At 31.9% G+C, this 63,643-nt stretch overlaps 4 protein-coding genes across 4 annotated transcripts; 2 read left to right on the forward strand and 2 right to left on the reverse strand.

The window, feature by feature from the left end:
• Window positions 1–25,142: 25,142 nt before the first annotated feature.
• Window positions 25,143–28,275, reverse strand: LOC132757927 (uncharacterized). Its single transcript, XM_060749431.1, has 4 exons — window positions 28,032–28,275; window positions 27,309–27,378; window positions 26,356–26,706; window positions 25,143–25,963 (listed from the first exon to the last, which is right to left on the reverse strand). The coding sequence occupies exons 1-4, from the start codon at window positions 28,239–28,241 to the stop codon at window positions 25,701–25,703; spliced, it is 894 nt and encodes a 297-aa protein (XP_060605414.1). The 5' UTR covers window positions 28,242–28,275; the 3' UTR covers window positions 25,143–25,700.
• An 8,749-nt stretch (window positions 28,276–37,024) lies between these two features.
• Window positions 37,025–45,890, forward strand: LOC132757957 (AP-5 complex subunit mu-1-like). Its single transcript, XM_060749458.1, has 6 exons — window positions 37,025–37,173; window positions 37,853–37,982; window positions 40,882–40,983; window positions 41,404–41,474; window positions 41,795–41,867; window positions 45,735–45,890. Exons 1-6 carry the CDS (start codon window positions 37,094–37,096, stop codon window positions 45,888–45,890), a joined length of 612 nt encoding a protein of 203 aa, XP_060605441.1. The 5' UTR covers window positions 37,025–37,093.
• LOC132757935 (uncharacterized) lies at window positions 42,019–44,647 on the reverse strand. The gene is made up of 3 exons (XM_060749440.1): window positions 44,134–44,647; window positions 43,655–43,973; window positions 42,019–43,516 (listed from the first exon to the last, which is right to left on the reverse strand). Exons 1-3 carry the CDS (start codon window positions 44,470–44,472, stop codon window positions 42,480–42,482), a joined length of 1,695 nt encoding a protein of 564 aa, XP_060605423.1. The 5' UTR covers window positions 44,473–44,647; the 3' UTR covers window positions 42,019–42,479.
• An 8,343-nt stretch (window positions 45,891–54,233) lies between the features above and the next one.
• On the forward strand, window positions 54,234–59,737 carry LOC132757968 (AP-5 complex subunit mu-1-like). The gene is made up of 6 exons (XM_060749470.1): window positions 54,234–54,427; window positions 55,361–55,482; window positions 55,964–56,064; window positions 56,747–56,960; window positions 57,960–58,056; window positions 59,365–59,737. Exons 1-6 carry the CDS (start codon window positions 54,313–54,315, stop codon window positions 59,469–59,471), a joined length of 756 nt encoding a protein of 251 aa, XP_060605453.1. The 5' UTR covers window positions 54,234–54,312; the 3' UTR covers window positions 59,472–59,737.
• The last annotated feature ends 3,906 nt before the right edge of the window (window positions 59,738–63,643 follow it).

Here is a 63,643-nt window from a genome sequence, read left to right on the forward strand (position 1 = left end):
ATTTTATTGAGATATATACTCCAGGTGAACGAAACATTCTAAGATTTAAGCATGGTTTATGAGAGTTATACTTTTTATATCATTTTTTTAATGAGAAAAGAAATGTTAGTTTGAACGACTTTCTAAAATGTTTACCAGTCACAAAATGTAATGAAATTAAATGACAATATATAAGATTTCATATTAAAAAACATAAACCATATTTCCCCTTAATAAATCGCTATATCGCGTCCAATTGTGTGTAATCTTTACGCGGGGAAATCATATCATAGTCCGAGATGTACACGGAGATTTAACTATTATTTCAATCGTGGTCAATAGTAAATGTTCGACATGGACAATGAATTGTATGTAAGTTTTCGATATCTTTGTCACGATGAAGCACACAAGTTAAGAAGCATCAGAACAACGCTGCATCCATTAAAATTGAATCAATTAAATTTTTTACTATCCACTTCATTTTATTTCACAAGCATTTCATTATATTGTAATTTTTTTTGCTTTACAAAATATTTCAGGCCGTTTGCACGCAATGTAAATAGATGATCGTAGCGTTGTGGAGTTAGGAATTGATAAAGAAAATATAATTGATATTCGATGGTTCATGTCTTTCTCAAATAAAATATTAAATTATTAAATATCATTAATAAATAGTCCTTATCAACTTTATTTGTATGTCTCAGAAATTGTTTGTGCACTTACGCATGTGTTTTCAAAAATGTAAAAAATCGTTAAAGTATTGTCAAATATCTACAATGCATGTAAATAAAAAGGTTGTAGTTTTGCTTTAAATCAATATCTTTGAATCAATACTTATAAATATTTAATTTAAAGAATGAAATATTTGTCAGTCTTTGAACATAAAACTTGCATAATTATCTTAACAATATTCTTTCATACACGAGGAAAAAAACACCATAACATCCCTTCTAAACAGTTATAACAGTAAAAATATACGTCCATTCATAATTGTAAATCATTTTTGCTGACAAGATATAGTCTCTCTAAAATCGTAATCAAAATCAAAATGCATAATTAAGTATTGTAACAGGTGGTCCTTTGAAAAAAAATTCTACAATGTTGCTTTGGTTGTTTTTAATGATCATCATAAACAATTTATTCACCATCAGCCTTTTTAAAAAATAATAAACATTATGTTCAATGATACACGAAACTTATAAAGATTTTGGACTCGAAATAAATCTTTACGTTTAGTATGGTGGATGAGTTGTTATACTTTTGCGGGTTGCGTTGTCACTAGCGACATCACAACAAATATCGTTATCGCATTTTCGTCTTATCGCTGCGAAACGCGCCAAACTGCGACATGTCGCCCTGTCGCTTGGCTTTTATCGAAGGGTTGGCTTCTTATCGTGCTGTTTGCATGGCTCGTTGTCGCAAGAATCTACGCGCTAACAAGCCAATCACGAGACAATGCGCCGTTTAACGTGTTTTGCTGGCAAAAGGACGACAGGATGACAAAGCGTTAACGCACCGTTTAGTGCTTTGTCGTGTTGTCGCCAGCGATTATGCGTCGCACAAACGTGTAACAAATCAGCGACCATACTAATTACTATTAACATAATTATCAATAGTACACGTATTTTAAATCTTTCAATATGCACAAATTCGCTTTATATTATTACGACTTTCTGTTGAGTAGGATACAATACAAAAGATCCTCTATTTTATATTGGAAAATATTTTGATGCATTTTTTATCATGCTACATTTTCATGCTAGTTTCCATTATAACGATTACAGACTAGCATTAACTACACAGATCTACTCCTAATTCTATGTAACTTGTTTGTGAACTTGCATATTGTTTATAGACAAAAATTATTCCACCCTTTTATTTATCTATTCTTATTTTCATTACATTTGTGTTTAAACATTATTTGTAATTAAGAAATATACCAGCAGTTTGATGTTTTCCGGAATGTCCCCTGTTCTTAATAAAATGCCAATATGTCAGCCTCACAATTTTGAGTTAGTGATGAAATATGATAAACGTAAGATATCTTATCACAGCCAGGTCAGGAGTAGGTACATAGTTAGTTTAATTATATTTTATTCAATATAATTATACAAAAGGGTTGCGCCAAACGTTTTTGCAACATTATCGTGGGTCATTCCCAGAGTAGGTATATATCGCATTTATATCAATATGCAATCATATATAGGTATATAATTGTATAGCGAATATGGTTACTTTGCTTTGTCCTAAACTTGCTGCCTTTGTATTATTCAATTTGCTAAGCTTCAAATTTGAAACAGTCCGTCTAAAGTTTAAGGGATACAAAAATAGGGCTGCCAACAGTAAAGAGCCTGGTCAGACTTTATGCATATATTGACTGACCTAGTTCTAAACTGGTGGCTAATGCTAATTACATTCGCATTCGCAGCTAAGATTTAAGTAACGAAAACATAGTATTTCATTGCGTCGCCAAATACCATAAATGATCACTAAATTATAAATGATGGAATCACATTTAATCATCTTCGCAATAGAGAGCTAACGTAATTTATGTGTTTATAATGCATTTCATATTTTATTTAGTTGCAAATAAAATGAATCTGTTTTAAACATAAATTTACATATTTATGAATTAACCCATTGAAAAAACTAACTTGGGAACGATTTTGAACAAATGATTGATAATTCCGGATGATTAAGGTCTTTAAAGTGAAATAACAACTTATGTCATGCCATGTTTTGCCATTTAAAGCTTATTATTGAATTAATATCATATTGTAGCAATAAATGTAACATTGAGGGATGCATAGTATAAGACATAAATAGATATATATGTAACATGAAAACGTTCACAGTTGTTATTCGGTTTGTTTGTTTATTAAGTACGCAGGCGTTTTATCCACAATGATAACGCAAAAATTAAGTTAAAACGTGAGAATGATTTCATGCCTAAATGATTATATTTCATAACATATCATATTATTACACAAACTAACATTGAAAAAGAATCAATTTAGTTTATTAAATATTACTTTTTATTATACAGAAATATGAGTATAGAACCAGGACTGCCCAGACAGTCTATGTTTTATATTGATGGTAGCTCAATTTTTGTATTTTGATATAGATATATCTTTGAAAGTCAAAACGGGCCATATCTACTAAACAAATTATAAATTATAAGTTTCAAAAATAAGCTTAATGTCTGATATCAGTCAAACGTATTTATCATGGAAAAAAAGAGTGTATCATATGCCATTCTTTAAATATTGTAGGAAAACAGATAACTTTATAATAAACGTATTCAAATTACATTCTATCTGTTCAACCCTCCTGTAAAAGTTTTGTATTCCAAAACCATTATAAATTATATTATAGCATATATATAATCTACATTATAATTCCTCTCAACAAAAATCAATCTACACGTTGATATATATAAAATATTTTAAGTCAGTGAATTTGAAAAATTCTGTGATAAATATATACATACGATTCTACTATCAAAACTTTGCCCCTCACCGCTGTGGGTTCGAATCCCGACTGGGACTTTGGATCCTTTCATGTGAGGAAGCTATCCAGCTAGGTTATGGAACATCGGTGGTTCTACTCAGGTGCCCGTTCGTGCCTGAAATAATGCACGGAAGTGCCCCTGAAGTCTTCCTCCACCAGTAAAGCTGGAAAGTCGCCATAAGACCTATACTGTGTCGGTGTGACATAAAATCAATTCAAACAAACAAACAAACAATCAAAAATTAATGTGTTTATAAGTTTAACTTAGATATTAACATGAACATTTCATTTCAACAATTTTTCAATTGAAATACTTAAAGTTCACTTGGTTATTTAAATCTTAATTTCCATATTGTTTATACAAGTTCAGGTAATTCTAATTGTTATTTAACATATGTTGTATATCATACAATGTGCGGTTTGGTTAACAAACTTTATTAGATAAAGTATCACTGTCAGGCTTTAATGTATCTCAAAGTTGATTATTTACATGACATTTATTAGTTTATCATTTATTCCTAATTGATTTCAAACATCATAATAAAAATCTTTTATAAGGCTTGAATGAAATAAATGTCTATTTTTTGTCATTACGATGTCGATATTGCTTGCATGTTTTCTATGTAATTTTGCAAAATGTAAACTTACCACATTTAAAAAAATAACAATTCGAAATGTCGTATCATATATTGTCTACTTTTGATGACATAGACATAAGCCAACTTGAATATTATTCGAACAATACGTAAATCATTAAAATAGTGATAACAGACAACGAAAAGTAGCATAATGCATGCACAACTGTAGAAGTAAGTTATATATATGTAAGCTATACTCCTTTGATATTAGTTGTCGTTCGTAACCTCAAGTCATATGGCCGCATTTAAGTCTATACATGCGGTCACGGCTTACCAAGTAAAGCGGGCACATCCGTGCCATGAACTCATTGTCTGCGCTGTGTGCGTTTCAGTCTGAACATATTTTGAAATTGTCCATAAAATGTTAAACGGTTTTGTCCAGATTGAAATATAGACTAGTCCATTTAAGATATTTAGTTGGGTAAGGGTAACGCATATATTTATTGATGTTAAACAAACTATACGGTGTCAGAAAATCACACACTTTTAGAATTAATTTGACCTATTTGTTTGTTTGTTTTTACGGCGACCTAATACAGTTTATGTCATGTGGAGCCGAAACTGGAAAAATGATTTTGGCTAACCTCGGGTGTTAAAAAACTTAAAGTAATTTAAGTTAAGTTCAAATAAAAGTTAATTTTGAAACATGGGTATATGTAATGTTATCATAGCATAACGAAGGTCATGTACTATTTCAATATTTGAAATCAAAGGTAATCAGATTTACAAATCTGCAAGACTAATTAATTTCTTGTTGTATATGAGAATGGAGAATGTCAATTTGATCTTCCATTGATAACATAATTTACAGATTTTTCAGTTTCAATATGTATAAAAAATATTGCAAGGTTAACAAAAAATGATATTAACGTTATTAAAGATTTCAGATTAATTTGATCTTATTTAGAGAGAGGGTAGAATTAATTTATTCACCTTTATCTATTATCGGAGTTCAAATTTCTTTTATTATTTCTTAAAAAGTCTATTGATTTCTAAAAATGTATATTCAAGATACAAAGAAGGATTTTAGTATGTGTCGCTGTACTTAAAAAATACATTCAAATATCACAAATGTGTTGTTAAACATTATCAATTAATACAATTACTCGGCATGATATCTGATGTGCAAACTACAAATCTTATTGCACCCGTTTGACCTTAAAATGACTGGTATTTGCCACCAGTATAATGCCAGTCTGCACCTCCCTGCAGTGATACCATGCTCTATGCTGTTGAAAGCATTTTACTCGTTGTATTGTGTTATAATTGTAATCCTTTTAAAATTTAAATGAATTTTTCTTTCCAAATTTCAAGCAGGACAAATCCATAACAAAAAATCAGAATTCTTAGGGTTAATTTATTGATGATATAATTTGATGCAAAGGCTTTCATAATAGGCAGACAACATTTAATATATATGTTTATAATGTCTTTACTTGATATAGATATAGAAATAAATTTTATGTAGTTGCATCGAAAGAAGATGTAATTTATTTTGAACATAAATTTGCATTTATATGAATTAAATCATTTGGAAAAAAAGCTACTTTAAAAAAAAATGAATTGATGATATATGTTTCTTATGATCAATTTTTTACTTAAAAAAAACTAAAATCACAACTTATGTCATGCCATTTTTTGTCATTTAAACCTAACTTTTTGCCATTAGTTATCTTGATAGAGCGGCAGATTGAATCTTTAGGGTTAAAATGCTGAGCTGCTTAACACGTTAACATAAGCTGTCCAGGGCATTACACAAACTGATGGCAAAAATATTTCAACATCTTAATAACATTATAACTCCCAATACCTAAACAATTTAGCACACGTGTATATCCATTTGATTCAGAACATTATTTTGTCTTTGTTATCAAAACTTTTTAAAAACTCTATTTTATATGACAAATAACGTTAATGCACAGACTTGTATTTTTATTTATAATTATTATATATCTTGCAATTTATGGCTTTACATGCTTTAAAGCAAATAAATAAAAGAACTGCTGAGCACCGCGAGAAGATACAAGAAAAAGTGATTTGCGTGAGTGTCTTAAGTTTTAAACAACATATATCAATGCCAAACTACAATGTATTAACATGAAAATTTTATATCAACATAAAGATAAGAAATTAAACAAGTTTGTATCGTAACTTTATTTAGATCTTAGACATATATCCTAAAAACTGTACAAGTCTTTATCACATTGTGCGCTTATACATTCGTATGGATCATTAATCCAAATAATCTATTGCGCTGAGTAATGAATCCTTCTGAAACCTGTACTAGGGGCCAGCGTTAGAGAACTTGATTGACACGAAGACGAATTCTACGCAATATCATTAAAATATTATCAAACAATGACCATGGGATGATACTATGGAGTAACAAATCTCTTTTTCTGGCAAGAGTGGCAAACATAAATATCATTGTTCAGATTAATTTCTTTTAAAATTGAAGAAAAAAATAAAACATGACTTGAATTAGAAAATTGTAAAATGATGTTTACAAATTAAAGTAATTAAAGATACTAATGTAGAGATATCATTGAGATCATATCAGATGAACGTAGACATTACTGCGGGCGCTTGTTGCTTCAGCCTCGGTTTCAATTCTACAAATTCTATTTTTGTGTGAAATGAAATGATTAGTTGAGATATCCTGAAATATGTATTTAAATGTAATTCAATCTTTTTAGAGATCCTGATATTATATTTATCTGATTTTGAAAGTCACCAGTTTCCAAAATATCACTTAAATAGATAGAATTTCTTTACGTTTACAAGTGTTTAGGTATGTTTTGCTTATTACATAGCTGTCACTTCAAAGGTATACAATTTCTAAAGCAATTTTGAACCTATCAACATTTCGGTTAATCTGACATAAATGATATCTATCTTCTCTCCTATACTTTAAAACGGTAAAATTCAAAATAATTTAAATATAACATTTTCACATTTCGAGCAGGTACCTCAAAAATGATATATTTTATGCATTAGAATAAGTCGCCACACAGGTGCTGAAGTAAAGGGTACATCATCACAGAGCGACAAAGACTCTTATTGTTTATGAATTGTGTTGTCAAACAAGAGGTTAAATTTAAAATGTAGCATTGCTTACTGTTCCTGTAAAGAGAGTATATAGTTCTACAGAAGTGTAAGAAAATGTATCTGTTCGTCAAAAGAGTAGTGTCGACAATAGTAAGACAGTATTTGTATATAAAACAATAGTAAGAATTTTGTTTTTGTTTTTTTTCCTTTTTGAAAATTTGTACTGTCGTACAATAGTCTTTTTCTCGAACAAAAATACAAAAATAGAATAATACCTTTGTCATGGAAAGACAGGCAGTGTTTATATGTTCTATTACAACCTCCAATTAATGGACGATAGCTGCACTTTAATGTTTTTAATGAAAATTCTATACATAAATTTGCAATTTTAGGCAATCGTAAATTTTTTCTTAAAAAAAAAAAACGACGAATAAAAAACCCCCCATAATAAACCCCTAAATGATAAATTAAAGGGCATTTTGATTACAACCCTTTTAAAAAGGTTAACTTTTTTGTCAAGAATGAAATATATAAATTTATAAATTTTTTTGGCCATCAACAGGTCCGTTACGTGTATTTATGTTTAACTGATTTTAAACATCAGAGTTGTTTTGCCTTGACCTCGAAATTTGACATTTGTATTAAAAAGAACGACATTGAAAGACCTTATCCAAGGGAAAGCAAAATTTTATTGAAAGACGTGGAGTTATTTACTCATACTTAAATTTCTAAATATTATGTAAGTTATTTTTTTCATTTGATTCTGCAAAGTGAGATATTATTTATAACATTTATCAAATTGATATTTTAACCATTCGTAAATAAATATTCGCTGTATGAAAAAAAGAAAATAAAAATGCATTTTCATGGATAATAACAAAAGGGTAATTGTCTTTTCACATACAATAATATTAGTTATGATATAAGCAATAAGTGTCGATATGATAACCATTACATACTGTCGGCATTTGCATATTATATTGCTTTAACAAGATGATTATGTATTAACATTTTTCATGTATGAAATGTATCATGGTCCATGACTGAACTGATATTTTATTAAAATTGAACTCATAAACAAGAAGTTCAACATAATTACAGGAACAAATTGTCCTTGCATGTAATTGGAATATAAAATTGACGTAAATCAAATTTAGGCCAATAGATGGTGTTTATGTCATATCATAGTGGTATTATCAAAGTTTTGTAATCAGATGTCCTGGACTTCAAGGTAGAGTTATCTAAAATCTTCAATGGTTATAAACTTTGTAGTATCAATTAACCATCAATTACACAAAATTAATAAGATCTTGTTGAAATTATCTTAAGTTTGCATTTTTTTATCAGTTCAAAAGAAATGCTCTCAAGTTGACACAAAAGTTTCAAGTATGCTATCAAAGTATGGTTTAAAAAGAAAAGAAGGGAGTTCAATGCAATAGTCTTTATCAGGGCTTTATGACATTGAGATTTTAATCTATAGATCATATATATTTTAAAGAAAAAATGAATTGATTTCATTTGATATTTCAATGATATAAGACATTGTGAATAGCGCTATCAGAGTTTTAAAAAGTTGTGTAAAATGTATGACATTATAAGACAGATAAATTATTAAAGGTAACTGCTATAAATGAATTAAAAGATATTATTACCCCTCACTTTTTTCGTAATGCTAATTTCCCATACCCTAGGCCTCTGGGAGTTATTCTTACTGTTAATGCAGGTGTACCACGTGACTACGAATTTTGTACTGTTACATAGGTAACAGTATTTTTAACAGTATAAAATCTGGTCACGTGGTCTATTTTCTAAATAAAATGAAATAAAATGGCCGCCATTTTTTTCTCGATTCATTCTTATTTTCGACGATAGGGCATCGCCGAAGTTACTATTACTCTGATAAAATTTAGTTCTTTGCACCCTAGAGTCCCTTTCGCGTATTAAATATCTTTTTGTTGAATAGTCAACAGGAAACATCCGTTTTAAACGGAAGTAATTGCAATGTAAATAATTTTGTGTCAAACTGGAACATGTAGACAATTACAGCATGCAACAAAGGATAATTTAACAATTTTATTTTTAACCAGTGAAACGTTACAGAAACAGAAAGAGTTGGTGGACAATAATCTATAGGATATCATCGTTATTTTCTAAATGCACTTTGTCAAAAACCATGCGAAGAATATTCTGGATGCAGAAGGATCAGATTTCACAGATCATAACCTTGTAAATGGGTTAGTGTTTTGTTTTCTGAGTAAAACACAGCTTATTTTATGTTTATGACTGGTAGATATCATCACTTGCCTAAAGAATAAAAGAAAAACAGATTCTCAAGTAGGCCTACAGTGCACTTAAAACTCGCAAGGTAAGGACAGTTTAGTTATTGCTTCTCTTTGCTTATTTTTGTTACAGTTAGATTTAGTTGCCGAATTCAGATCATCACAGCATTTGTTCGGGGTAATAAAATAAATAACACATGGGTTTGTGGGTAACAGGAAAAATATCATCCCTCGTATAAATACTGTTACCCTCGGCTACGCCTCGGGTAACAGTATTTTCCTCGGGATGATATTTTTACTGTTACCCACAAACCCATGTGTTATTTATATAATGTTATATATGAAATATTAAGAATATTCGCTACAGATTCTAGCTGCTTCATGGGGGGTTTTCATAATGAATTATGCAATGATGATTAATCTAACACAGATTAACCGTATATCAATTATTGTCATGCCTTATCACATACATCCTTAATTAGATATTTTTTCTTATAAACACATATGGTACATTCGCACACAATCATAATATATCAGCTTTCCGGGTCATAGACAGTATAACCGGATATTTAATAATTTAATCGGGCTAAGAATAACACAAAAAGAAGAAAAAAAGATTTTTCAATTGGTTCCTGAATATATTTCTTAATTATCTTTTGAACATCTTTCTGCTTTAAGTGCTCAAGCTGATCCATGTAAGAAATTCAAATTTTATCTATTCGTGTACCTCAGTGGTCTTTCTTTAGATATATCATTTAGAATCAGCGTAAATTCATATTAAGAAAATTTATAAATTAATATGTGAAATAATTTATGGACAAAATTCACAAAATAAACATAGCGTGAACAATGATATATGTTCATGCTCGTGCATAGTTCTGTGATTAATTTCGTCACGTTTGCAGTATGTAAATGCTGCGCAAAAATTATGTATTTTTAGTGATTCACGGGTTTAATTAAAATATTTATTTTTTCAGCATTTCTATGCACTTATGCACAAGTTTTTATTTCTAATTTAAGAGTCACCTTCACCTGACAACAAAATATCTTAGTCAGTATTATCTTATAAAAGAAAATATAATCACATTTAATACGATTGGCGTGCACAGAACCCATAATTAAAGACACAATACTAGTGCGAGTGTTGTCCGGAAAGTTCATAAACTTCTTCATTTTTTACATTAGAGCAATACATATGTTTTACAACTTTTGTTAACAAATATATACATATCTAAAAAACACATTTACAAAAAGAATTACTGTGCTGTAATCAACGTTTGTATTATACAACATATATACATCGTCACGGAGCACTTTGACAACGTCAATGACGTCAAATTTAAGAATGACTATTGTTAAAAACCACTCTAACTTATCTTTTTGAAAAATATAGTTTAAAGGAAAGCTATATTCATTTTATGCAAACTTTTTCATGCAAATTATTTTCAGTGACACGCTCTGCTCTTACGTTAGATAAAATTGAATACAATACTCATATTTTAAAATTTTAATAGGTGGTCCTCTGAATTAATGACTTAATCATTTGTCATAAGAATGTTGCTTTGGGTTTTTACGAATAAATTATATGTTTTTATACATAATGAGCCATTTTAAGAAGTTTTAAGAATTCACATTCGTACTTGATAATACAGCTGTTAGATACTACACTGTTCTCATTTTAACTTAATTTTGTAAAACTCGTTCTTGGTTAAAGTGTTGGTTTTGGTTCGTTGTTGTTTTGTTTTTGTTGTTTTGATTTTTTCAGTTTTCTGTTTTGATAACAATTAATATCATTCTGTAATGGAATGAGATCATTGCAAACTAAGCTTATATTCTTCCATGTTTGAACGATATATGTATATTTCAATAATACACTTTTTTTGGAATTATGAAGTGCCTATCGACGATAGTAGACACTGGTGTTTTTAGTTTACAATTTTTTCTATACATGTCATTCCTCAATTAATCATTTGTGCTTTATATAAAAAATCCCCTTTTTAATTTATTTATTTATTGGAAAGATCGATTAAAGTTATATGATTTCAACCATCTTGCAACATGATGTGTAAAGCTAAGGTTATTGTGTTATGCTAAACACCATCTGACAAAGGTTTCACATGGTTTAACTAATTTTGTCGTTATACTAACTATCAAATTTGAAATATTTATAGAAAATGTGCCCATTGTAGACCAATCCACTTAAAAGTTAATTTTGTGGTTCTGTGCAGCGACCATCTGAAAATATCTAGCTGGTAAAAATCATCATATGGTAAAACATTAAGTTAAATTTGTCGTTCAGTACTAATATAATCAGTTTTATTAATTCATTGATGATATCACATTCCATCATTTACGTAATATATGTATTTGGAACCGTGATGTATTTGTTTATGATGTCTTTTTATAATTTACCCCGATTTATGAGTATGTAGTTATAATGATAAACTACATTATGAGCATATATTTGCATATATATGAGTGAAACAACTTAATATATATTATTTTTGAAAGAGCTTGAATAGAAATAAGCTACATCTCAATGATTTGACTTTTTTAAAACTTATGTCATGCCATGTTTTACCATTTAAACCTAATTTTTCATTTGCTATTTTTGACAGACTTTATCGCTACGAACGAAGTGACAGATGCTTAACGCATTTAGAATGGTTATCAAAGGTATTGCAGAAATTGCTGTCCATAAATCATTCAACATGCTTATTAAATCTGGCTGTGTTTTTTATTTAAATTTTCATGCATTACTGGTTTGTATCAAATTGTATCAATCAAATATATATGGTTGCATATTCAGTTTTGAAATATATTTTGTAAATGTTCTTCTTTTTATTTGATATGATAGGTCGGTTAACGCTAAAAAATGCTAATGTTTGTTGAGTTTTGAAATATTTAATCATTTGAAATAGAAATTCCAAAATAAAATCAATAAACTTTGAATGCATTATTCTTTTGCAAATCTTATCTCATCAATTAATGTCTTTCGATGTAATAAGTGTTTTTTTTCTAATTTGGATTTTGTATTTTACTTCAATAAAAACTATCGTGTTTACGGAAAACATCATGTGCAGAACAAATACATTGTATATTTTAATATAAGAAATTGCACACATTGCTTCGAACGGTTCTTTAGTCTGTACAGAATTTATTTTAGTACAACTGTGTATCTGTGTATAAAGCTTTAAGCTTATAGGCGCACTCTCGAACTGCTCAAGAAAACAACGGCGGCTTGTCCTTGATGGGGTTTTAACCCACGCGGCCAGAACTCCTTAGATTACTAGTCGGACGCGTTCATTAGCCAGCCAGGCCGTCATTCTATAAAACAAGACTTTAGCATTCGAAGACTTACTTTTACCTCTTGCACCAATCATTGAAATGGAGTTTAAATTCTAAAATGTTTGACTTGACTTAATAAAAAACAAAATATCTTTTTTAAAAGTACACGTTGTTATATTTCTAGAACAATTAAACCGAAGTACATGTCATAAATAAAATAAAACTACATAAATATGTTACTAAGTAATGGAAATTTGCATAATGTTTTCTGTTAAGGACACAACTTGTCAGTCATTTGTTTATTTAGATATTTCTTCAAAATAAGAAAATGTGTGTTTTTTGTGAAAACATAAAGTATCTCTTGTTTAAAATTTCACGCATAGAACAGGACAATTTGTCGTGAACAATAACCAATGTCAAATGTGAGGACATTTGTTGTATTTGACATAACATAAATGTTGTGGCTTGTAAACATATATACCTATAATAAGGACTTTACTCATAATAATTAAGTTTAATTCAAATTTATGTAAATATTTTAGACACTTGTAAAAATATGTAATTTTGCGTTAAGTTTCATAAATCACCTTAACATCCGTCAAATAAAATGTTCATCTTTTAACCAGCGTTTTTTTTTTATTAAGAAAACATAACAACGTTTCTTTTTTAAAATTGTTTAATCATTTTTGAGTGTATGAAAATAAAAACAAATTTAATCCATGTTTTAACAAAATTTTGAAACAAATATTTTCTCTGTTCCGTTAGGGCCATTGCATTGAATTTCTATTTATTGATATCTAGTAAAAAATGAACAATGAAATATGTTCAAAATGGGAAACATCATGGTCGTCCACCTCGACTGTATAGAAAATGCTGCTGAATCGGTATATAGAATTTGTTTGAACGTAAGCTTTTTGTAGCATGCTAATGTGTGGGCTCCCGAGCACCGGTTTAACCGGAAATTAACATTTAAATATGAAAATGGTGACATTTGAAATTTAGCAACATCCGCAGACGTATTCGTTATTTGAAAAATACAGAACTAACTATTTGCAACCTATTCGTTGGTACTTCTTTGATGATATGGGTTAGCATATTTTTTTAAACAAATTGTCATTTTTATTTACATTTACTTCTACCATTGAAAGTATCAAAATGATAAGTAGTCTCTGCAGATTTTATGTATTTAATAAATATCTTGATCAAGCTAAATATCTACTTGGTAAAGTAATTTAAAAAATAAATGTGCGTTACACTAAGTGAGTTTAATTGATATAAACTATATATTTAGGCTAAATTTGTTCATGAATAAATAGAATATTTTCATCCTTAAATTGGTACCAAATTTTGTTATTATTCCTTCCTTCAAATAAAGTTAGTGAAACCTTTCTGCTGTCTTCTTGAAGCTGTAGCATTAATCTATTTTTTTTCTAAATTTAATGATAATTGTAAATTTGTCAAAATAAATAAGTTACAGCTAACGGAACTGACATTGATATATTGTAACATTAAAGCAACACTTAAACTCATTATTTTTTCTAGTAAGTTCGGTCGGTGCTTTGTTCTACTTTCAGTGACTTTCTTCTGACATGATAATAAGACTACATATGACATTTAATCACCTCTCCATATGCCGGAATAAAATGCTACATATTCCATTGAAACCTTTTGTGATATAAGGTTGAAGTAAAACAATTGTAAACTTTCTGTGTTGTTACAAGAAATTTATTTTCATACTCGAAGCGTGTTACACTGCTTTACGTTTCATGTTAATTTGTCCATTTTATTTGCGTACTTTGCTATAATATAAAAAGCATATTTTTGACTAATTTTATTTAAGAAAATGTGCATTTTATCAGCTTTCAAAACAAAATCAAATCATGAAACTTCCAACTGATAAAAAAGTATTAAATCGTCTCATGAAAAAAGGCCAAATGGTCGAAGATTAGGTAGCTATGCTTACTTTAAATAACATATAAACGGCATATTTTTGTGTAACTTTATTTAAGAACATGTGCATTTCATTTACTTTTGAAAAAAAAATCAAATCATTAAACCTCCAACAATTGTAAATGCTATACAATTCCAATATAAAAAGCCAAATGATTGTAGGCTAGTTTGCTTGTCTGAATACTTATATGAACAAGTTATAAACAGAAGACCAGTTGATGTATCAATGACAATACGTAACTGATGCTATAGTATATCCAGAATACATAAATATTAACTTCATTTGAATTCATTCAATTACAGATGAAGAAAAAAAACGTTGTACTAGTTCATGTACACTCAACATGTGTGTTCTCCGTAATGTATAACACTCTTTATTAATGTCTATCTCTATTCATTTGATATCAATAAATCAAATCTATAACAAGATGTCACATCAAAGGTATTTTATTTCAGAATTAGAGGTTGACGAGATATCTGTTTAAATTTATAAAATTTATCTTCCAAATAAGTATTTGCAAAAAAATCTACCTAAAAACTTGGAGACGAACTTTAATCGAAAGGGCAAAAAAATGTATATGTGTACCATCAAAACTTAGAAAAATGGCGCTATTATTCATCTCGATTTTCGTATATGTGTCAAGATGCAAATTTTTATTCTTACTGTACGAAATAAAATGAGTTAAAGTCAAAATGCCTTTACAAAAAAAACAAAACATTCTTTATATTTTGAATAGTGCCAGAAATACTAATTGAATGTGCAAAGAAACTTCTTTAGCAAGACAATTGCTAGACAGATATCAATATCTAAATAGTTTCTTCATGTTCATGATTTTTACTAAAACTGAATTACTCCCCAAAGAATAAAAAAAATGTCAATGCTTGTGTTCAGTTCAGTTCACATTTGTTATCTGCTACTTTTTAAAATTACTTTTTACAGTAATTTCCTAAATATAACGCACGACATTTTGGTGTAAATATTCAAAAGCGTTGCTGACAACACAGGAACGCGATATCCGTTTGTGCCGAAGGACATCTGGGGTCTTCCTCCACCAGTAAAGCTGAAAAGTCGCTATATGACATGTACGATACTGCGATGTAAAAGCAAACCCCCAACCCCCAAAAAAGAATGACACCGTGACTGATAAACAATATTCATGTGTAAATATTACTTTTTACATTACTTCAGCAATTCTATCCACTAAAGTTTTTACATTTCATATTTAACATGTATATGCAATTATTTGCTAAATGATGGGTAACATAGTGCACCTTTGTCCTGAGGACACAATTCGTAAGTAAGTCAAAAAATTAATTTTTGACAAAAGTCTTGATGGTATCGACGTGGGAATTTGAGATTGAATGTATAATGTGACAAGGTTGAAATAATATTGTACCCTCAATTGTAATACATCCAGTGTGCATAACAAGGTTGGAGTACAAGTACTTTGTTGCAAGTGTTTTTACAAAGTGCGTTAAATAAAACATGTGCTTATCATACCCGTATATAAATGGTTAGAATATGGCATCGTATAAACCTTTGACTACAAACATTTAAGCATGAAAGAGACACTCACGGTTCTGCAAATTAATGAACTTTATAAAATATTAAACTTAAGGGAGTTGTACTTTGAAGGATATAAATAAACTTGCTAAACATATCATGCAATACAATAGAAGATAGAAGTCGAATTTAGAAAAAACAAATAGCAATTTTAAATCAAAAAGGTTTACAAAATAAAAAGCTATGATAATTTGTAATAGTTACTTTTTAACAGAATGACTTAATGACATCATAAATATTCACTTCCTTTAGTACAAACGATTATTTTCTTACGACAACAAATTGTATAACAGATACATGTATTAATTTTTTAAGGATATGAAGGTTATAGCAATGCCATAGTATAAAGAAATCCACGAAAAACGAGCCAAATTCAAAGCAAAATTAAAATATAATTAATTGAGTTACTTGAAATTTACATAATGTTAATATTAGTAAGAGCACGAGCTGTCATTTATTTGTTTGTCCAAATATATATTTGCATGAAATAATCGTTAGTTTTATGAGAACAGATAAACAAGCTCTTGTTTGAGGAAAGACGAGCTGAACTAAACAATTTTTCATTATTTAGAACCAATGTCAAATTTCAAGACATTTGTTGGACTCTTTACCACAAGAATGCGATGGTTTTTAAGGAAATAAACAAAACACAAACGATATTATATTCTATAAATTCAAAATATAATAGCAAACAAATAACAAAAGTAATGTTTAGCTTGGTTTTACGCCTAACTAACACTGTAGCGGTCATATGGTGCTTTCCAGCTTTACTGGTGAAGGAAGACCTCTGGTGCCTCTCTGTGCATTATTTCAGACCAAAAGAAGATTATTCAATTGAGAAAAATATTTTTTTGTAGAAAAGTTAATTTGTAACTTGAATTTGTAACAAAATATCCACTTTTTAAAATGAAATTTAACCCTGTATCTTAATAAACTATTTTTAAATATTTTACACATGCACTTAAATTGTCTTTGTCTCATTTTGTTTTAAAAAAAATGTAAAAGCAAATGACATAAAATTAAAATACACATATTACTTTTTTTGTTTAAAAAAAAGAAAGCCAAATCTTTCGTTTTAACCCTTTCCCCCATGAGCATATTGTGAAAAATGGCCATTTTCACTGAAAAGCCTCCTGTTACAAGTTCAAACTGCTATGAAATTATGAAATATGCTTCAATACTAATCAAACTTGGCACAAATGTTGACTGGACCATTGCCTTTGTAACAACGACATGCTCAGTCTTAAATTTCCTGTTACCATGGCAACGAAGGGGCATCTCAAAATTGCCAAAAATCACTATTTTGCCTCAATTTTTCCATCAAAATTTAATTCAAAGTGCTGCAACTTCTCAAGGGATTAAGATAGAGTCAAAGGCTTTTCAGCGTTGGTAACACGCTACCTTATGATCGACCTGGGGTCATTTTAAGCGACTCACAAGTCCAAAATTTTCTTGGCCATGAGAGGGACTCTGACCCCCCCCCCCCCCCTTCAAACCCCCTAAATAGTAGGGGGCACATCCCCCTTTTTGCAACACCCTGATGCATCGTTTGGGTGGGGGACGGCGCCGAAAAAGTGCTTACTTATTTTAGCAACATTTCTGAAACGAAAATATGTGTTTGGGACCCAAATAGGACATTTTTCCACTATTTCAGGCCAAAAAAGGGGGCTCGAAAGTGCGTTGTTTCGCGTAAAAATGAGGTAAAGGGTTAAGTTGATTTTATTTACCAACATACTCGGTACGAGGCAAAATCAACAAAACCTGTGCATCATTTAGATAATTACCTAGGTATTCATGGCAAAATTTAAACCAAATCTCGGAATTTTGATATCAAATATTGAAATACTATGTATATGCATTGCATTTTATATAAATCTTTCTATTTGTGATGATTTCAATATAACCGATGAGTATTACCAATACGAGCAAAGCCAATAACTGTGTAATATTGAAATAATGCATTTAAATGACAAAAATTACACAAAATATCTATGTATTTATGCCAAAAATTATACAAATTCTAGGATATTTTATGTTTATTGCTAACATTATCTACCGTTTATCTCTGAAACGACACCGCAAAACATAAATGCGTTACTATATGTGTGTGATGAATAAAATATTCATTTGTATATTTATGTATCTGATACTTAAATCATATATTCATTCGCGATTAGCGTTTGAGGGTTTTATGTATTCGTAAAATACATGTGTAAGTTATAAAGACTATAAAGAAACGTATTTATATATAATGTAGCAAATAATTTATATATCATGTAGCAATTAATTTATATATACTGTAGCAATTAATTTATACATAATTTAGTAATTATGATATGGCGTATATTTGTAATACTTAAAGAATGGTAGAGAATAAACGTTCATGAATACATTTCTACTATATAAATTATCTAAATACTTTCTGCCTAGTATGGCTTTGCCAGGGGTGAATTCCATAATTATAATGAATACACCGTTTAAAGCATAATTCAGAGTGTAATGTTTAGTATTAAAAAATTAAACAGATGCTTTTTTATGATATATGTACGTACGAAAGAAGTATGCATTACTGATATAAAGCTACTTAGTAAACTATAATTGATTGTGACTATCAGACAACATACTATTAATAATCTCAATAGAAATTCTGAAAAAGTGAGGTTGCCCGAGTGCTATGACACTATCCGAAATTTGATGCTGCGGGCTCAAAAAAACTGCATGCTCATGATTTGTACTTGTCTTAACAAGATAAAGAAGAGATGAGTTCAAAGACCATTAGCCACCTCAGCATGATTAGCACAATTCCTCACAATTCATCACTGACACTTAAACAGGAAAGAGAGTCCCAATTGAAAAAAATACATTGTTTAGGGGTAAAACTTTAAATGGTAAAGCCTTAAAGACTTATTCGTATAGATAGTTCAGAACACATGCAGGACATTTTGTAAAACAAACAAGAAGTGTCTTGAGCAAAAACTGCTCCAAAATCATGCCTCCGAGACTTCAGGAGCAATTACTGATGACGGTAACACTGTCTTTGCAGTAGCAAGATATACATGTATATATATTTATAAAATCTTAAATCAATAAGCCGTTTAAGGTTATAATAAGTCAAATTGTCCGTTCAAGATTATTTAAACACGATGTTTTTCATCGTTTGTTCGCTTTGTTTTTATGCGCTCAAACACATTACAGGGCATATGGCGCCAGTCCTGTAGCATTTAAAAGAAAATCTAACGTTGACCTTATATTTCAAACTCTCTCTTTAAATACATGAAATTGATGAGAGAACTCAACATATCGACTAAAAACGTGCATATTTTAACATTTTGCTTCGAAACAAGACAGTCGCGATATACCTTCGTTATTCCACTGAATTCTTCATTTCGATAATTTCTGGTATCACGTGAAAGTGGTGATCAAGAATTTCGGGATCCGCAAAGTAAGTTTTTGCTACCAAATGTAAAGTGCAGAATTTTCAAATAAGTATTCAATGTATCTTTTAAAGAAAACTTTTGAAAACTATATATGTATTTAATTAAACTGTCACTTAGAGTAACGAAATTTTGTTCAACAATTGACCTTTGAATCGTGTCATCTTAATTTAATTGATTAAAGTAACTTTTTACTTCACACTGTAACTCTTACATGGTTATAAATCAAATTTAGAGATTCAATGTTGATTAACATTTGCGTAAAAAAGATAAAAGTCCACCGTCCCACTAACAAAACCGTGCGGTGTTCTATGGACACTTTCTAGATATAATTGCTTAGTTAGCAGCTAAACGGTTTGCTGTTTGTCTAAATTAAAACTTTTTATTGTATTATGGTATCATTCAACGCGTTCCGTTAATTTCAATTATATACTCTCTTAATTTATAGTAAAATCCCCGCACGCTCCCTGCACGCCCCAGTTGTGTGTTATTCATTCTTTAAATTGTTTCACATCCACGCACGCCCTACGTCATCAAATATCAAAACCACAATTTTACTTTCACACATTTTTATCAATGTGTGGTTTGTATGATAATATATCATATATTTCAATCATTTCTATCTGTCTTCATTCATTTATTATCTATAAATCATGTCTATAACTAGATGTCACATGAAAGATATTATATGTCATGTCTTTTGATGAAAGTGACTTGAAATCTATAGATAAATCTACTTTTAATAATCAGAATACAGAGTATAGTAATGCAGTACATTTAATAATAATTAAATATAATATAATAATAATTTAAACATAATAGCTACATTTCATCAGTTTTTCGAACTACTTTGTGTTACAAAGTCCGTCACGAAGCGTTGAGACGGATTTGAGATGCCAGAATTGTATAACCAGATTAAGGAATGCAAAAGCAAAAATACAAAACGATATGAGTCAATACTGAATAATATCACTTTAATTTATATAATACAAGAGAAAGAAAACTGACCATTCAGACATACGTTTATGTTCTTCTAAATCTGACAAGGGAACTATGTATGATTTTTCCCCGACAACATATCTTCGTCATCATCACGTCCCGGGTCAACTTTCTTTTGATTTCATGCCTTCATGATTTATCAGCCATTCACTTATATCAACGTATGATGAAGCCTTATTGCAGAACCCTTGAGGTATTCTGAAAAATTATTTTTATATACTCAACTTTATTAACTTTAATGCATTACTTTTTTCGCAATAGTAATATATTACGTGCATTAAAAATGTAATAACATACGTATCATTTTGAACATGTATCACTTTAATGTTCTGTAAAAGTACATAAAACAGGTTGTAAATACACCGCATATATTGTTGATAATAGAGCATCGCATAATTTACAATCTTCTTATTTTTATGGACAACAACTATTTGATATATGAAAAAGGGTTCACACAAGGCAGCAAACTTATTGCGTGCTGTGAATAATTTAACAAATAATTAAATATTTTAGCACCATAAACGGAATAGTTGTTTAATATTGCAATAAGAATGATAAAAGTTTAAACTATATAGGAAACACAATAGAAGAGTGTCTCTATATGTATAATTTTATAAAAGGCTTGAAACTTTTATATCAATCAGTATATAAATGTAGTATCAATATGAGTTCGTTTATTGGATATTACAACTTTTTGTAGTAGGAATCTTTAATTACTGCGCTATAGTTTCCGATATTACTCGACGTTAAAAAATATAGTTAAATGCATTATGATTACAATAATGTAAAAAATGTATGTTATTTCAATATGTCTGTGAAATACGTTTAAGTCTTACTATTTAATAGTTTTTTGTGTTTAAAATTATTTTTTGTCCAATCGGATTGCAGTATTTCAAATGAATCGTAACACATTTATTTTGGTGAATTGTTAATCAGTATAGTAAATCGACTGTTTTTATAAAAAATAATTTAAAATACTAAGCTGGTTAAAAAATTTTTAAAGTACGTTATTTATAAAATTAAATTGGTCAACTGACCAATTTAATTTCGTAAATAGTACTAATAAACTTTCACCTATATGTATTGCAAAGCGTCAATTAAAGACTCCTTATCATCATATGTCGCAGCTAAGATGACGAAATGTCAAATGTACGGAATACCGTTAGGGCCATCGTGGTTATACTTTATGATCAAGAGGGCAACAATGTTATAGCTTATGAAAGCTTTTGTAGGTAAAGTTTCATTTGTTGTTATATTTCTTGTTTCAAAGCGTTAAGTACCGTGAACTAAGAAGTGTTTTTTTTTTACAGTTTAAGACCTAATACCGTATGTGTGACACGTGACTATCAATGACAACTTGGCAGCGCCTTCTCATGCTCCCTATTGGTTTCTGTTCGTTCTAAGGGGTATGGCCGCCCATTCTTGTACCATCATGGCTCCAAGCTCCTGGATGGTTCTGGGTTGCAGCTGACGAGCTGAAATTCTAACCGGCAGCTCATGTGTTCTATTGTATATATAAGTCAAGTGAACGAGCTGGCGAGTCCATGGGCTCAATAGATTCCCTTTCTAGGTAGTCCTGGACCACCCTGGCCATATGGGACGAGAATTATCGTTCATTAGAATGAACTGATCGTCGACTGTTCCAGCATGCAACCTAACCTTGTTGTCTAAGATGTCGTCAATGTCTCTGACCTGTCAAGGTACCTCTATTTAGCACAACTAGGTCGGTTCGTCCATCCCAGCTGATGCATCCCCACATCATAACTGACCCACCCCGTAGCGGTCATGCTCACTAATATTTGCAGTCTGAAACGGTTCACTTCGTCTTCTCCAGACTCTACAGACTCTATTACGCCTACCTGTGGAGTCATAGCAGAACCTGAACTCATCAGTGAACAGAACGTGTCTCCAGTGTTGCACGGTCCACCGTGTATGCGGGCCTGGCGATGTCGACGCGTCAATGGGATACGTATGCAAGGTCTTCTCGACCGCAAATTTCCTTCATGAAGCCTTCTACGTACCGACTACGTGGAAACACGGACCCCCGCATCATTAGCATGGTCATTTCGAAGAGAATTTGCTTTCAAAAATCTTGCACAACGTGCCAGAACGACCAAAAACCGATCCTAAGCTGGTGCTGTGACCCTCTGCCGACCTACAGCATGCCTCCTGGCGGGTGTACCATGTAGCCGGTATCGATCCCAGGCTCTGGTGATGACGGTATGGTGTACATGTCTCCAGATTCCTGCTAATTCTAATAAAAATTAAAGGTAAACTATTTTGAAGTGAACAAAGAAAATAATTTGCTCGTTGCAAGCTTTGGCAATCCATGTTATTACAAAAAAAAGGCCAAAATAAGCACAAATAGCCATTACTGCGTTAGTAACGCAGTATAGACATATGGTGATAAATACTGCAAAATCAGTCCTTAGTCGCACATTTTAACATATAAAATTATTACTTTTCTTAAAATCTCAGTTTTCTCAAGGTTAATTTTCTGAGAATATTTTGGCTCATCTGGAGGCATGCAGCTTTAAAGGTTCTAGTAGCAACATGCGGTTACTGTATTATTGTATAGAAGTATTTGGCGAATTTATGGGTTTGGGTAGTAATTGGGTAATTTGAGTGTATTTGGGTAAAAAAGTTTGACTTATATAATGCCAAGCACTTACTTTTAAATAACTAATACGTATAATTCAAATATCATTTTTGTTCGGCTATAATTCATCCAAAAAACTCCCTTTGCTAACATGCAAAAATATGTAAAATGTAAAATAAGATCTAAATTTGATTTATTACCATGTCAAATGTACAGCGTGAAGCAAAACATTAACATAATCAATTGCCAAAAAAATATATGTGTAAGACTAAAGATCAAAGACATGTGCAATTTTATAGATGTACTTTACATAATTTTATTACTTTTAAATGGTAGTAAAATTAAACGAAAAAAGAGAGTAGTGAACATTGAAATACCCAACATCAAAAATTTGATTTGGTGTGCGTTAGGTAAGGAGGCTAACAAATATGTCAAAACTGGTAGAACGTCTGGTCCAAGGGAAATCACTTTGGTTCACAAGTTAAATAGAGGCGTTGAAAGTTATCGAAGGTTCTATCGTACTTATTTGAAATAAATATGGCCGCGTGCATTGCATTATTAAATTATACTCACCACTACAGATTTCACCATTTTAGGTAGTAGGTGTATATGTATTAGTTATGTCAGTTCAGTAGTGGTAGTAAGTAGTAGCAGCAACAATCAGTAGTGGCAGATGCAAAGAGAGATGCAAATTTTTTTTGTTGATTTGTACTTCAATAATGTACAGCTAGAATTGAAGATTTCGGTTGTTGTATTTTTTTTAAATAAATTTACATGTAATGGTTTATTTTATATGACTTCAGTACTGAATTAAATGTGACCAAGCAAGAACAGGCGTTTCGGTATGGCATAATTTCTCGAAATTTGATTTGATATATTAGCTTTTTGTCTGTTGATACATTCGTGTTGGACTAAGTTGATATATAGTACTATTGCACATGCTATAATTGAATATAATGTAATAACAAGCAAGGTATTTTACGCACGCAAGAAATGGCTTGGTCAGCTGTGCACTGCATACCTTTAGAAGAGCAGAATAATATGCTAAATAAGAGGAAGCGTTACACCACAATAAAGCATAAGTCTATTTCAAAATCATATAAATATGTTGAATACATGATCAAATAAGACCTTCATCCCTAAAGTGATCCAGTTGATATCATATACGTTGTATTGTTAGTTTAAACCTATAGTTGCATTCAAGATTTTGTACATGTGCCATACTTATGTATGTTCCATAGCAATGAAAATCACGGGTTTTTTTTATAGTCCTGGAACTTACGGGTAACATGTAAAATATGGCCTTGATCCCTGGGTAAATGGCACTAGACAGCCTCTATCCGCAATAGAGCTTGTAATTTTCTTTAGTATGTATTACTAACATTTATTTTTGTAAGACAGAAGTAATAATAGATTAAACTAAAACGTTTTTAATATATCTTTATTGAATAAAACTTGTAAAATAGCACATTACATATAACAGATATGCAATAACATATTTACAACAGACAAGACATATGACACGGATTACATATATTGTCGGACAGTCCATTACAGATATATGATATGCTATAACATAATTACAAGAGACATGACGGATTACACATATAAGATGGCAATAGTGAAAGCACTAGCAAAATAGATTTACAATAACATACATTGTATATACAAGAGACATGACAATTTACATATAACATAGCGCATAACAAAACAGAGACAATTACAAAAGACATGACAAAAAACATACAATAACATTTATAATGCATAATATACATGTACATAAATGGCATAAACATATAGCACATCCATTATTATTTATATATTACATCAATTACAGAACATTACGCACACAGAACATATTCAACACCATATTTACAACAAATCATACATGTAGAACTGGCAATAGTGAAAGCACTAGCAATATCCAGAAAATTACAGAATATTCTCAAATATTTCTAAAGCACATATGAAATGAAGGACTTATCTTAACATTCGTAGTACAAATAACTCCGAAGAAAAAAATAGTCCTTACAGCACGAGCAGTCATGTAAGTAACACGCTACTGAAAACATACTTTTTTAAAAACATTTTTCTTCGGGGTGTACAAAAGAAAAGTTTTGTATGCAAAGGAAGCTGATATAAATCATATCATAGACATGTCGCTTGAGGCTATTACGGAAAATTACACATATTCAGTTAGAAATCGTTTTAGCTATTACCAAAATGCATTGTCGGGCTTTACATAAACATATGCATGAACATTATATCTTATTTTGCACTAAAAACTTGTTAGAGCATGATCGTAAGGTCCGAGGACTAAAATTAGTGTAACACCCAACAATAAAAATGCTCAAAGTCTCTGCACTGTCTATTCCACTACTTCACTCAGTGTAGATATTTCCGGTTTTGTTACCGTCCAGTTCCGGTGATGTCATTGACTTCCCTCAGTAGCCCGGATGTCGTTATATTATGTTTCGCATAATCATTCCATACACGGCTCAGTTCTTTGTTTATCTGCACATATTTCTTTCTTTGGTATCTTGAAGTCATGTGCTCGCTCACACAACGTATCTCGTAATCCACCCATCTGGCTTCTTTAAACAGTAGTTCAGTAAGGTCATACACTGGGAGTTTGAACCATCCAGCCCTACCAGTGATTCTGCTATGCCACCCTGAAAAATGAAAAATGTGGAATAAGATATGTTAAACATAAAAAATATGCATTTGGCGGGAACTGAAGGTATCTGGATCAACATGATCGAACAATAGCGAATTCAGAAATTAACCCCAGTTGTAAAAATACTTGTAAAATAGTCTACCCAGTCATGCCTCAAGTGGTAAAATTTTGTGTAGCGTTTTATGGAAGTCAAACTGTCAGTAATTATTTCACATTATTTCACATAAAATATAAGGTCATAAGCATATACACTGATTACAGCATTAAAGAATTTAAACACATTATTTAAAAACGAAAGAAAATACTCCTTTCTCATTGAGTTAATCAGCCAATAACAAATTTCAAATTTTGAAATCACAATGTAAACTAACATTAAAGGTTACCTACCCTTCACATCATTGTTAGTACGAACTTGTTGACCATAGACCGACCAGTTCTCGGGACCCCATTGCGCACTAGAAATCCAGGCGGTGTCAATGTAAGAAATAACACGTTTCACGGGTTCTGTGGCACCGGCTGCAAACTCTCGCAGTTTCTCGAAGGATGGCTTGATATGCCCCGTCGGTAAGTATGGAAGACACATGAAATTGCGTAGACAACGGTAGATACCCTCCTTCTTCTTGTACTCTGCTGATAACCCTGCTTTCTGGATCTGTCTGTAAACTTGTGTTGACCATTGGAAGTTACAGCCCTTCATAATTTTACCCGGAAATATCTGTCGTACAGCTTCCCATATATCTGAAATACAGAAAATGAAATTGCCTATTGTTTATTGTTGTTGGGTGAACAGCTATGAGAGGTGACGTCATCAAGACAGGACGTATACGTATATGAATATTCGACGGTTCGACCATGTACGGAGGGCCATGGAAGCTTCGTCATATTGCAAATTTCATGAATAGTTTTTGCATAACTTTACCTCTTTCAAAGAAAATATGTCAGTTATGTTTAGTCCAAGTATTACACCACTAATTGAATAAATTTATGTTACTTTACACTACATAGAAATTGAAAAGAAAATTCAAATCAGTGACGGCCTCTAATTAAATTGAGGTGCAGATGTATAATACATGTATGCTCGATGAAGCGTATTGCACATCCTCCTTTATGTTAAAAGTTAAAAATAAAATAAAATTGTTTTTACTTGTATTACTGGACTATTTTTCGCTTGATTATCTATCCAATACTTAAGCGTAAAACATGTAACTGTTTTCCATTTGATCCCCACATATCTATTTATTAACATAATTATTGGAATGTCTGTTGTAACAAATGTAACCTTGATGAAATAAGAGAATATTGTATTATTATTATTATTATAGGTATGTAACGAAACCTACCGGCATCAAAATCGAGCATAAAAGCTTCCACCTGTGGTTGACCCAAATGTTCTTTCAAACAAGTTAGTACCTGGAAAAAAATGATAATTGTTTTCTACAAAAGTACAAATGAAATATCCATTTAGTCAACAAGTAAAGTCAAAGACAATTTTTTTTAACTATTATGATATTTTGACTGGACTTGGTCATTTCCATAAAAATCTGTAAAAAAAAATGAAAACGTGACTAGATGTGGTGATTTTATATGGAAATGAATGGGGTTAAATTGGTCAGTTGGATACGGTTTAAATTGAGATCAAAATTGATCAGCTACTTATAAAAATAAAAAAGATGTATCTAGACAATACAATATCAATTTAGTTCATGAATTGTGGAAAGTACGTTAGACGTACAACGTCACTCCAATATTAATACAAATGCAATACTCAAAATATGCATTGTATATATCGGCCTACAAAATAGAGTATAAAGAATCCCTAAAGAGAGCCAAACACGCCGAAATTGAAAATGTTGCAGGCTCGGTTTTAGCCTGTTCATGAACACTTACTCTCAAATATTATGTCGAAACTGCTATAGAAATGCCGATGCTAAGTCATGTCAGGCTTTGTTAGAATTGGCTCGAATGGAATGTTTTGAAACGCACTCGATGTTATTACGAAAACTCCCTTTCTGATAATAATCTAAGGATCCTGTATGGTTTATTGTGATAATGGTGTTACATACCTTGATATAATCACTCCTGCGTCTCCTTGACAACAACATATACACAATCGGCACCTGTTTAGAATTGTCACCCGACCTCACAAAACGATGTATGGTGATCAACTGAACAAACGGGTGTGAAACCATCTTATATGTTCCCCCAATGAACCAATTACGGGACTCACGGATGAGTTTCAATTGGTCTTTCTTCACGAAGATTAAATGGCGCATACCTTCGAACTTGATGTCATCTAAAATAAACTGTTCACCAAAGTCCTTCTCTATCTGAAATGTAACAAAAATATGATCATGTTAAAATATACGATTTCACTTTAGTTTGCAGATTATACAGAATTGTCTATGAACATTACTCGCTTTAAAGCCTTTCGTACTGCCCAAAACAATCCGTCTGTTATAAACAGGTGTCTAACATATGTGATACTTCTATAAAAAAAATTCTCGGCAATTTTTGCATAACCCAGTGTTCTGGTTATATTCACAATAAATTCGTAATGACATGAGGCACTAATCCTATTTTACATACAAAATGATGGTAATTAAACATAAAAAGCAATGAAATTTAAATCGTAAGAAAAACAAGCAATTATCGTAGTATTGCAAACAATCCATAAGTCCCCTACCGGTTAGAACACCAGCAACATTCTGAAGGGTCATTGGTCATATATAATTATGCCATTGAATGAATAAATGACATGAATAAAATTAAATCTTTTGAGTTCTTAGTTTGTCTGTATCAAAGTAATGTGATAAGTTTCCCTTATTATGTTTATAGAACAGATAATCAGAAGAACTAACTTTCTCAGGATGAATATGTATAACTGATGTTTCAACTTCTATTTTAAATATTAAATTTGTTGGAAAAATTCCAATGTCTTTAAAAGTGAACTCAGGAAACAGCTTTTAGAAACGGACAGACAAACTAACTGAGAGTAAATCTTTTAACATGCGTGGGATTTACCAGAATATAACATTTTTAAAAGCAAAATTCTTAAACTAAGAGGAAATAACTCTTGAAATAAAGATGCTAGACTAAGATTATCATACATGGTGTGAGTGTAACAAAGAACAATTACCTAAAGTTTAAAGACGATACCATTTATAGTCATAAAGAAGAAAAATGAAAAATTACAATTTATGGTATTAAAGAATAAAATAAAAAGAAGGAAATTTCAAGTAAATTTCAAGCATGAAAACCCACTAATCGAATCACATATGAAGTAGCTGTTGAATGTCTTTTTTATGTCTGCAAGTAAATCCATGGAGAAGAATGAGTAAGAAAAGGGGAGATAATTCTGGAAATATGGACTCTAGATTTATGACCCTTGTCATAATATTACGATGTTTAGGGGCGGTAATTCTGGTCATTTTTAAGCTAGAGTTATAAACATTGTCACATATAATGTAGTTGATGATCAGAAACATAATATTATTCAATGTTTGAATACCTTCAGAAATGAACCCATCTATCCATATATCAAGTTTCGTAAAAATATATATTCAGCACTTTTGCGTTATCGCGGGACGGACGGACAGGCGGTAAAAGTCCCCTCGGTTAAATCGTACAACATACAGGATCTTTAACATTTATAATTTTATTGTTTTTCTACTGTACACGATGTCACAAAAGAGCAAAACACGTACCTCAAAGTCAAGGTCTGTAAAATCTTCAAAATAATCTGAGGAGTCGAATATATCCGACATGTCCATAACAGGCTCCCGAACATTGCTGTCCTTTTCGTCGGGTGTTTCTTGATCGCTGCTGTCCTTTTCGGACGTTGACTCTTCAACACTACTGTCTTTTACGTTGGCTGACTCACTACATTTCACGCATTTCCATTCAAGCTGAAGTTCACCTTTACACATAAGACGATAGTCCTGTAGGGAAATACCTATAAATGAAAAAAAAAATGAAATATGAATAACAAAACTTAGTACAAAAAGGAAAATACACCAAGTTAGTGATCATAAATATTTGCAATACATGTTTAAATGTTCATGCATTCTGTATAAAAATGAGCCAAAATATTTCTCCTGCCATTCCAAATTGTCTCCCATTATAATTGTTTTTTTTTGCGTTTTGTAGATAAAAAAAATCATACCATCATACAAAAGTGTCATATGCGTCCTGCTTTTATTTGAAAACATGACAACTGTCTCATCAAAACATTTTTTGTTTTTTTAAAGTATGATATTGACAACAAAATATGATATTTGAATATGGTACAAAGATGATATTCAAGGATTTATTTTCATCGAATGGTATGAAAATACATTTTTCATGAGTGGCGGTAACCACAAGTGAATATGGTAATTTTCATACCACAAGATTGAAATATATCCTGTATTGATAGAAAAAACATGAATTTTCTGTTTATTATATACATTTTTTTTATTTTGAAATACGAAATTATTTTAATACGAAAATCATGTTTCACTGCAGTGAAAATACGTTAAATGAAAATTCTATTTCATCAATATTTCATTTATAAGTATGTAACAATAATATATATATATATATACATTTCATTTACGTGCCAGAAATAGTATTAACAAAATGATAATCTTAGCAACCAATCATTAATCATTTCATTTTGTCTTGTGCATGCACAAAAAATGATACAAAATATTAATCAATACAATATATTTAAATTACAAAATTGTAATATGTATAATAAGCATTTTAATAAAATGCGAAGTAAACATTTATATGCCACTATTGAAAATGTTTTTTGTTGGGTTTTTTTTTTTTTCGAATCAATAATAGATATTGTTGAGATTAAACAATATGAAGAAGAAGATGAAGAAGAAGAAGAAGAACGTTTATTTCACTTAAACTACAAGTTTCTCGTGATTAACATATATACAAGCATACATATATAATGACATAAAAAATACAATGGCATGAAAGTAAACATAATAATTGGATGGACGAAACAAAATAGAGATGACAATTTTGATTAAAGCAAAATGGCTATTACATACACAGTAGTATACACAATAAAACTTTTCGTTAGTTTGGACCTGTTAGGTATACATAAAAGTAGGTTGAAATACATATCTAAGCATTAATAATCGTAATTTGAAAGCTTCATTAATATATTGACAAAGCATAATTGTTTCTTTATTTTCTTTATCACTTTATAATAATTGAGTAAACTTAAACATACTTGGTCTATTTCTATAATAATTCATAATATATATTTTTCTTAAATTTTCATATGCAGGACTCTTAAACACAAAATGGAACTCGTCCTCAATTTCATTTGTATTGCAAATTAAACAATATCTTAAATTTCGCTCTACTCTTTCACGTGAATATCTACCTGTCTGTATTCTAAGATTATGAGCTGAAATACGCAGTTTTGTCAAAGCTATTCTTAGTTTTCTTGACACAATATTTTCTAAATAAGGTGACATTTCAAAACTGTCCTTTACTGATTTATATAAAAATAAAACATCATTACAATTAATACTAGCTCTCCATTCTTGTAAATATTCATCTATTAATCTCTGTTTAAAAACGACAATAAAACAATTTTAATTAACGCTTAAAGGGTTTAACCATACATAAAAAAAACGTATTTTTCTAAAAGATTTCGTACAATTTGCAAACCAGTTTGTATACCCTATATTTATATCAGACATACATGAATTAACAATTGTAGTTATAATAATATTACTTGAACTTATTATCTTAAACCAAAATTTTACAATTCGAACATATCTGTTTATCTACAACGGATATCTTCCAAGTTCACCATACACAGCTACGTTACTAGTAGATTTTCTAACACCAAGAATAGTTTTACAAAATTTCCTGTATAATTCAATGTAACACCTAGATAATTAAAATCATTTACAATTTCTATATTATCTTGACCATATAACCATTTTTCTCCTGCTCTTAAACCACCTCTCTTACGAAAAACTACGATTTTGGTTTTGTTTACATTAACTTCTAATCCCCATTTATTGCAGTATTCATGAAGCTTATTTAAAGAATTTTGAGGATTTTCATCAATTAATACCATATCATCAGCAAACAAAAGTAAAATTAGGCAAATGTTTTGAAGATCTATACCAGAATTTAAGTGATTTTGCAAATAAAGTTCTAGATCTTCAATAAACAAGGAAAACATAACTGGCGAAATTATCTCCCCTTGACGTAATCCAATCGAAATATCAAAAAAATCAGAATAGTTACCACAGGACTTAACACAAGATTTAACAGAGCTATACATACTTCTTATTATTCTTAATAATTTACCATTCAAACCAGCATAATACATCTTAAACCAAAGTGCATTCCTGTATATAGATTCAAAACAGCGTTTTAAATCAATAAAAGCACAATACAATCTTTTATTCTGGTTCAAATATTTTTCAATTATAGAATGCAGTATAAAAACAGCTTCTGTAGTCGAACTACCTTTTTTAAAACCAAACTGTGCATCAGAGATAATATTATTTTCATCACACCATTTAGTTATTCTTTGATTTAAAATACTAGTAAACAATTTACCAAGATGACTTAATAAAGTTATTCCTCTGTAATTTTGTACATTTTCTTTATTTCCTTTTTTATGTAATGGTATAATACAACCTCTTGTCCAGATTTCGGGGAAATTGCCAGATTCTAAAATATTGTTAAATAGCTCTGTTATATGTCCAGACAAAATATCACTTGCTTCTATAAAATATTCGTTTAAAAGATTATCTATCCCCGCCGCTTTATTTCGTTTAAGCATAGAAATTGCCTTAAGTACTTCCTGTAAAGTAATATTTCCATCTAATTCAGAAAAAACAGGGTTAAAATCATTAAAATCATGGACATTGTTAAAATCTTCTGCTCTTTCATTCAAGGAAAAATTTACTTCAGAGAACATAGTTTCAAAATATGTTTTAAAATCGTGCAAAGGTATTTCACAATTATTACGTCCCTGTTTCTTTTTAAAATAGCGCCAAAAATCACGTGGTTTACTCTTTTTTAAATTTTCAAATTTTTTAGTTTGTTGCCATTTAAAAGAACGACGTTTTTTCTTAACAACATATTTATACCTAGATTTACGTTGAACTAATTCTAATCTATCAGTCTCTGTGGCGTGTAGTTAGAATTAACAATTGATAGAATTAACAATGAAAGTTATGATAAGTTATATATATATATTGCCAGATTATGAAGTATTATTATAATTATTATTACCAATTCAATTCATTTTTTTTTTTTGCATTTTTTCGGCAATGCATACAAAATAAATATAAATCACTTGAAATATGACATACACATTAAACAAATATACAATGTTCACATAAAAAGCAGGAACATCAATCCATAATTCGTCCATTGTTTCTAGACACTAGAAAAAATTAATGCAAATGCTTTAATCTAGAAATTTACATAATTGTAATATTCTACTTTTATTTCTTGATGACTTGATTATGTAATAGAACTTATTAGATACATGATTTGCTTAGTTGTGAAAATAAGGGACAACACAGTAAGAAGTGGTATTCTGATTAAACATTTTATACGAGCACAATTTACAAAATCGGTTATTTCTATTCAGGCAGTATTGCGAAATGAGACCATAAACAAATCATGAGATGTTTACGTATATTGTCATTTTTTTACAATATTAAACTATTCCTCGAAACAAAACTGTTTTATATTTATTATTATGGCACTACAACTCAATAAATCACATGTACATTATAGTGGTTGTTTTTATCTAATATTTCATAGAAGTTAGAAAAACAATATTTGGAACATGGACATATCAAGTCAAAGTATTTATTAGCATAAACATATATACATGTTTTTCGCCACACGCGGTTAGATTAACAAAAGTAATATAATATTGAAAAGTATGCAAATATATAATTCATGTTTCATTTTCATGTTTTAACAAAAGATGGACACATAAGTACACATAAACACATACAATACAATTCATGGCATTTTTAACATATCTAATAATATACAGCATGAATATGAAAAATAGTTTAGAGAAATACATTTTATTATACAACTCTCATTTCTCTTCTTTAAAGTCAGATAGACAAATTTTGCATGTTTAACTATAACAGATATTTTGGGTGTTGACATAAGCTTATTGAATTTATTCATATAAGGCCATGTGTGATAATAATTATATAAAATTATCTATAAAAAGGACATATTAACAAAAAATGATACTCTGATTCAACTTGATTCATAGAACATCTTCTACATAATCTTTCGCTTCTAATAATATTTCTATATCGACCTTCTTCAATCTCTAAGTTGTGTGATCTAAATCTCACTAGTGCCTCGACATAAACAGTATTTAAATAACTAGCTTGAATAAAGTTTAACTGAAATTCTCTATGATAATCTAATGTAGGAGATGAGTCTAATTCAGATAACCATTGTTGGTAATATTGATCATGCATTCTTTGAATTATTAATTTAACATTCATTTCAGATATTCTATCACAATTCCACAGGTAAGAAAAACCAAGGTCATCTAATAACTTTTTTACATTACATGACCAACTATTTAACAATCTATTATTTCGTCCCTGCAACATCATTAATTTGTACATAGTTGAGTCAGGCATATTTTTAATTTTATACCAAAACTTAATTATTCTAATTTTACGTACTATACACAAAGGAAATACACCAAATTCTCCATAAACTGCAGTAGTGCATGATTGTTGTTTAACACCAAGTATTTGTTTTTGTATATACGTTCTATGTCCGGAGATTTATGGAAACCCCATATTTCAGATCCGTAACATAAAATTGGTAATACCATTGAATTAAGAGTTTTAATTTATCTTCAATATCTTTATTAACATTATCAAAAAGAGAGTTCAAAGAATAAAGAGTTTGGGCAGACAATGATTTTTGAGCTTGATAAAATAGATAAATACAGAATCCCCAAAGAAAGCCCAACACGGCAAAATTGAAAATGTTGCAGGCTCGGTTTGATTGAGCCTGTTCATGGACGGTACTGGAAAGTGCAAGTTACCGTCCACGCCCCTAGCACTGGCTTAAGCAGAATTCAACATTTAAACATGAAATAGTAAAATTTTAACTTCCATTAGATGATAGCGTTACTCTTAAATAAGTAAATGTTTTAACTTGTTTTAAAATTTTATTGTCATACTTAAATATCAACATTGTATTCGTCCTCAATATCAACATCGTTACAAAGTTTTTATCTTTCGTTACATGGTAATCTATTTTGACCTGACTTTCTAGTGTGTATGCGCTGAAATTCGCATTCTTGTAATAAAAAATCTTTTTGTAAGGTAAAACATTAAAGCTGCACGCCTCCAGATGAGCCAAAATATGTTCAAGAAAATCGACAAAATGTACTAAATTTTCAGAAAGGTTAAAATATTGAAGATCCAAGATATATTTTACATGTTATGTACGGTATTTTGCAGTATTTTATCCCCACATTTCTACTGCGTTACAAACGCATTAATGGCTGTTTTGCATATGTGGACCACTTTTTGGTAATTTTGTGCAGATTGCAATATGTAAATTACTTTTAAATATATTTTCAAAATTTTCATGAAAATTAACATAAATCTGGAGGCGTGAAGTACAAAAATATTTCATATGACAGCATAGTGTTACACATTTTTTTTTTAAATCATATCTAAATGAATTGAAACTTGATATAAAATACCACTTCATAATATTTTATAGTAACCCATGTTTTGCCTATAATAGCATTATTTATTCTTTAACACACTAAGAAAAAGTAAGAAGCACATACTTCAAATACAGGGTCTATAAAATCTGAAGACCATATTTGTAAATTAGAAAATGTTTATAAAAATAGTTCTGTCATATCATATTTATTTATTCCATCTATCTTAAAGGGACTCCACTGAGGTTTAAATGCCTAAAAACATAACTTGAGAAATTCTTACATAAATGAACTGGGGCGCTTTAAACAGAAATTTATGCAAAGATAGTTAAGAAATATACTTTATAATAAATCAAAAATCGTAGTTTTATGCTTTTCTTAGCCTAATTTGAGTGAAAAGCGTTTAAACGCTTTTCATTTTGGGTCATTTTTTTTACAATTTGAATAATTATTATGAAAATGTGCGCGAATGATCTGAAAGTTTGCACAAAGATTCGTGGTCTACACCTACATCAAATGGTACATTTATCTAGAAGAAAAAAATCAGTCCCATCAAGTCAACATCAGTGGAGTCCCTTTAAATATAACTGTTCTGCTTTGATTGAAACAATGCTTTATGTGAGTTTAAAATTCTAGTAACAATTAATAGAACCTGATATTTGAAAATGATGCATAGAAATCTTACCTGTTTCACATTTCCGGTGTTGCCAGCGTTCACAAATGTCACAAGCGACAGCATGCATACGTGATGATACAATTTTGGAGCATCGGACACAGTAATGTTTGGTAGCCATGATTACAAATGATCAAAGATGAATTTTTTCTTATATTTATACATATAAATTTCATCACCTTATTTTCAAACTGTTGTTAACCCGACAAACAAACTTTGGTGTTCAATTAATTTTCCTAATTAGCCATGGACTTTAATTGACAATTAAAGTCCGTGTAATTAACGTATTGTAATGAGAATTGTTATCAATTGTTAAGGTCTTTTTGATCATCAAGTATTTCCCCGCATGTTTTTTAATCAAAGTGGTTAATAACTTAATAGGCATAATTAACTTAAAGGTGTGATAAATAACATTTTAACAATCACATAATTATCAAATTGATTGCTACCAAGCATATTCAATTAAAAATTGATCCTGATTCAATACATTATTCACATAATGTAAAGAAAAAAAATATTTGTCGTATTAAAAACATTATACGGTCTGTAAAAAAAATGGTAAATTACACTATACATGCTTAAATTTTAAGATGGACGTAATGGACCTAAAGTTTTAAGTACGAATAAAATATGTTTGATTTAGTGAGTAGCCTACTCTGCGTTAGCAGCTAAGGGCAGTAAACCTTACAAATGTAGAGTACTCTTCATTTGTTTAAAGTTAAATTGTTATTTACTTCACTATGAGTATACAAGCTCTTTGGATTGTAAGAAATCGTCCAGTAAGCAAAACAAACGAAGAAGATGTTGTTTTATTCTCTAGGTAACAGAGCAGGGGAGCATGTGTTATATATTTTCAGTTAATTGAAACAGGTTGACTCGGCCTTCAATAAACTCGCCCTTTTAGTCACCCGGCCCCGTTAGACTTATTTATCCTGGTTATACCTTTTATTGCAATTCTAAATTTCATCAACACTGTATCAATCATAATAAGTTGTAAAGTGAGTCTGTAAGTGACTATTGTCCTAAGTAATCATTCTAAAAGTTACTTCTGAAACAATAAACTGACAAACAACACTGAACAAAGCATCCTACATGTAAAGGTATTAACTTGTGTGTTGGGCTGTGTTTATTTACCCTTGCCGCCATATGAACGAGCATATGCTGCATTTATTATTGGGAAAACTACACTTTAATTAATAATTATCTGCATATGAGTACCATATTTCCAGACCAGCCTGCGCATCCGCGCAGTCTGATCCATGCTGTTCGCTTACCAACCAAATTACAAGTAGAAAAACTGATAGCGAATAGCATGGATCCTAATCAGACTACGCGGATGCGTAGGCTGGTCTGGATCCATGCTGGTCGCAAATGCACTATGTTGGTTTTGTCATGACACGGCTCAATTATGAATAAACTTTTGATAAATAGTACAGTGGCAGCTCAATTGGTGTTGCAATTAAGATAGGACTTTAACTTTGTTACTTATTTATTTCCAGGTTATATCAAACATATATCAGAAAGTCAAAGGAATTGGATGGTGACCAATATGTTAAAATTCCAAGCAACCCAGAACTAGCTAAATCTGTCATGTTTGAGCTGGGCCACACAGCAGATGAATTCTCAAAAGTAAGAAAACTCACATGTCTATATTTCAGTTGCTTGTTTACTTTAGTTTTGAGGCACGAAAAATTTGTTATGGCCATAAAACTTTGAACCACTCACCCCTCATGCTGAGGGTTCAGATCCCACCATGGATTTTTTTACTTGAATATGAGAAGCTGTCCATGTAGCTTACTCAAGGTCATTGGTTCTTAGGAAAACACCTCTATAAGCATTGTATGCTTTCGGATCTAATCCTTTTTTCAGCATTGTATATTATGTAACTAATGTTTGTATGTAATATATGTTTGTGTGAAAATGTTTGAAATAAAATATGTTTAAAGTAAGGTCATTGGTTCTGCACAGATGCAAGCTTATGCCTTAAATAATGCACAATTGGACATCTTAGGTCTTCCTCCACCAATAAAGCTGGAAAGGCGCCATATAAACTTAATAGTGTTGGTGTAAGTACTGTGACATAAAATCCAGTGAAAATAAATGTCATATTCTTATAAAGAGATTTATCCTGCTACTGTCTTTTTCATCAGCTGGATAAAGCCCTGCCGGATAAACTTATCTATCTCCAGTCATTACGTCATATGATGACGTCACATGGTTAGCAGCAAAACAAAATTACATAAAGATGCTATTTTACCGGGGAAAAGTAAGAATTAAACCATTTAATTTATCTAAAAACATGATTAAAAGCAGGATAAATTAAATACATGGTTGATGTCGGGATGGTGAAGGTTTATCCGGTTCGCTGCGAAAGTGAATCTTGGCTCGCTAAAGCTCGCCAAGATACACTTTCTCGCTCACCGGATAAACCTTCTCCATCCCGACATCAACTATGTATTCTCTATATCTCAGTTGCTTCTCTAGCTGTGCATACTTAAAGGCATAAGCAAGCACGCACTCGAGTAGAATAACTGACTCATGTAGCTAGGCAATATCAATAGCTTTCACACTTGAAAATACTAGTACATGGATTACATGATTGTTAGTCCCCTACCGGTTTAACCGGAGGGGACTTTAGGTTTACCCTCCGTCCGTCTGTCCGTCTGTCTGTCTGTCCGTCTGTCTGTCCGTCTGTCTGTCTGTCAGTCCGTCAGTCCGTCCGTCCACAAAACTGGATCCCGCGATAACGCAAAAAGTACTGAAAATATTTTTATGAAACTTGATATATGGATAGATGGCAGTATGGAGATTATGCACGTCTTTTTTTTTTCTTCCTATGTTGAAAATTCTGGTTGCTATGGCAACAAATAGTCTGAAAATATGGCAAATTTAGCACATAAACTGGATCCAGTGATAACTCAAAAAGTACTGAAAATATTTTTATGAAACTTGAAATATTGGTAGATGGCAGTCTGGAGATTATGCACATCTTTTTCTTTTCTTCCTATGTTGAAAATTCTGGTTGCTATGGCAACAAATAGCCTGAATTTCAAGATTTCTGATTTAAATTTTTCAGCTTTTTCACTATATGTTCTTTATTTCTTAAGGTGTTTACTTCAAACTTTAAATATAAGTTTCTGGTCATCAACCACATCATATGTGACAAGGTTTATAACTCTAGCACAAAAAATATCAGTATTACCTCCCTTGAACTTAGATTTTTTAGGGGAAAAAATGTTGTCTTTTTTAAATAACTTCTTTATTTCCTAATGTATCTACTTCAAACTTCATATATATGTTTCTTATTATCACTCGACATTTTTGAGAAGGTTAAATACTCTAGCAAGACTATTTCCAGAATTATGTCCCCCTTTAACTTAGATTTTTTTTAAATATTAACAAATAGTCTGAAAATATGGCAAATTTAACACATAAACTGGATCCAGTGATAACTCAAAAAGTACTGAAAATATTTTTATGAAACTTGAAATATGGGTAGATGGCAGTCTGGAGATTATGCACATCTTTTTCTTTTCTTCCTATGTTGAAAATTCTGGTTGCTATGGCAACAAATAGCCTGAATTTCAAGATTTCTGATTTAAATTTTTCAGCTTTTTCACTATATGTTCTTTATTTCTTAAGGTGTTTACTTCAAACTTTAAATATAAGTTTCTGGTCATCAACCACATCATATGTGACAAGGTTTATAACTCTAGCACAAAAAATATCAGTATTACCTCCCTTGAACTTAGATTTTTTAGGGGAAAAAATGTTGTCTTTTTTAAATAACTTCTTTATTTCCTAATGTATCTACTTCAAACTTCATATATATGTTTCTTATTATCACTCGACATTTTTGAGAAGGTTAAATACTCTAGCAAGACTATTTCCAGAATTATGTCCCCTTTAACTTAGATTTTTTTCGAGAAACTGGTATTTTCACTCCAACTTCTTCATTCCTTATAGGATTTACTTTAAAATCCCACATCGTAATAATATGACAAGGTTGTATAAACATAATTTCCTTACTAAGCATGGAAACTTAACACATTACTGTGATATAGACAAACTTATTTTATTATGTTTTGTGGTTGATATTTTCAAATACAGACTTCATCCTCAAATTCATTATAAATGGCAATACACAGGAGTGTATGACAATTAAAGAACTTTTTGAGGGACCGGTAGGGGACTACTGTATTGCCCGCAATACTATCAAATGCTTGTTACATGTGCTATACAAGTAAAAATTCCATATCACAAGTTTTAATAGTTCTTTGTTTTGAACGTGTTAACATATAATATATGACTACATTTTGTATATATAATAAATTATAATAGCCTTGTTTTGCATTTAAAGGGATTTCAATAGCTTTATCTTGAAATAGAAAAACAGAGCAGCAAACCATCTTGCCAGGATGAAGGTCTTGCCACATCTCTTTAGACATTTTTACAGACTTGCATGGCTGTACGTGAACTAGTGACACACTCAACTATATGGTTTTTTTTATTTTTATTTTTTTTCAAGTTTGTACAGACTCGTGACAGCTGTGAGAGGATTGAACAGAAACCTGTGTATGAGATCAGTACAAAAGATGGGAAACTTTGGCCAATGGTTGTTGTAGAACAGGTGAGATTTATATTTTTAGTCTGGCATACAAATAATAATTTAATGTACTGATAATCTCTCTGGTCTGAACTTTACTTTGAATTTTATGTAGTTTTGAGTTTTGATAAGATCATACTGCATATATTTTAAATTTTACCATGGTAACCCTTGTGCATTACATTCTTTTAAAAGTATAATATTCTTAATGCCTTTGTTAAACCTTATATATAATATTCCTGTTATGTTAATCTAGGTTGACACTTAACTTGATTTACTTGAAAATGATATACAGCTGTATTTAGTCTTTCCAATGTTAAAATAGTGGAAGATATGTTTTGCAGTCACAATGTTTAGCAAACTGTGAGACAAACTCCAAGTCATGTATCACAGAAGAAGTGATTGTTTAAGTTAAATATAGAATAATATTTTAACTTATTTCAGTCTGGTTTAGTCTTATGCTGCTTACCATTTGTAAAACAGGGAACAAAAACTAGACCACCTCTAATAGATATGTAAGTACATTGTACATGTATATCTATACAGTTTCCTGAATATTGCTATAATAAATTAAATCAGTAATGAGTTTAAATTGTTACAGTGTTGATTACAATAAACAGGTTAAAAAAGTAATTTAAGATGTCTTTATATGAAAAAAAGAATTTAAATACATAGCTGTAGAGGGTTTGCTCCTTTATGTTAATTATACGCCAGAGCTTTGCTGAACATCATTTACATGCGGTACAATGTGGAAATTGAAAATTTGTTTCAAATATACAATGTACATGTTTGTAGAAAAGTTTCCCTTACTTCATTGCACCTCTCATTTTTTCAGACCTGGCGTAACTCTTGGTTTTACCTTGCTGTGTGCACTGGGAGATTTTTTGAGAAACACACCAATTTCTGATGTAAGACTTTTTCTGTAAAATTTTGTGTTTCTGCTAGTTCAATAATATAAGAAATTCCATTTGAAATGGACACATAAAAGACAATGTAAATGTGGTAACATTTAGTAGTCCTCTTCAAAACTTATATAAACGTGCCCCTGGCATATAGCCTCGAGTGCCCATGTTCCGGTGATATAAGGACAGAATTGAGAATAAAACCAACTTTAAGAATGAAAAAAACAGTTGTAACATTTGCCAAATAAAAACAAATAACTTACCTTCAAAATGCCTTTGTTTTTATTAAAATAGCATAAGTAGTTCATGATTTTTTTTTCAAAAGTTTAACCACCTCCAAAAAATTCTTCTGTAAAAACATGGTGCCCTGATTCCGGTGACGTCATACACATGCTAATCAAGGGGGGTAACTCCGAATAAAACAACAATTAGGCCACTTACATTTTTATGTTGGGTTCTACAGGTACATATGTTTTATACATAGTAATTTTAATTCAAAACATAAATTTTTCACAGTTTTAATCAGTTATCATTGCACATATTCTCAAGGAAGTAAATTTCCAATTTAGTTTATTTACATCTTGTTATATCAAGTCACAAATATGCAAGGATGCAGATTCACTCTTCCTCCTTGCAACATGGGCAAACAAAGTGATCTCCACGCCTTAAGACTCTTTCAGAAGTACAATAAATCAAATGCACCCAGTGGCCACAAGACTCACACTGCCCCCATGTTGTAAACTTTACAAAATTGCGGTTCAACAGTTCAACTGGGGTAAATTTTTTGCATTTACAACAAAGTTCAGACTCATCAATTTCAATTTCACTGTCAGTATCTGACACATTTTCAACAAGATTTATACATGATGGCCCAGGTTGTGGTGATGGTGGGGTCTTCTTTTGCTGTTTACTCTGCTTAACCTTAGATTTTGACTGGTTAGATTTTCCTTGTTTTTGAACATGCTCAGTCATTTGTTTCAGTACAGACTCATTGATTTCCTTACCTGCAACAATTTTACTCATGGTATTTCTTGGTTTTGTTTTGTTTTCATTTTTTACCCTTTTAAGACTAGCCTCTTTCTGGTGCAAGAAATTTACAATGTCCCGAGGCATTTCATTTAATTCTGACTGGACCCCACCTATCACTGTTGCCTGGCTATCATCACTGACATCAGTGTCAGAAGAACATGATCTGAACACCTCTGCAGGTAGAAGTTTCTCCTGTGCGATGGCCAAGGGATCAAATGGGTAAATGCCTGCACGGCGGAATGCAGCCTGGACATTATTTGGGGTAAGGGCAGCTAGATAGGATGAACAAGATACTTGGCAAATATTGTATCTGGTAATTACTGATGAAACTTCCCTAATCAGCTTGTGACATTTTATATCATATATTTTCTGAAAGGGGCCAAAACATCCTACATCCATGGGCTGAAGAATGTGGCTACAATGGGGTGGCAATATGAAGATAACAATTCCTAATTTATGTGCCCATTCAGAGAGACCTACAGACACATGAGACTTATGCCCATCTAGGATCACAAGGATTTTCTTATCATTGCGTCCAGGAACAAATTTAAGAAAGTGATGTTCTAAATAATATCTAAAAATGCTGCCATTAGACCAGCCGGTTTCACTAACTGTTCCATCAGCACCTGAAATGTAAAAATAGTTTGATTTAGCTATGCCAATATAATATTTTTACTGTGAAAAAAATCTACCAAATATGCAAAAAAAATATCAGTATTTAGATATTTGTTAAATAAGTAACTTTTTTTAATTAAATAATTAACCTGGCGATGCTCCAATCATAAGCTCAGACCTCATGCGCTGTCCGGGAAAAACAAGATAAGGGGGGATAGCTTGTCCAGCTGCACTTCCAGCACCAATCAAAGTTACAATCTGTCCCTTGCCAGAGGTAACAGCAGAGGGGATGTAACTAGAACTTGACACTACATGAGGAGGCTTATGCTCAACTTTGACTGCCTTTTCATCAATGTTGAAAATCAAATGGGGTTCAATGTTGTGGTTTTCAATTGTTTCTTTTAAGTTGATGAAGTATTTCATCACTGTATCTCGTGATGCCATTTTTGCTCGGGCGTGTTCTAGACCCTATAATGGAGAATAATAATATGATTAAGAATATCAATTGATTGAATACAAGTTATGAAATAATACATTAAAAAGCATATTATGATATAGGTCTACTGTACTTGAATATATTTAATTATTAGATGTGAATTATTTCAATATAAAACAAAAAAATACCTACTTTTGGTTTAACAACCTTTAACTCTGGCCACCTCTTTAAAAACCCTCTCATCCATTTCATCGTGAGTGGTCTATCCTGAGTTCGTCGACCTAATTGGACAGCATAATCAGTGGCAATGTCAACACACTCTTGTCTTGTGTACCCATGGCCATATCCTGCCATAGTTTTGAAATGGCTGACAAGATTAGCCTCTTCATACTCGTCAAACAAGGGTTGTCCACCAGCAGACAGAGTATCAATATGAACTAACCCTAAAGTTCTGTCCCTAAGGGTACTCTCTGGGACACCATAGAGTTTTGAGGCTTTTCTAACTGATGTGCCATTCTCCTTTATATGCATATAGGCATTTGTCAATGCTGTAGGGGAGTAAAGCCTGTTTTTACGGCGAATTTTCTTTGGATTTTGCTGAAAAGCAATTTTGAGATAAAACAAATGATAAAAAATCACATAAGAAATAGGTCTGAAAACCACTCATGAAAAATGTGCTTAGCCCTAACTTACCGAAAATTGCACGATGGGAAAATGTCAATAGAGGTTTGTTTACAAACATAAATCAGCTGTCAAATTTTCAAATGATGTTTTTGAAGCAAAAATAGGCAGTTTTTGAAAGCAATGAATTGGAAATAGTAAAAAATACAAATTTACATGAAGATGAAATGTTATGACCCTTCTTTACCTGCTTTGTTCGCATTTTGAGCTGATTTTCTGTTTGCTGTTTGCGTTCTGCAATACACAAAATTTTATCGAGCACTTGACGTATGACGTCATCGATTTCGCGCGAGACAGGAAGTAAACAAAAATCACCGGAACCAGGACTCCCACGGAATAAGGGCACCCGAGGCTATATTGGCATGCCCATTTATCACTCTGTTTCTAAAGACATATGTAGGGAATGTTATGTCTTCTTTTGTGAAAGTCCAGAGCATTGATATTTGACATATAGTATTTCCTAGTGAATCTCTACAAAAATTTAGTCTTCTGGGGTCAAAATGGCACCCTCTCTTACTTTACACAGACATGTATAGAAAACATGCCTTTGTTGGTCCTAAATATTTAGCATGTAACATCACCTTTTGTTCTTCTAACAAAGTGTTATAAATCTTATCCATTGGATCAAAATTGGCCTCTGCCCAGGGGACACCTTTTTACAGATCTAAGGTGAGGACTCTAGGACCATCATGACCCTATTGTTATTTTTTTTAATTGCTTAACAGATTTACTTCAAATAGTTGCTTCTTATCTCATTTCATTTAAAACCTCATTTCACATTAAATTTTTTACTCTCATCTTTTTTTCAATCAAATAAGAATTTTTAACTCCGAAGCAGTTGTTAAATATCATCTCTCACACAGTTTACTACAAGGTCTAGAACTCTGTCTATTTTGAAAGTAATGCCCCTTTTGAACTGAAAATTTAATGTTAAATTTAGTATTTTTATTACTCTGGATTTTACCAAAGATATTTCCTCTCTGAGCATTATCATTTGGGAAATAAGTCTCCTTTTTAACTTAAAATATTAAATTTTTTGTCTTAAAGGATTACATTAAAAGTAATAAAATATCTACATCATTATCCATGCTAGTTGATTATTTATTTTTCAGTTTGATCAAAAGATCAGTGATATATATGCATTCCTGACACAAGCTGCACCATTTGGTACTGTACTTGACACCACTGTCGACTCTGTCCTCGCCAAGATGACAAATAAAATAAGCGCAACACCTAAAACTCAGAAGGTATTTATTATTACTGTGTAATTTTTAGCTCACCTGTCACAAAGTGACAGGGTGAGCTTTTGTGATCGCTTTTCGTCCGGCGTCCGTCGTCCGTCCGTCGTCCGTCCGTCGTCCGTAAACTTTTACTTTAAATGACATCTCCTCATAAACCACTAGGCCAATTTCATCCAAACTTCACAGGAATGTTCCTTTGGTGGTCACCTTTAAAAATTGTTCAAAGAATTTAATTCCATGCAGAACTCTGGTTGCCATGGCAACCGAAAGAAAAAACTTTAAATATCTTCTTTTAAAAAACCCTAAGAGCTAGAGCTAAGATTTTTAGCATGAAACATGTTCTAATAGGTGTCTACCAAGTTTGTTCAAATAAAAGCCCTGGGGTCAAAATTGGCCCCGCCCCAGGGGGTCATTGATTTTCCCTATATGCATATAGTAAAAACTTAAAAAATCTTCTTTTAAAGAACCCAAAGAGCTAGAGCTAAGATATGTAGCATGAAACATGTTCTAATGAGTGTCTACCAAGTTTGTTCAAATAAAAGCCCTGGGGTCAAAATTGGCCCCGCCCCAGGGGGTCATTGATTTTCCCTATATGCATATAATAAAAACCTAAAAAAATCTTCTTTTAAAGAACTCAAAGAGCTAGAGCTAAGATATTTAGCATGAAACATGTTGTAATGGGCGTCTACCAAGTTTGTTCAAATAAAAGCCCTGGGGTCAAAATTGGCCCCGCCCCGGGGGTCATTGATTTTCCTTATATGTGTATAGCAAAAACTTAAAAAATCTTCTATGAAAAAACCCAAATAGCTAGTGTTTAGATATTAAGCATGAAACATCTTCTAGTGAGTGTCTACAAAGTTTGTTCAAATAAAAGACCTGGGGTCAAAATTGGCCCCGCCCCGGGGGTCATTGATTTTCCTTATATGTGTATAGCAAAAACTTAAAATCTTCTTTGAAAAAACCCAAATAGCTAGAGTTTAGATATTAAGCATGAAACATCTTCTAGTGAGTGTCTACAAAGTTTGTTCAAATAAAAGACCTGGGGTCAAAATTGGCCCCGCCCCGGGGGTCATGTGTATAGCAAAAACTTAAAATCTTCTTTGAAAAAACCCAAATAGCTGGAGTTTAGATATTAAGCATGAAACATCTTCTAGTAAGTGTCTACAAAGTTTGTTCAAATAAAAGCCCTGGGGTCAAAACTGGGCCGACCCCAGGGGTGTCATTGTTTTTAACTATATGTGTATAGTAAAAACTTTAAAAAAACTTCTTTTAAAAAGCCCAATGAGCTAGAGCTTAGATGTTTAGCATGAAACATCTTCTTATGGGTGTCTACCAAATTTGTTCAAATAAAAGCCCTGGGATCAAAATTGGCCCCACCCCAGGGGGTCATTGATTTTCCCTATATGCATATAGTAAAAACTTAAAAAATCTTCTTTTAAAGAACCAAAAGAGCTAGAGCTTAGATATTTGGCATGAAACATCTTCTAGTGAGTGTCTACCAAGTTTGTTCAAATAAAAGCCCTGGGTCAAAATTGGCCCCGCCCCAGGGGGTCATTGATTTTCCCTATATGCATATAGTAAAAACTTAAAAAATCTTCTTTTAAAGAACCCAAAGAGCTAGAGCTAAGATATGTAGCATGAAACATGTTCTAATGAGTGTCTACCAAGTTTGTTTAAATTAAAGCCCTGGGGTCAAAATTGGCCCCGCCCCGGGGGTCATTGATTTTCCCTATATGCATATAATAAAAACCTAAAAAAATCTTCTTTTAAAGAACTCAAAGAGCTAGAGCTAAGATATTTAGCATGAAACATGTTGTAATGGGCGTCTACCAAGTTTGTTCAAATAAAAGCCCTGGGGTCAAAATTGGCCCCGCCCCGGGGGTCATTGATTTTCCTTATATGTGTATAGCAAAAACTTAAAAAATCTTCTATGAATAAACCCAAATAGCTAGTGTTTAGATATTTAGCATGAAACATCTTCTAGTGAGTGTCTACAAAGTTTGTTCAAATAAAAGACCTGGGGTCAAAATTGGCCCCGCCCCGGGGGTCATTGATTTTCCTTATATGTGTATAGAAAAAACTTAAAATCTTCTTTGAAAAAACCCAAATAGCTGGAGTTTAGATATTAAGCATGAAACATCTTCTAGTAAGTGTCTACAAAGTTTGTTCAAATAAAAGCCCTGGGGTCAAAACTCGCCCCAGGGGTGTCATTGTTTTTAACTATATGTGTATAGTAAAAACTTTAAAAAAATCTTCTTTTAAAAAGCCCAATGAGCTAGAGCTTAGATGTTTAGCATGAAACATCTTCTTATGGGTGTCTACCAAGTTTGTGCAAATAAAAGCCCTGGGGTCAAAATTGGCCCCGCCCCGGGGGTCATTGATTTTCCCTATATGCATATAGTAAAAACTTAAAAAATCTTCTTTTAAAGAACTCAAATAGCTAGAGATATAGCATCAAACATGCTCTAATAGTGTCTACCAAGTTTGTTCAAATAAAAGCCCTGGGGTCAAAATTGGCCCCGCCCCGGGGGTCATTGATTTTACTTTTATGTGTATAGCAAAAACTTAAAATCTTCTTTGAAAAAACCCAAATAGCTAGAGTTTAGATATTAAGCATGAAACATCTTCTAGTAAGTGTCTACAAAGTTTGTTCAAATAAAAGCCCTGGGGTCAAAACTGGCCCGGCCCCAGGGGTGTCATTGTTTTTAACTCTATGTGTATAGTAAAAACTTAAAAAAATCTTCTTTTAAAAAGCCCAATGAGCTAGAGCTTAGATGTTTAGCATGAAACATCTTCTTATGGGTGTGTGTGGGGGGGTGGGGGCTATATACAGGTGAGCGACCTCAGGGCCTTCATGGCCCTCTTGTTAACATGTAGGTTAATTTATATACATTTATGATTACATCACTTTTGTAAAAGAATTGGTCGATTAACAAATCTTTGTTTCCACTTATACTTAAAGGAACTGATGTATATTTAAAAGCATGATTGTCTTCTATATAGTCTGATATTAGGTGGGTGCTATGGGGGGGGGGGGGGTGTACTTTAGGTCTCCCTCCACCAGTAATGCTGGAAAGTGTCCAAATGATTTTTGTGTCGCCTCTACGGAGTAGTGACGACATATAGGGATCACTTCTCCGTCGTCTGTCTGTCCGTCCGTCTGCCAGTCCGTCCGTCACAAAACTTGTCCGGACTACTCCTCATAAACTACTGGTGCAATTTCATCCAAACTTTAAAGGAATGATCAATACCAAGTCTAGTTGTGCATATTGTCAGCATTTTCCGGTTCAATGATTTTTAGTTCACCTGTCACAAAGTGACAGGGTGAGCTTTTGTGATCGCTTTTCGTCCGGCGTCCGTCCGTAAACTTTTACTTTAAATGACATCTCCTCATAAACCACTAAGCCAATTTCATCCAAACTCCACAGGAATGTTCCTTTGGTGGTGACCTTTAAAAATTGTTCAAAGAATTTAATTCCATGCAGAACTCTGGTTGCCATGGCAACCGAAAGAAAAAACTTTAAATATCTTCTTTTAAAAAACCATAAGAGCTAGAGCTTAGATATTTGGCATGAAACATCTTCTAGTGAGTGTCTACCAAGTTTGTTCAAATAAAAGCCCTGGGGTCAAAATTGGCCCCGCCCCGGGGGGTCATTGATTTTCCCTATATGCATATAGTAAAAACTTAAAAAATCTTCTTTTAAAGAACCCAAAAGAGCTAGAGCTAAGATATTAGCATGAAACATGTTCTAATGAGTGTCTACCAAGTTTGTTCAAATAAAAGCCCTGGGGTCAAAATTGGCCCCGCCCCGGGGGGGTCATTGATTATCCCTATATGCATTATAGTAAAAACTTAAAAAATCTTCTTTTAAAGAACTCAAAGAGCTATGGCTAAGATATTTAGCATCAAACATGTTCTAATTGGTGTCTACCAAGTTTGTTCAAATAAAAGCCCTGGGGTCAAAATTGGCCCAGTCCCAGGGGGGGGTCATTGATTTTCCCTATATGCATATAGTAAAAACTTAAAAAATCTTTTTTTAAAGAACCAAAAGAGTTAAAGCTAAGATATTTAGCATGAAACATGTTCTAATGGGTGTCTACCAAGTTTGTTCAAATAAAAGCCCTGGGGTCAAAATTGGCCCCGCCCCGGGGGGTCATTGATTTTCCCTATATGCATATAGTAAAAACTTAAAAAAATCTTCTTTTAAAGAACTCAAAGAGCTAGAGCTAAGATATTTAGCATGAAACATGTTCTAATAGGTGTCTACCAAGTTTGTTCAAATAAAAGCCCTGGGGTCAAAATTGGCCCCGCCCAGGGGGGGTCATTGATTTTCCCTATATGCATATAGTAAAAACTTAAAAAATCTTCTTTTTAAAGAACCAAAAGAGCTAAAGCTAAGATATTTAGCATGAAACATGTTCTAATGGGTGTCTACCAAGTTTGTTAAAATAAAAGCCCTGGGGTCAAAATTGGCCCCGCCCCGGGGGGTCATTGATTTTCCCAAATTGCATATAGTAAAAACTTAAAAAATCTTCTTTTAAAGAACTCAAAGAGCTATGGCTAAGATATTGAGCATCAAACATGTTCTAATAGGTGTCTACCAAGTTTTTTCAAATAAAAGCCCTGGGGTCAAAATTGGCCCCGCCCCGGGGGGTCATTGATTTTCCCTATATGCATATAGTAAAAACTTAAAAAATCTTCTTTTAAAGAACCAAAAGAGCTATGAGCTAAGATATTGAGCATCAAACATGTTCTAATAGGTGTCTACAAGTTTGTTCAAATAAAAGCCCTGGGGTCAAAATTGGCCCCACCCAGGGGGTCATTGATTTTCCCTATATGCATATAGTAAAAACTTAAAAAATCTTTTTTTAAAGAACCAAAAGAGTTAAAGCTAAGATATTTAGCATGAAACATGTTCTAATAAGTGTCTACAAAGTTTGTTCAAATTAAAGCCCTGGGGTCAAAATTGGCCCCGCCCCGGGGGATCATTGATTTTCCCTATATGCATATAGTAAAAACTTAAAAAATCTTCTTTTAAAGAACCAAAAGAGTTAAAGCTAAGATATTTAGCATGAAACATGTTCTAATAAGTGTCTACAAAGTTTGTTCAAATAAAAGCCCTGGGGTCAAAATTGGCCCCGCCCCGGGGGATCATTGATTTTCCCTATATGCATATATTAAAAACTTAAAAAATCTTCTTTTAAAGAACTCAAAGAGCTATGGCTAAGATATTTAGCATCAAACATGTTCTAATAGGTGTCTACCAAGTTTGTTCCAATAAAAGCTCTGGGTCAAAATTGGCACCGCCCCGGGGGTCATTGATTTTCCTTATATGTGTATGGTAAAAAATTAAAAAATCTTCTTTGAAAAAACCCAAATAGCTAGAGTTAAGATATTAAGCATGAAACATCTTTTACTGTGTGTCTACAAAGTTTGTTCAAATAAAAGACCTGGGGTCAAAATTGGCCCCGCCCCGGGGGGTCATTGATTTTCTTTATATGTGTATAGCAAAAACTTAAAAATCTTCTTTGAAAAAAACCCAAATAGCTAGAATTTAGATATTAAGCATGAAACATCTTCTAGTAAGTGTCTACAAAGTTTGTTCAAATAAAAGCCCTGGGGTCAAAACTGGCCCGGTCCCAGGGGTGTCTTTGTTTTTAACTATATGTGTATAGTAAAAACTTTAAAAAAATCTTCTTTCAATAAAGCCCAATGAGCTAGAGCTTAGATGTTTAGCATTAAACATCTTCTTATGGGTGTCTACCGAGTTTGTGCATACAAAAGCCCTTGGGTTAAATTGGCCCTGCAACGTTGGGGGGGGGGGGGGGGGGGCCTATATACAGGTGAGCGACCTCAGGGCCATCATGGCCCTCTTGTTGTCAGAGTAATGGCCCTTTAATAATTTTTAATTTTAAAGTTTGTCCGGACTACTTCTCTTATACCACTTATGCAATTTCAATGAAACTTTACAGGATTGATCTGTAGCTCAAGTCCTTGCGCATATTGCACAGGTTTTCTGGTTGAATGATTTTTGGCCGAGTTATGGCCCTTTGATAAAAAGGTGTTTTTTTCTGTGTGTTGCCAGATACACAAAAGCTTGTCCGGACTACTCCTCATAAACTACTGGTGCAATTTTATCCAAACCAGTACCAAGTCTAGTTGTGCACTGTCCGTCTGTCTGTCCCTCTGTCACAAAATTTGTCCCAACATGAAATTGGCCATCATGAGGCGACACATGTGATCACTGATTGCTCTTGTTAGAGTGTCAGTGTGACTTAAACTTGGAAAACTTAAAACAAAGATGCAAAGAGTCAATTTCATTTCAGAAATGTTAGTTCAACTGTAAGAAATTTTGCTTGTTTATACATGAAGATGTAAATTATTGAATTAAGATGTTTCAGGAAATGTAAATAAGAGGAGTTAACCCCCTTGAAACTTAAATGATAAATTATGCCAAATTAACTTGTCATAAACTTTTTAAAATGTTTGAGTTCAGAATTGTATAACATTTTAGATATTTTAATCAATCACAATGTTTGAATTCAGACTTTTATTCAGAACTGTATAATATATATTTAGATCACAACAAGATTAAGAAAAAAATTGTAAATATTTTGTTCAGTATGCAGTAGGCACCATTGTATAAATTGTATTTAACTTTAACTAAGGGCTTTGTATTTCTCTTTTTTTAGCAAACCCAGCATTGGGAAAAACCAATGTTTCATCAAGGGGGAAAAACCAAAATTTAACTTGGCTATTACAGAATTTTTTCAAAGGGGGAAATTCAGGGGATTTTTAAAAATCAAAATTTTTAATTTTTAATTTTTTTTTTTTCTCTAATTTTAAACTTCTCCTATATCTTTAAGAAATTTTTTTCCCTAAACAATGTATTATTGTTTTGTGTGAAATTAAAAAAAAATGTTGGAAAACCCCCACACTCAAAACCCGTTTTAACCCGGAAAATACCAAGATAAGGGGCTTTTTAAACCCCTGGGGAAATTTTGTGGGGTAATTTAATGGAAAAAAAGTTTTAAAAAATGGAAAGAAAAAAAAGCAATGTTTTTTCTACTTTGGATCCCTGGTTTTCTGCAAATGTCTAGAAAAGGGAAATGCCCAAATTCTAAACTAGCCCCCAATGGGAATTCTTGGAAAAGAAACCAAAATTTTTAAGACAAAATTTTTAAACTTTTCCCGTTTTATTTTTGCCCCAACCCAAAAAGGGGGGGGGGGGGGATTTTAAAATTTACCTTGTCCGTCCCTTCCGTCCCTCCGTTCTCTTTAAAAAGGGGTCGCAAAAATAGCTCAAAAAATAAAAATTTAAACCCAGAGGGCAAAGAAAAACCCTTTCCCGGGGGAAAGGGTTTCTCAGCATGTGTAGTTTTTTTACTGGGAAAATTTTTTGTGTGGAAATTTTTTTGTATTTTTAAAGTAATTGCCCTTGACTTAGCAAAAATTTGCAATTTTCAACTTGTGTCACACGTAACTCAAAAAATATTTGACCTAGAGTCATGAAACCTTACAGGAATGTTGATCAGCATGTGTAGTTGTGCACCTGGGTATTTATGTGTGGATATATTTAATATTTTTAGAGTTATTATTCCCCGCCAAAAGGCGGCGGGGGATGTAGAAATAGTCTGTCCGTCCGTCAGACATTTTTGTCCGGAGCATATCTCAAAAAGTATTTGAAGTATCAACTTGAAACTTCGAAGGTGTATAGATCTCATTTAGGAGGAGTGCAGCGCACAAGAATGATAACTTTACCCTTATTATTAGTTATTGCCCTTGAATTAGTAAAAATTTACAATATTCAACTTGTGTTGCACGTAACTCAAAAAGTATTTGACCTGTAGTAGGCCTGAAAGTTAACAAGAATGTTGGTCAGCATGTGTACTTATGCACCTTGGGGTTTTCTTGTGGATTTATTCAGTATTTGTAGTATTTGCCCTTTACTTAATAAAAGATTTTTAGTTTTCAACTTGGGCACATGTAGCCAAAAAAAAAATTTGACCTAGAGACATAAGATTGACAAATCGGTGGAGTGTGAGTGCACCCGTGTCCTATGGACATATTTCTAGTGTTGTTGTTTTTGTTTTGTTTTTTTCATTCTCAACATTTGAAACCCTTGTGAACCTTTTTTTGAAGAAAAATGGTCATTTTGTTTGGGTTCCCCTTTGGAACTGCAAGATTACACATTATTATCACTAGTTCTAAAGTGTGCACTGATGAAAATTTCTAACATATTTATCTAATCTTGATCAAAATTTACTCTTGAAAAACTGTAAGTAATTTAATTAGATATTTTACTAGACGTATTCTCTGCTCTCAAAAACTTGCATATTGCTATCATAATTTTATGTTACTATAATATTACAGTATGACAGAGACAATATAGAAGATGTATGGGATGTTTATGGTACTGTATCATGTAAGGCGGAGTTAGAGGGTACCATGCCAACCGTTACCATGACAATATCACAACCAACAGAAGGGGAGGTCACTCCACTCAATAATCTGATTATTCATCCATGTGTTCAGAGTGCCGATGCTTATATATTGGAAGAAGGTTAGTATATTAAAGCCAGTCGGTTAAAGGGCAAGACTTGTAAGCTTGACATTAAGGGTTCGATTCCTGGGCTGGCCAACTAAAATTTCTAATCAGTCTTTTGGATGAGACTTTAAATCTAGGTCCTGTGTATGAGTGCTTAAACACTTGGCATGTCAAACAACCAGGGGAAGCTTCTGGAATTGGGGCATCTTTCTGTATCTGTATCTTGCACCATCCTCCAAAATAGAAAATGACTTCTGGTAATAGGTTTCACCAATATGGGCAACCGGTGGCGAGTATTTAATAAACTCAAATACACACACACAATAATTATGACATGGCCTTATCCCACCTAGAGGGGTGGCTTTAGTTGATATCTGATAGAGAACCAAATTTTAAATTTGTATGTTTTTTGTCTGATTTTCATGTGGGTAATTCTCTTTTTGTAAGACAAGATCTGTTCTATATGGCTACAATGTAGCTTTTGAAGATAAAAATCATATTTGTTAATTTGAAAATGTTTATAAAAATAGATCTACTGTAAGTTGTATGCATAACACATGTACCATACTAGTACTTAGAAAATAAAGTAGCCCACTGGATGTGCACGCAGTAACATTGTTTTATTCAAAATTGGACTTTTCCTGTCATGGATGTGTACAGTTTACATATGTTACCTTTAGGTAATCTGGATTTGCAGCAAGACAACATCCTGAATTGTAATGATTTCAGACTTTAACCAGTGCTATATGGCTAAAAACTTTCACTGTTAAGTATAACAGTTAAGGATAAATAGCTATTCCCATTCTGTCATGTATATGTATTAATTTTTACAGTATTTCAAAGTTTTGCCAAGTATAACAATAAGATATGTATTGCTTAAATTTTTAAATAAGATTTCAAAATATATTTGGTTTGAATTTTTGTATTGTTACATATGTTATATTTTAGGTAAAGACCGAGCTATACCAAGGAGAGTTAGATTTACCCCACCTCTAGAGATGATAACATTATGTCATTATCGAGTCAACCCTACAAGACAGCCACCAATCACTGGCAGCTTTGACCTATTTGTAAGTGGGTTGTCTACATATTTGGTCAATCTATTTTTAGCCACATTTTATGATAATTTAAGAATGAAACCAGTGTCAGTTCTAAGTGTTCTATTTACCTTTTTACTATATATTTTTTTCACCTTTTCACAATTATATATCTGGCGTTCTCTTGCCTGAATATCATACATGTATATCTTAAACCTGGTCCTGCTGAATGTGTAAAATGGATTTGCCCAGATTTGAATTTGGAACAGTCCATTTGGAAATGAAGGGATTTCAATATAATACATGTACATTTGTAAAACAAGGTTCACCACTTTCTGTTCCAGCAGGTCAAGTGTTAATACCATATTTAAGAAATACACTCTAAAAAAGTCTCTAATTTCATTTGGTTAATAATTGAAGAGATTATTGATTTCTATAAGGACAAAATTTTGTAGACATGTAGTTTAAATTATTAAGAATGTATCAGTCATGTATTATTTTATTCTTCATACAGGCAGATGAAGACAGGGTAAAGATCAAAGTTCATCTGAGATTGTCTGAAAATATAAAGAACTCCTTTGAATACTGTGAACTTCAGATCCCATTTGGTAAAAGGTAACATAAGAGAGGCTGGTTTCTTTGAATGACTGAGTCAATTTGATTTAGGAATTAAGCTGATGAGGTTATATTTTCGTGAATTTTATGTAAAATTTGACCAATTTTAAGCAGTTCTAAAAGATTTACTTAAATTTGTTTTCACAGATATTTTTATGTTTTGATTCGTTTTATTTTACTTGGGACACAATATATACACTTGGTGAGATTGTGAAATTATTTGACTGTAAATGTACCTTGGTATTCAGTTAAGTCTATAAAGATCTTACATCAGCTGCCAGCACAGACCAGAATTTACAGCTCAAGAGTAACTGTTTATAGTGGTAATAAGGCTGTTTCTGCAAGACATTACCTGAGAGCTTGATATTCCTGTCTGTGACAAAGCAGGTGTTTGTCCATTTTCTTGCATATTACAAATTTTAATGATATTCCGAAAAGAAATTACAAAAGCTGATATTTTCATTTGGCAGTTTTTTATGATAGCGCATGAAGTTACAGCTTCATTCATAATGGCAAAATAATGTCATCCAAAGAACACAATTCATTTAATAAAGGCCTATTGGAATGATGTCATTTAAAAATGTGATTGTCTTACATGAGGGTTGTAAGTCAGGTTTTTCTAGCACCAGTGTAAACAGTAGATAATCCTGTCTTATATGGAAGAAAACCTTGTTGTTTTCAGAGGTGCAGTAACTATCCAAGAGTCTTCTTTAAACCATGGTACCTTGCTTTTGTCACCTGACAAAAGTATTGTAGTATGGAATATTGGACAACGGTTCCCTGTAAAACAACTGGAGATTAGCATGTCTGCAAGTTTATTCCTGGGAAACAGTCAGACCAAAAATACCGGTTCCCTGGAGGAACAGTTTTGTACAGGTCAAAATGCTTATGCTCAGGTGAGCCTTTGATTTCATTGGTTTATCTCAATGGTTGTAATTTTGTGGTTTTAATATTATTTAAGTGTTCATGGTGATGATATAAATCTGTCTTCACTTAATTCTAATTTTACGAAAAAAAACTTTGATATTAATGAACATGACATTTCTAAAATAAACCTTTAATTCACAGACTTTTCTCAAACAGTGTGAGAAAATGTATCTAACATTGATTCAGCCTCACTGTAAGTGGCTAAATCTTGAGTTATAGTATTTAAGGCAATGAAAAAAAATTGTTTGTTGGCAATGTGCCTCCAGGTCTGTTCTGACTTTTATGAATATCAAGAAAAAAAAATTTCAAGGCCTAAATATATCATGTGTAGAAATTACATGATTTAATCAAGTCTGAGACACTGTCCTCAGAAATTGCCTATAAGAAGACAAAATATGGATAGTTTTCCTGAATAGATGTTAACTGGAATTCGGCAAATGTGGGTTTTTCCAAGCTGATACCCTGGTACAAACAAACTTTTACCACTATAGATTCATGGCGCACTCAGGTCACAATAGATTAGTCAACATGTTACGCTTATTTTTGAAGCTGTTACTGTAGAAGTTTGTTTGTATCCCCTGGATTAGCTTGGAAAAACTTAAAATATTTTTAATTCCTGAGTAAGCCTATTAGGGAATGAGTCAGATAACGGTGAGTAAATAAATGAATACATTCTGTCAAGTTTTGCATAGAACATACAAAATGCCATCCCAGTAATACAAAAAACTTACTTAAACTTATTATTATTATATTTTTCTTACGTTGGATTTTCTTTTTGATTTGCTTACCCAATTTTATAATATAGGCATGCTGCAAAGATGATTAATGTCCTGAACTTTGTTTATGTGCTGTGAAACCAAACAAACAAGCAAAGCTGGTTATTCATTTGCTTTATATTTTAACTTTTGTTATGAAACCTACTGATTTTTTTTCATGTTTATTGTAACCTATATTTTATTGTATTTCAGTTATTTTTCAAGATAGTAGATTTCACACAGTCTGGTTGTTTTATTGATGCCAAATCTATACAAGTGTCACCAGCAATGAAATATAAGCTGACCTGTGGTAAGTCAGGGATTAATAAATATTATACCATGGAGCTTTATATTACAATAAAATTATAATAAAAGTGTTTAGTGATATACAATGAGAAAATGTTGTGCATTAAGTGCGAAGGGAGAAAACTCCAGTTACAGATATTAACATACATAATGCCATATGGCATGTTTGTTCAAAAGCAGTTACTTCCCTTGTACTAAGATTTTCTGCCAAAATCATAATTTAACCCTTTCCCCCATGAGCATATCGTGAAAAATGGCCATTTTAACTGAAAAGCCTCCTCTTACAAGTTCAAACTGCTATGAAACTATGAAAACTGCTTCAATACTAATCAAACTTGGCATAAATGTTGTCTGGACCATTGCCTTTATAACAACATGCTCAGTCTTAAATTTTCTGTTACCATGGCAACGAGGGGACATAAAAAAATTACCAAAAATCACTATTTTGCGTTGATTTTTTCCTTCATATTGATTTTAAAGTGCTGCATTTCTCAATGGTTTCAGATAGAGTCAAAGGCTTTTTAGCGTTGGTTACACGTTACTTTAAGAACGACCTGGGGTCGTTTTTAGCCTCTCAGAAGTCCAACAATTTCTTGGCGATGAGGGTGACTACCAACCCCTTCAAACACCCCAAACAGAACGGGGCACATCCCCCTTCTGGCAACCCCCTGATGTATTATTTGGATGGGGGACGGCGCCAAAAAAAAGGTCACTTTTTTTAACAACATTTCTCAAACGAAAAACAGTGTTTGGGGTCTAAATAGGACATTTTTTCACTGTTTGAGGCCTCAAAAGGGGGGGGGGGGCAAAAAGCCGTCGAAACACGCTTATATAAGGGAAAAGGTTAAATAAATACTGTTAAGGTTTTGAAGACAATGTCTCTGGCTCAATTGTTGTCTGTTTCACAATGTACAAACTGTGTTTAAAATTTTCTGATTAGTACATGTACATGCAGTTAATTTATGTAAAGTTGGAATCAGTTTTGGTAGGAGAAGAGATGTTTCAAGAGTCACTTATTTTAAAATGCCCTTTACTGCTGTTGATTTGCATGAACTTTTTATTCTTTTATGTTGCGAATCTATCTTGCTTGAAGTCTGTTTATTCCTAAAATGAAACGTTTGGAGGTTTTTCTCGCTCCAAAAAGCTGGAAAAGTAATATAAAACTTGTAAGTCAGTGTGACTTACATGAAAAATATTTATTCTCTCCATGAAAAAATAGCAACTACATTTAGTTAGGCAGAAATTACCATAGCCTTCTGCATAGGAGACATTTAATTCATGTAAACATTGAAAATTTATTCTTTAATTTCAGTTCGAGAATTTCTATCATCTGAGTACAAGTTATGGAATGTCCATGGTGATAGTCTGGTTTCTGCAATTCCAAAATGTCTTAGTGATCATCAGACTGTAGAAACGTGACACAGTCTATTCTATTTATAGTATAGGCCATTTAAAGACTTCACTATTTAGAATTTTAAATAAAAGTGCAATATATTTTTATATGAAAATGAGTGCATGCTATGTTTTTAATTAGATGGAAATATGTATAAAGTCATCCTTTTGATGTACATGTTTATATGCTGCATTATAAAACTTATTATATTCCATTGTTATTGTTGATATTATAAAAGTATGTATATTTTATAATAAAGTTAAACAAAGATAAGAAATATTTTAAAAGTTTTTAGTCCACTTGCAGAATGCATACTTTTGTGTGATTTTCTCAGACAACAAACTGGAATATTTAGATCTATTAAAGGTTTTAGAAACTTCTATACATATTACCATGTTACAGTTTTAAAATAGCAAAATTCCATGCTATAATACACTGCTTATAATATATTGCCACCGTGTGTAAATGTTTGTATTGTTTATTTGCTATAAACATTGTATAATATTTCAGGCAATACAATTTAAGATTTGAAATTGGATATTGAACCAGTAAATTACAATGAATTTTCACTCTGTTACGGAAAACATGTTATTGATAATGTACAAAGGTTCATTGGCTCATAACAAAAATCATGACTTTCCAGCAATAACATGTACCTTTGAAGATGGGTGTGGTTCAAATAAATCATCAACATAGCTGCTGTTGAATATATTTACCATGCTCGAATATATTCCACATAAAATGAAATTATAGATCTGTATATTAAAGGGATTCACTGAGGTTTTATGACATGACTGGACTTGAATTTTTTTTTTGAGATTTGTGTACCAATTTATTTAAGTGCAAATTTTCAGATCATTTCTTTCTCCCGTTTTTACAAAATTGTACAAAGTGGTCCAAAAAAAAAAGCGTTGAAACGCTTTTCACTATATTCCTGCTAAGAATCGCACTTGAAGTCGATTTTTAGTATAATTGAGCCGCGCCATGACAAAACCAACATAATGGGTTTGCGACCAGCATGGATCCAGACCAGCCTGCGCATCTGCGCAGTCTGATCAGGATCCATGCTGTTCGCTTACCAACCCTTTTACAAGTAGAGAAACTGATAGCGAACAGCATGGATCCTGATCAGACTGCGCGGATGCGCAGGCTGGTCTGGATCCATGCTGGTCGCAAACCCATTATGTTGGTTTTGTCATGGCGCGGCTCATATCTTTTGTTATCCTTTGCAGATTTTTCCATTTCAAGTGATACACTTGATATTTACAAGAGTTTCAAATTTTAACAGATTGTCCAATATACATGTACAACAGATATTGAGTAATATCAATGATTACTAACCTTTGTTTTAGCTTTCTCCGGACATTTTAATTTATCGAATCTTTGTGCATTTCTTAGTAACAATAAAAAGTAATGAATTACCAAACCGCAATATGCTCGATCTCCAGTGTACGTAGAGCTAAATTTAATAAGGTTTATGAATGGCCTCGTAAATGTACTAATAGTGAAACACAGAAGCTGCTACAGTTACCTCCCTCTACTTGGCTGAATATCCAAATAACTAAGATTTGTTTTTTTTCTTTTATTTTTCATTGGCTTTTTTTGTTCAAATGGCATATAAAAATATCATTGAAAATATATACATATAATAAAATCTATTTGCAAGTACACCTATGAGAAAAAAATAACAAGCGTATATGTTATTTACATGTACATTAATTTTAACATGAATCTGGGACCGATTCGGCAGAGACACTGTATATTTATGATATGTCTGGATTTTAATTCATAAGAAATTATAATTTAGGAATTTTGATCACTCCAGCTCCCTTTGTTTTGTTTTTTTGTTTATAAAATTAAAAACAAAAGTACAAACGTAGGTCAGAGTGCCTGACCGTAGAACGGTCCCATCATTGTTTAATCTTACTGAAGAATATATATCTTTAAAATTCAACTTTGTCCCCATATCTGGGACTTCTAAATATATCTTTTGTAATAACTGCACAAAAATGACTGCAAGGATGTAAGCTACTTGTATAATTGATTATTCATTAAGATGAGATCCTATCTAAAAAGCTGATATTGAGTATTATCTTATTTGATATGGAATATATCTCATTTCAAATCATAGTAGTATAAACTCAGTCGTCCTCCTCCTCTAATCTTATTGTGTAAAGTTTGTTTTTCTTTGGATCAACGTAAATCGTGGTAGGGTAATATGGCTCTGTTATTCCTGCTGGACGCTTGGATATCATTGAAATAAGCAGCACTAGGAACCCGATGAACACGCATGCGCAACCCACAATGACACAGAACAAACTCCATGCGACCTCCCAATCATTCCTATTTACATTTATTCCATAGATAATTACTCCTGCAATTCCTGTGGCAGCTGAAAAAAGACAGAAATATTGTCAAAAGGGCCACAATAAAATCAGTGTCGCTCCCTTTTCTTTATACCACAGTCTCCAACTGCTTGGTTGATTTAAATAAATAATTCATTAACTTGATAGATATATGGTATGGCTGGTTTCTTCCATCCCTGACCATCCGGTGATATTATTTCCAGATACTGGTGTTTGAAAACATCTACATTTTTCGATGATGTCAGAAATCAAAACTACTAAAAATGTATCTTTGATGTTTACGTGAGTAGGATCAATTCTGGATGCAATACATATACTGATACCTAAAACACGATACAGATCAGAAAAGATGAACGGAATGTCGGTATACACCAGCGGATTTAATATGTGAAAAGAATGTCCCAACTCATGTTTACACTGATTTTGAGATATGAATGTACTAAAATATTTATCTTTCTTAACAAAGTTTTTTACAGATAAAAAATATTTCATGTAAGCATGCAATTAACTCTGTGACGAACGTCTTTATTAGCCAAACGGTATATTTAACTGGACTCCCTAAATGTTTAGCAAACCGCCGCTTGATTTTCCACATGGACGAATACAGTAACGGGGTAATCTTGAGAAAAATCTGGACACGCCAGGGTGATTTTTGTTTTGTTTATAAATATTATTAAAATAAGACATATTTACTTAGCTTCTAACTCTTTCGCCTGATACTTATACATGTATATTCACAAAACGTTACTTAAAAAGTCTTTCGACTCTTTTTTTTTTTTAAGTTTTTTTTTCCCACAGTGGTGTAACGTATGCATAGCGACCCTCTATAGAACAATAAACCCTTACAACAAACAGAATTATATCTTCCCTAAACTGAAATTAAACACTGGATTAAACCTCACAAAAAGCATCACCTCTCGAAAACGACCAAACTCTTTGCCTCCAAAGAGTTTTTGCTGCTGCAAAAGGTTGTACCGCATATATCAAGTCATATTATGGTTCTTAATTAAAATGTTGATTATGAAAGAAAATGTTTGAAGCAGACGACAGATTTAGCCATTTTACAAATTGAATATTGATTGCTACTATATAAAATAAAATTTTGTCTTGCAAAAATCTGAAATCAGAATTAATTATTCAGTAACGGACGCCAAACTGTGCATGTACATGCGCTCTGTTATTACGTTCATTATGCAATGTGCATATTAAGATAAAACATTTATTTAAAAACACGTAAAATTTAAATATTCGATTCTTCCAGAGAGAAGGCACATTCCACACATAGTTCCCATCATGCAACCGTAGTACATTTCCCCAGAGCTACATTACATGTATACCGGAGTTTATGACTATGGGGTAGGGACACAAAGATCACTGGCACAGCATTCCAAGGTCCTCGAGTAACGTGTAACCATACTGAAATAAGAAAATACACATTGTTTAAATTTTTAAATATTTCAATTTCAATTTTGATCAGATACAAATGGTATTGTTTTATTCTCCTCGAAATTCCAAAAATAGTATTGCTTTAAGCTGCACGACCCTAGAGTTAGGTTGAATTTTTTTTTTTTTTAAACTATCAAAATTTACAAATAATACATGGAATAAATCAAAGCAGCCCTGAAGTACATGTATATTTAATTTTTTTTTAGGTAAGATATCACCATTTTTTCTACCAATATTACTGACAAATTTAGGTCTTTTTTTGCATAAAAATGTCACGAACGAAAATAACTTTAATTTAAAAAACCTAACCACGACATAAAGGTATTTTTCAGTCTTTAATAAATAGCGCAAACATTATGTAAATGGTGCATATAAAGGAATATTGG

Source organism: Ruditapes philippinarum, unplaced genomic scaffold (genome assembly GCF_026571515.1).
Source record: "Ruditapes philippinarum isolate M1 unplaced genomic scaffold, ASM2657151v2 ctg5276_1_1_1_1, whole genome shotgun sequence".
In the NCBI taxonomy this organism is placed as follows: Eukaryota; Metazoa; Mollusca; class Bivalvia; order Venerida; family Veneridae; genus Ruditapes; species Ruditapes philippinarum.

What these genes read in the sequence shown, in the direction of transcription:
- LOC132757927 (XM_060749431.1), bottom strand. Translation starts at nt 28,241, where the DNA reads ATGCGCCATTTAATCTTCGTGAAGAAAGACCAATTGAAACTCATCCGT. An exon ending in GCAGGAGTGATTATATCAAG is followed by an intron (nt 27,379 to 28,031) that starts GTATGTAACACC and finishes ATTTTTTTCCAG; the next exon opens with GTACTAACTTGTTTGAAAGA. An exon ending in TACTAACAATGATGTGAAGG is followed by an intron (nt 25,964 to 26,355) that starts GTAGGTAACCTT and finishes TTCATTTTTCAG; the next exon opens with GGTGGCATAGCAGAATCACT.
- LOC132757957 (XM_060749458.1), top strand. Translation starts at nt 37,094, where the DNA reads ATGAGTATACAAGCTCTTTGGATTGTAAGAAATCGTCCAGTAAGCAAA. An exon ending in GATGTTGTTTTATTCTCTAG is followed by an intron (nt 37,174 to 37,852) that starts GTAACAGAGCAG and finishes ATTTATTTCCAG; the next exon opens with GTTATATCAAACATATATCA. An exon ending in AGACCACCTCTAATAGATAT is followed by an intron (nt 41,475 to 41,794) that starts GTAAGTACATTG and finishes TCATTTTTTCAG; the next exon opens with ACCTGGCGTAACTCTTGGTT.
- LOC132757935 (XM_060749440.1), bottom strand. Translation starts at nt 44,472, where the DNA reads ATGCATATAAAGGAGAATGGCACATCAGTTAGAAAAGCCTCAAAACTC. An exon ending in TAAAGGTTGTTAAACCAAAA is followed by an intron (nt 43,974 to 44,133) that starts GTAGGTATTTTT and finishes TCTCCATTATAG; the next exon opens with GGTCTAGAACACGCCCGAGC. An exon ending in TATGATTGGAGCATCGCCAG is followed by an intron (nt 43,517 to 43,654) that starts GTTAATTATTTA and finishes TTTACATTTCAG; the next exon opens with GTGCTGATGGAACAGTTAGT.
- LOC132757968 (XM_060749470.1), top strand. Translation starts at nt 54,313, where the DNA reads ATGCCAACCGTTACCATGACAATATCACAACCAACAGAAGGGGAGGTC. An exon ending in TGCTTATATATTGGAAGAAG is followed by an intron (nt 54,428 to 55,360) that starts GTTAGTATATTA and finishes GTTATATTTTAG; the next exon opens with GTAAAGACCGAGCTATACCA. An exon ending in GAAATATAAGCTGACCTGTG is followed by an intron (nt 58,057 to 59,364) that starts GTAAGTCAGGGA and finishes CTTTAATTTCAG; the next exon opens with TTCGAGAATTTCTATCATCT.